Below are 70,068 nucleotides of genomic sequence, written 5' to 3'. Positions count from 1 at the left end.
AGTGAGTATTCAGTGCCTATATCCACAAGAGCCAATACTCATTAGGCCTCTGATCACCTGTGATATCCTGGACCATCGAGTGACTTCGGCCTCCCCCCAATCAAGTGGCACAAGGAGTACCTATCCTGAGATTCTCATGGTTTCGGTTACCTTAGGCTTAGGAGGAGCCAAGGGATGAGGCCGAATTTTTGTTCATGTTTAAGCTTTTTCTATAGGCTTACTAGCACTAACTTGCCTATTTTTCTCCTTGGTACTCTTGCTGCTATTAGGTTTGTCCATATTTGTTTTCTGGTGCCTTTTCGGGGCCTTTCTTTGATTTAGGCCTCACTTTATCTCCATTCCACCTAAAAGCTGCCCCAACGGCTCTGGTTCCCCTCTTTCTGATATGCTGTTTCCCCCAAATCAGCTAGGGCTTGTGCTGCCTGAGAAATGGGGCCACCTACCACTGTACTCAGTGTGGTACCAGAGAGCCAGACCACTGGCCAAGAGCTGCTTATAAGATGGTGTCTTTCATCCCAGCATGAAAAGGTTATTATCTGGGCCTCTGAATTTTGTTGCATAAATGGCAGGTTTCATACCTGTTTTAGCTTGCTGGTTGCTGGAATGTGATATACCAGAAATGGAACGGCTTTTAAAAGGGGGAATTTATTAAGTTGCAAATTCATATACAGTTCTAAGGCTGTGCAAGTCTATAAAACTGTCCAAATTAAGGCACCAACAAGAGGTTACCTTCACTCAAGAAAGGCTGATGAAGTTCAGGGTTTCTCTCTCAACTGGAAAGGCACATGGTGAACATGGTGACATCTGCCAGCTTTCTCTCCTGGCTTCTTGTTCATGAAGCTCCTCCAGGGACATTTTCCTTCTTCATCTCCAAAAGCCTCTGGCTGCATGGGCTCTCGTGGTTCTCGTCGCTCTGTTGTGGCTTTGCTATCTCAGAATCAAAAACTTTTTCCAAAATGCTTCTTTTTTAAAGGATTCCAGTAAACTAATCAAGAACCATCTGGAATGGGTGGAGTCACATCTCCCTCCAATCAAAGGTTAATACCCATAATTGGGTGAGTCGCATCTCTGGGGGTAATCTAATCAAGTTTGCAGGAATTAAAAGAAATGGTTGCTTCCTCAAGATTGGGTTAGGATGAAAACATGGCTTTTCTAGGGGACACAATCTTTTCAAACCAGCACAACGCCCAATTCGTAAATGATATCTTCCATAGTTGAACAGCAGACAAAGCCACAGGGGAGTCTCCCTGGTTGGGCCATACCTGCCTACAGGCTTGAAATAACCAGTTTATTAGGAACATCATCTCGTCACCATTCATAGCTACAAAGAGGCACTGACTTAGGGCAGGATGTGAGGTGACAATTGCTAGTTTGGACAATTCGTGACCTGATAGTATTTGGGACCCTCAGTACCTCGGTCCCAAAGACAAAGCAGTCATCTTGCTGCAGTTTCTCTTCCTTTCTGTTTTAATTTGGTTCCCAGCTCTACCAGTTTGGCCACTGTGTAATCTCTCATAGTCATATGCCAATTGGCAGGCATCTCTACATTGGGATCTGCATTTGGCCGATGTTCAGCTTTCATTTTGGTAATCTTTATAGATCTAGCTTTTATCGTATCTCAATCTCTTCTGTCCAGTCAGTGTCATGACTATTTAACTGCTCATCAGATGTGCTACTCTCACAGGGGTCCCCTTTCCATGGGTCCCACCGTGGTTTGGATATCAAAGCTGGTGGCCTTGAGCAACGCTACTTGGCAAGCTAAAGCTTCAATACTGGAGTCCCACTCTTTGACCTTTTTATGATTAGTTCCGCATTGTTAGTGCATGCTATCGTGCATCCTTTTCCAGCCCTAATTCCTGCTCTAATTGACGGACTTTTGCCTCTGTAACGTGCCTTTGATCTGTGGCTTATATGCAGGGTAGTTAGTGGTGCCTACCCTACTACTCCTTTTTTTAAAGACACTCTTTCTTTTCCCCTATTCCCAGGGCTTCTAACACCTCAGATAGGTCCTTTGGCATTTTCAGGGTGTCCCTGTACTCAGGCACTGGCCCTCAAGCATCAGTAACCCACACAACCATGCTCCCATGGAAGTCACAGGCCACCACAGGATTTCCCCTGTGGAATCTCCACTTCCTGATTCACACATGCCTTTTATCAGAGTCCTTGGACTCCTGGCTGGCTTGCCAGTTGTTGTGCTGCAGTTATAAGGCCATGTATCTGGTCCTAGGGTGCCGACTTCTCTACTGAGAAGCCCAAAGAATGCTTCCAGGAGACATGGGCAGTTCATACATTCGTTTATTGCTAACAGAGACATGGTCCAAGGTGACAGGTGGACCCAGACAGATCTTCACAAACACAGGAGGTTTAATAGCCTCAAATAAAGGCATAGAACAAAGAAGGCACAGAGCCAGAGGGAAAGTGAATAGTGAGACTTGGGAGGTATCCTGAGGATACATATTCATTCTTTCTGAAGTTCCTTCTCCACGATCTGGGCACATAGACTCTCAAGGAATGAGTTTTGACCAGCGCTCTGTGCTTCAAACACTGCCTATTCTTAGGAGACTGATGATAGGTGGGAATGAAGGAGAAACAGGTAATAAGCAAGGGAAGAAAGGTTTGTATCAGAAAAAACCTGTTTAACCTACACATGCAGTAGCATGTATTAGAGCATCATACCCTTTTGTGGCTGAATATTATTCCATTGTTTGTATAAACCGCACTTTTTTTATCCATTCAACTGCTGACAGACATTTGGATTACTTCCATCTTTTGGCTATTGTGACTAAAGCTTCTATAAACATTGGTGCACAAACCCATGTTCATTTTGATGTGCAACAGGTAGAGGGAAACTTTAATTGAGGACACTGACAAAAGAAAGCTCAGACGTTACTCTATCCAATCTAAGACATTATTCTATTTTGCTAGCTGCTGGAATGCGATATACCAGAAATGGAACAGCTTTTAAAAGAGGGAATTTTATAAGTTGCTAGTTTACAGTTCTAAAGCCAAGAAAATGTCCCAATTAAAGCAAATCTATAGAAATGTCCAATCTAAGGCATCCAGGGAAAGATACCTTGGTTCAAGAAGGCTGATGAAGTTCAGGGTTTCTCTCTAAAGTGAGAAGGCACATGGCAAACACAGTCAGGGTTCCTCTCTCATCTGGAAGGGCACATGGTGAACACGGTGTTATCTGCTAGCTTCTTCTCCTGGCTTCCAGTTTCATAAAGCTCTCCGGGAGGCATTTCCCTTCTTCATCTCCAAAGGTCGCTGGTTGGTGGACTCTCTGCTTCACATGGCTATGTTGTTCTGCTCTGCTCTCTCTTAGATCTCTCATTCTCCAAAATGTTTCCTCTTTTATAGGACTCCAGAAACTAATCAAGACCAACCCAAATGGATGGCGACATGCCTCAAGCTAATCCAGTTTAACAACCACTCTTGATTAAATCACATCTCTAGGGACATGATCTGATTCCAGTTTCAAACATACAGTATTGAATAGGGATTATTCTGCCTTTATGAAATGGGATTTAGACTAAAACATGGCTTTTCTAGAGGACATGCATCCTTTCAAACCAGCACACCCCTATAATTTATTTATTTTTAATCCATATGTTTTACTCGTCTGTCAGTAAGGTGGATAAAAGGAGCATCAGACACAAGGTTTTCACAATCACACAGTCACATTGAGAAAGCTGTATCATTATACAATCATCTTCAAGAAACAAGGCTACTGGAGCACAGCTTCAAGCACCTGCATTTTACCAAGCTCTGCTGCCTCCCCATTTCATTATTCCTGCCCGACTCAACAAGACCTCAGTGCCTTCTGTGAAGTTGCTGGCAAAGCTCAGGGTCTCCCGGTCTGCACAGGACTGCCCTGACAATGTCCTCGTGGACCTTGCCGGCAATCCCCGATGCCAGAACAAGTGGACTTGTCAGCGCTCATCCAGAAGGCCACATCGGAGAAGCTGCATTAACCATTGTCCTCCCCACCCACTTCCACATCAACAATAGTAAAACAGTACATTGCCATTTTGGCTAAGGTTTAAGTGTGGTACTTTGAAGCTGTATATAGCCCATAAAAGAGAGGGCTTTTTTTTTAAAAAAAAATATACATCATTTTATTACACAATTTTAAAAAACAAAAATGCAACATCCTAAAAAAAATCCAAATTTACTGCTGATACTAATTCCTAGGAGTTTTCTGTGCTACCATTCAAAGTCAAGAAATTAAACCATTAAATAGAAATATTTAACATCAGAAGCTTTAAGATCTGTGATGGGAGGTGGGGGTTGCAAGGGTAGTTCAGGGGTAGAATTCTTGTCTGCCATGTGGGAGACCCAGGTTTCATTCCCAGTTCATGCACTTCCCACAAAAACAAACAAGCAAGCAAGCAAACAAACAAAAATTCAACAAATGGTGTTGCCGTAACGGGAGACTCACATGGAAAAATAATGAAATGTGACCCCACCATAGAGCATACAAAAAACAAATATCTAACTATGTGGCAGTCCCTCAAAAAGCTACAGCCTGCATATTTAAAGAAAGTATTTTCTCGACAAAGAATGTTATCAGCTATGTAAAAATCTGTTCAGTTTTTATACTGAGGCAAATATTGAGCTGCACTTGAATTCACATTCTCAGCCAAAAAACTGCCTGAGCGCGCAAGCACACTCCACACACGTCATTACAGGGGAGCCGTTTATCCTTCATCTTCATCCTTTTCCTGCTCCTCTGCCTCTTCATCTTCTGGTTCTTTCTTCCTCTCTGAGCCTGGTGGACTGCAACCGCCCTGCCTGCCAGCTGCACTTTTGCATGGTCTGCAGCAATAGCCTTCTCACATTTCGCCTTTAGCTTGGCTGCTTTCTCTTCATACGGCTGTTTATCTCTGGCTGACTGCTTAGCTCACATTTCACCCAGTTTTGGGGGCAGCATCCCCCGTGGGCAGGCCCGGCTGTTCACTTTTGACCTTTGGATGATGTTCAGAGCGAAACAGGAGAAGGCCGACAGTGGCCTTTTAGGAGCATTGGGATCTTTTCCCCCCTAACTTTTCACCTTTGGGAGGAACAATTTTTCTCTCCCTGTCATAACGAGCTTTGTCACTTTGGGCCGTTATCTTCAAACTCGAACCCTTTCTTTGCAGACATTGGCTTCCATCTCTCAGAGCATTTGTTGGAGAAATTGGCGACATTGACTGAAGAGTCTGGGTGCTTCTTTTGGGGCTCTTCCCAGCACGTCTGCACAAAGCAGGCATTCGAGGACGTTTTGTCTCTTGGCTTGTTGGGGTCTCCTTTACCCATCGGGACTGGCCGGTGCCAGCCACGGAACTTGACCTCAGAGCCTGGCAGAGGGGACGGACTGACCGAGAAGCTTCTTCCTGAGGGCTCCGGAGTGAACTCGTTTAAGAGCATGCTTTTATCTTTTTTTTCTCCTTTTATTTATTTATTTATCTTTAATTCAACATAGCAATACACAAACACAATCATTTTTACCATATGATCATTCCATTCTTGATATGTAATCAATAACTCACAATATCATCACTTAGTTATGTATTCATCATCATGATCATTTCTTAGAACATTTGCATCAATTCAAAAAAATAAACAAAAAGAAAACAGAAAACAATTCATAGATACCATACCCTTTACCCCCCTTTCATTGATCACTAGCATTTCAATCTACTAAATTTGTTTTAACATTTGTTCCCCCTATTATTTATTTATTTTTAATCTATGTGTTTTACTCGTCTGTCGATAAGGTAGATAAAAGGAGCATCAGACACAAGGTTGTCACAATCACACAGTCACATTGTGAAAGCGATACAAGAGCATGCTTTTTAATCCATTCCTGTGGGTATAAACCTGCTGCAGGTGGGATCTTTTGATTAAGTTATTTCAGTTGAGGCCTGCCCCCAAGTGGGTCTTAATCTTCTTACCAGAGTTCTTTATAACAGGACAGAAGAGACAAAGAAGCACACAGTAAAAAGCCCTATAGCAGCTGAGAGAGGGCCCAGCGAAAACAGAGAGGAAGCCACTGATACCAAAAGCTGAAAGCAACAAAACCCAGGAGCAAAGGCCCAGCAGATGCAAGTCATGTGCCTTCCCATGTGACAGAGTGTCCCCAATGCCAGCAGCCTATGTCTTCAGAATCCAGATATTGTCCTGTTGATGCCTTGAGTTTCAAATTTTCATCCTGAGAACTATAAATTATAAGCTAATAAATCCCCCTTGTAAAAGTCAACCCATTTCTGGTATATTGCTTTTCATCAGCTCTAGCAAACTAAAACAGAAAGCATTTCAGATTTTCTTTATCTCAGCCACCAAGGTCCCTGCAGTACCTAAAATCATTCAGTGAATGTTGAAAGTTACACATGGGCTTTAGGACCCGGTGGTCTCTAGTGATTTTGTTGCACAGGGAAAGCAGCACAAACATACCCTGAAATCAACAGCAGCCCAAGTGTAGGGTGGGTGGGCAGGCAGCACCCACCCACAAGGACACACAGCGCCTTTGTTGTCTCCCCCTGGGACTTTTGCTACCGGGCGAGGCTGGGTTCTGTCTGTCTCACTGGCTGCCAGGGGGCCAGTGGATGGTGAGCTGAAGGAACCTTTTCTCTGACCATAACCCTGCCCCCAACTTTCAAATCACCTCCTCCGCCCAATTCCGTGCAGTTCCTGGGCAGCGTCCATTGCTTCATGCTTCCATGCCCTTGCTCCCTCGGTCCAGAATGGTGACTCCCGCTTCCGAGTGCATCTTTCAAGGTCCACCCCTCTGAGTCTCCCCTGTCCTTTCCCGCCCACGTCCCAGGCACATTTAGATTGTCCTCCCGACACTGTGACAGGGGACTGCCCTTCTTTGTTGCTATATCTCCTCACTCTCTAGTCAATGATGTCCACTAGCAATATGTTAGCCACCTGAGCACTTTTAAAAAACTGTTTTATTATATACTATAACATATATACTAAGCAAAGAAATAAAAAAGCAATGATTTTCAAAGCACTCTTCAACAAGTGGTTACAGGATAGATCCCAGAGTTTGTCATGGGCTACCATACGATCCTCTCATATTTTTCCTTCTAGCTGCTCCAGAATATAGGAGGCTAGAGGTCTTAAATACTTTTTATCATCACAGTCGACTTTTTTCCTTTTTTTTTTTTTTTTTGGGTGAAAAATAGCATATATACAAAAAAGCAACACATTTCAAAACACAGCACCACAATTAGTTGTAGAACAGATTTCAGAGTTTGACATGGGTTACAATTCCATAATTTTAGGTTTTGACTTCTAGATGCTCTAAGATACTGGGGAGTAAAAGCGATATTAATTTAATGATTCAGCATTCATATTCATTTGTTAAATCCTATCTTCATTGTGTAACTCCACCATCACCTTTGATCTTTCCATCCCTCTCTTAGGGGTGTTTGGGATATGGCCACTCTAACTTTTTCATATTGGATGGGTCTGTCACTAATATTCTGGAGAGGCTGGGCCCTCTAGGTTTCAGGACTTATCTGTACCAGGGACCCATCTGGAGGTTGTAGGTTTCTGGAAAGTTACTCCAATGCATGGAACCCTTGTGGAATCGTATATATTGCCCTAGGTGTTCTTTAGGATTGGCTGGAATGGTCCTGGTTGGGGTTTGGCAGGTTATGATAGGTAGCAAGGTCTGCCTGAAGGTTTCATAAGAGCAACCTCCAGAATAGCCTCTTGACTCTATTTGAAGTCTCTCTGCCACTGCTACTTGGTTAGTTATACTTTTTTTCCCCCTTTTGGTCAGGAGGGAATACCTGAGCACTTTTAAATGTCCTAGTAGCTACATTTAAAAAGTAAAAGCAAACAGGTGATATTAATTTTATTTAACCTGACTTATCCAAAATATTATGATTTCAACTTGTAAATCAATATAAAATTATTAATAACATATTTTACATTTTTTTCCTACTAAGACTTGAAATCTGATGCATATTTCACACTTGGCCTAGTTAGATTTCATAATATTTATAATTGAAGTAGAATTCTGTACCCAAGTTGTCCAAAACATGCTTAAGTTTTCCAATAACTGAATTAAGTGCCAGTTTTAAGAGTCAAATTAATTAAAATTAAATCAAACTAATAATTGAATTCTTTGGTTGCACTAGCCACATTTCAACCTCTTTGGCCACATGCAACTACTGGATACCATATTGCACAACACAATTCTAGACCATGGGCTTCTTTTTTCTCCCCAAAATTCCTTTAAAAAAATAGTTGATTTATTAAATTTACAATGGGAGCATCTTTTTCTTTTTTTTTTCTAAAATTTACATACACTTTGTACTAACCAAGCAGTAACTTCCCCTCAACTCCGCATAGCTCCTTGAGGGTAGAAATGTTTTCTTTGTATTCTTGGAGTAGAACACAGAGCCCTGCACATATATGTACTCAAATGTTTGTTGAATGAATGATTGACAGAGTTGGAAGTTTTCAACAAGGTAAAAGCAAAAGCTGATCAAAGGTTGCCCAGATCAGTGCCACTCAACAGGGCACTTGTCTGACACTTGTCTTTCTCATCTAAATTTCTTTGGGGCACTTCCCCCCAACACCCATGTTTCGGTTTGCTAATGTACCAGAAATGGACTAGCTTTTACAAAGGGGATTTATTAAGTTACAAGTTTACAGTTCTAAGGCCATAGAAAAGTCCTAATTAAGGCATCCAGAGAAAGATGCCTTGACTCTCAAGAAAGGCTGATGGCTGGGTTTCTCTGACATATGGGAAGGCACACGGTGATGTCTGCTGTCCTTCTCTCCTGGCTGCTGGTTTCAAATGGCTTTCTCAGCTCCTGTGGGTTTTTCTGGCTCCCCCTGGGGCATTTCCTTTCTACATCTCCAAATGTCTGTGCCTTGGTATCTGTTCTCTGTGTCAGCTCTCCAAGCATCTGTGTCAGCTCTCCAAGTACCTGTGTTGGCTCTTAGCTCTCTGTGTTGGCTCTTTTAAGGACTCCAGTACACTAAGACCCACCTTGAGTGTTCAGGGTCACATCTCCACAGAAATAATCTAATCAAAAGGTCCCACTCACAACTGGGCGGGTCATACCTCCATTGGAAACAACCTAATTAAAAGTTCCCACCCACAATAAGTCTGCACCCATGAGATTGGATTAAAAGATCCTGGCTTTTCTGGGAACATTACAGTTTCAAATCAGCACACCACCCCAAGTTTTAAGGGCCGCTATTACTTGAGTTTTCAGATCCCCAGGTCTCAGCAGTAGAAGCAGACTTCACTTCTTCCCCAGTGAAGAGCTGGAGGCTCTGCATTTGCTCGGCCTCAGAGCACCTGGCAGGCCAGGTGGGCAGGAAAGGGGGGAATTCACCCTCTCAGCCTCTCCTGCGGTGGTCCAGGAAGGTAGCCCCTTCTGGAGATATGATACTGATCAAACTGGGGTTCTCTTCCCAATGTGCATAACAGCCAATTTATGACACTGGGGTTTCAAAGGGAGAAAGAGTTCACTGCCATGTGAAGCAAAGAGAAGAGAATGGGCTATGGGCCTAAAATTTGTCACCCTCAGTTGCAGGAACTCTGATAGTTTTATAGTATCTAAAGATAGGCAGGTTTATGGTAATGAATGTAAAGGCTCCAGATGACGAAGTTAGAACTGATCTAATTATTTGAGCATCTGCAGATTGATTATGTACCTAGTCATAGAACAGAAGTAAGAAAATGGTGGCTTTATAATGATGCTGGGCATGATTTTTAGTATTATAATATAATTTTTAGTATTATAAACCTATAACCTTATAGGTTAAGTTTTAAGTTACTGTGCATGTCAGGTGGGCCCATTTGGTTAGATCTAGCTTTGTCTAGTAAAATAGCTTAGGAATTGGGGTGGGTTAGTTCTGGGCAGTTCCTTCATTAATAAATATTAAGTGGCTACTTTTGTGATCATAAGACTCTGAAGTTATAGAACAGCATAAGGGGGTAAAGCAGAGTCAGTCACAAGGTTTTTACAACCACAAAATGAACGTTATATAGTTATACAATCATTATCAAAGAGCAAAGCATCTGGGTTATAGCTCAGTGAGTTTCAATAATTTCAGGTATTTCCTTTGGGCCATTCTATAACATACCAGAAAGAAAAAGGCATCTCTAAAATTCAGTCGTTGTAATTATTTGTTACCTCTTAATTTCTTGATTATAGTATACGGAAGACATATTCCCAACGGTGAGCTGGGAAACATGAGATGGTACCCGAAACTACGCTAAGGAGCTTCACTCTCTAAGAAGAATAACTGGAACTTGCATACATTGCTGATGGGACAATCACTTTGGAATACTGACAATGTCAACTAAAACTAAATATAGCTCATCCTATGACCCAGGAAACCCACTCCTGGTTGTATATGCAATAAGGAATAACCACTTCTGTCTACCAAAAGACTTGTACCATGAGGTTCATAGAAGTTTATTTGAAATAGCCAATAACTGGGAACGATCTAAATGTCCATTAATAGAAGATACATATATACATTGTGGTATATAATTCCCTTATTCATATGATGGAATACAGAGTACAATGAAAATGAATGAGCTACTATAATAACATGGATAATTCTCACAGACATAATGTTGAACAAAATAATGCCGATGCAAAAGTGCATATTATAGCCTTCCAGTTTACATAAGAGTCAAGAACAGGCCAAATGAATCCAGGGTGATTAAAATCATATGAATGGTTACCTTAAAGGGGAGGTGCTTCTTGAATGGGAAGGACCCTGAGGGGACTTTCTGGGGTCTCAATCTAGGTGATGGTTACATTATTGTGTTGGTTTGAAGCTGTTATGTACCCCAGAAAATGCCATGCTCTTTTTAATCCATCCTGTAGGCGCAGACTTATTGTGGGTGGAACATCCACCCCTATCTCACATCCTATTCAAATATTAACTCAAAATGGATCAAAGAGGGCAGTATAAAGATGGCTCGGTGGCAGAGGTCTCGCCTGCCATGCCAGAGACCTGGGTTCGATTCCCGGAGCCTGCCCGTGCCTGAAAAAAAAAAGATCAAAGACCGAAATATGAGAACGAATACCATAAAACTCAGAAGAAAATGTAGGGAAACATCTTCAAGATCTAGTGACAGGCAGTAGTCTCTTAGACTTTATACCTAAAGCATAAGCAACAAAAGAAAAAAACAGATAAATAAGAGCACCTCAAAATTGATTGCTTCAGTGCTCCAAAGGACTTTGCCAAAAGGTAAAAAGGCAACAGACTCAATGGGAGAAAATATTTGGAAACCACATATCTGATAAGGGTTTGATATCCAGAATATACAAAGAAATCCTACAATTCAGCAATAAAAAGACAAACAACCCAATTAAAAATGGGCAAAGGACACAAATAGACATTTCTCTAAAGATGAAATACAGATGGCTAAGAGGTACATGAAAAGATGCTCAACTTCACTATTAGGGCAATGCAAATCAAAACCCCAGAGAGATATCATCTCACACTTACTAGAATGGCCACTATTAAACAAACAGGCAATTACAAATGTTAAAGAGAAATTGGAAGACTTAGTCACTGCTGGCAATGTAAATGGATGCAGCCACTGTGGACGATGGTTTGGCGGTTCCTCAGGAGGTGTGCTGGTTTGTAAGGATGTATGTTCCCTAGAAAAGCCATGTTTTAATCCTAATCCCATTTTGTAAAGGCAGCGGTTTCTTCTAATCCCTATTCAGCATTGTATGTTTGAAATGGTAATTAGATCATCTCCCTGGAGATGTGATTTAATCAAGAGTGGTTGTTAAAATGGATTAGGTGATGACATGTCTCCACCCATTTGGGTGGGTCTTGATTAGTTTCTGAAGTCCTATAAAAGAGGAAACATTTTGGAGAATGAGAGAACAGAAAATGACATAGCCATGAGAAGCAGAGTCTATCAGCCAGTGACCTTTGAAGATGAAGAAGGAAAACGCCTCCCAGGGAGCTTCATGAAACAGGAAGCCAAGAGAGAAAGCTAGCAGATGACGCTAGTTCAATGAGAGAACTTCATTGGCCTTCTTGATCCAAGGTATCTTTCCCTGGATGCCTTAGATTGGACATTTCTATAGGCTTGTTTTAATTGGGACATTTTCTCGGCCTTAGAAGTGTAAACTAGCAACTTGTTAAACTCCCCTTTTTAAAAGCCATTCCATTTCTGGTATATTGCATTCTGGCAGCTAGCAAACTAGAACAAGAAGCTAAGTATAGAGTTGGTTTATGACCCGGAAATTCCTCTACTCAGGATACACCCAGAAGATTAGAAAGCAGGGATGTGTGCAGACATTTGCAAACTGATGTCATAACAGCATTATTCACAATTGCCAAAAGATAGAAACAACCCAAGGGTCCATCAACAGATAAATGGATAAACGAAATGATATACAGTTACGATGGAACACTATTCAGCAGTGAGAAGGAATGAAGTCCTGAAGCAGGCGACAATGTGGTTAACCTTAAAGATGTTATAGTAAGTGAAGTAAGTCAGACATAAAAGGACAAATATTTTATGATCTCACTGATATGAACCAATTGTTATATGTAAATTCATAGACACAAAATACAGACTTAGGTTACCAGGATTTAGAATGAGGCTAAAGAATGGGGAGTGATTGCTTAATATCTACAGAATGTTTAACTAGAGTCAACTTAAACATTTGGAAATGAGCAGAGGTGATGGTAGCATGTTGTCGTGAGAATAATTAACAGTGCTGAACGGGTGTGAATGTGGTGGAGAGGGGAAGTTCAGAGTCATGTATGTCACCAGAAGGAAAGTTGGAGATTAAAACATGGTTGTGTGTAACACAGTAAATTCTGTGGCAGACAATGTCCGTGATTAACTGTACAAATATTAAAACCCGGATGCCAGCAGCCTTTCTTCTGAGAAGGTATCCCCTTATTGGTGCTTTAATATGGACATTTTCATGGCCATAGAATTGTAACTTAATAATTCCGTCTAGTAAAAGCCAATCCATTTATGGTATATTGAATCCTGGTATGAATTCCATTTAGCAAATGGAAACAAGGGAAATATGGGGAAAAAATGCACACATTGCAAAGTATGGACTATAGTTAACAGTAACATTTTAATACTCTTTCATCAACAATAACAAATGTACCACGCCAACACTGTGGGCCAATAATATGGGGGGATAAAGAGTATGGGAAGATTAGGGTTTTCTTTTTTATTTTATTTCTTTTCTGGAGTAATGAAAATGTTCTAAATTTGATTGTGGGGCTGCATACTCCATCATGTGATGACACTGTGGACCTGTGAGTGCATACTTCAAATGGTTTCTAAGTTGTGTGAATATATCTCAATAAAATTGCATTTAAAAAGTATATGTGTAATGTAACATATATGATATTATTTGGGTGTTTGTATTTTTGTGTGCCTCCCCCCTTCCCCACCATTGGATATAAACATCTTGAGGGCAGGGATTTTTGTCTTTTTGTTCACTGTTGTAGACAGGTGTTTTCACAAAGCCTAGAATAGCACCTGGAAAGTAGTAGATGCTCAATGAACAGCTACTGAACAAATTATATTCTCACATGGCATTGCACATGGTGGCCTCCCCCGGTCTCTCCCTTCCCTTTCAAGTTCCTCGATTTTCAGTTTCTTGGCTGCTCCCTTTGTGGCTTTTTTCTCTCACTGTGATATTCCCTATAAAGATTTCAGTAATAGGATTAAGACCCCTTCCAGACAACAACACCTCACATGACTTAATTGTATCAAAAGGCCCTACTTACAATGGCTTCACACCCACAGGAAAGGATTAAGTTTAAAGAAGTGTTTTTCTGGGGTACCCAGTCCTAAACCATCACACCTGGTCATTCTCACACTATTGGGCATATAGATTTTGCTAGTTTTCACCTTATTTACCACAGTAGGATCATCTTCAAAGTAATTGCTCCCCCAATTTTTTACTTTTGTCTCCAAAGTGGACTTTACAAGACAAAGGGTAAGTACAGTTTTATTCATTTATAATACACTATTTGATTGCTCTCCGGAGAGAATGATCTAATATACAGTGCCAGGAGCAAGGCATGTGCATTTATTTCTCTACTATCTCTGCTACTTGAGGTCCCACAATTTCATCTTATGCTGGGTTATAATAATACCTTAAAGCTTTCTACCTTTAGCTTTAGTTATTTGCTTCTGGGCTCTGCGTGTTTCCACCTGGTGAATCACTGCCTATGAATCTCCCTGTGTAAAACTATTTGTCCAATAGATTTTGGTGCCCTGCCTTATTCAACTCTTAGAGGATGCTTTAAAGATGAGCTAGTAGAACTCAAATCCTTTGCATCCTGTGGGCACAATGAAATTAACTGGGGTCCTATTCCAGGCTTCCCATCACATAGTAAATAAATACATACATTGATAAAATAATCAGTGACTATGTTTATAAAACCAAACATAATAAAGAAGCTAGAGCAGACACATTTATTTTGGGAGCTTTATAGGACGCCTTATAATAAAGTCCAAGAAGATTTGGAATGGAGCTATCATCTTTTTTTCTCCTGTAAAGTCTCTTGCTCATCTTCACTATTTTAAGGGCTTGTCCACCTTGTTTTACCCATTAGATGCCTAAATTTTTCTGGGAGCCTTTGAATGTTACAAGTGGTGAAACAGGTCACAAGGTTTTTATGTTGCCTTCAATCTCTGATGCTCATGCTTGTGGCAGTCATTAGGTAGTTATATCTCCCTAACTTTGGCCATGCTGCGATGGTGTTAAAAGCAGAAGTGACCCAAGCCTCTGTAATTTGCAAGTGACATGGAGGAACCTTCTAGACACACTTCTCAGTCATGGTGGATTCCCTTAAAGCTTATATTCAGTCCAGCCTGCCTAGCCCTGCCCCAGCAGCTCCTGAAGAATTGCCACCTGGCACTAGGCTCAGCGCCTCTGTCCCTCTGCAGCCAGGATCTTTTGTCCAGCTGCCCTAGGTGCATGCGGCTCTGGCTTAGGTGTCAGCGTCAGGTCCCACTGCTCCCTGAGCCCTGCCCTGGGAGACCAAGCTGCAGGCACTTCCACCCGGGTGGACCTGTGTCCTGCCCCAACTTGCCTTCTCAATTTTAGTCCCTGATCCGCAGGACTGATGCCTGCTGTGATTGTCCCCAGAGCAAGATTGTTTCCAATTCTCACTGTAGCCAGACACCTCTGCCAGCTGGTTGCTGGGCAGTGGGCTCTCTGGTTTCCTTCCTGCTAACCAGAATTTCGACATTAGTATTTATAAAATGAAACTTTTGACCCATTCAAGACTCACAGATTAGGGTTTCTTAACCTCGGTACTACTGACATTTTGGGTCTGATGATCCTGTGCTGCAGGGCATTTGTCTAGCAGTGCCCCCAACCTCTATACACTAGATGCCAGTTGTGACAATTAAACTGTCACAAGACATCACCAAAATTTCCCAAGGGGCAAAATCACCCCCAACTAAAAAATGATGGTATAGTGGGATGAAGACTTGCATTAAAAAAGAAAAAAAAAAAAGAATAGAACTTTTAAAACCAGAGTGCACCATACAGAGATAAGGTAAGCCTTTGTATGGTGAAACTTTTATTTCATTTGTTAAGGTATGTATTAGTTTGCTAAAGCTTCCAGAATGCAATATACCAGAAAGGGAATGGCTTTTAGAAAGGGAATTTAATAAGTTACAAGTTTACAGTTGTAAGGCTGTGAAACTGTGCAAATTAAGGGACCAACAAGAGGGTACCTTCACTCAAGAACGGCTGTTGCCATCTGCAACACCTTTGTCAGCTGGGAAGGCATGTGGCTGGCATGTGCTGGTCCTTTTTCCCAGTTCTGTTGCTTTCAGCTTCTGATACCAGCACTTTCCTCTCTAAGCATCTGTAGGCACTCACTTAGCTCCTCCAGGCTTGCTTGGCATTCAGGGGAAGACGCATCGCGACGTCAGTTCTCTCTGTCCACTCTCCAAGCATCTCCAAACATCTGGGCCTCTGTCAGCTCTGAAGCAACTGTTCTCCAAGCATCTGCATCTGCATCTGCGCTTTCTTCAAAATGTTTCCCCTTTTAAAGGACGCCAGTAAACTAATCAAGACCCACTTTGAATGGGCAGAGTCACATCTTCATCTAACAAAAGGTCATGCCCACAATTGGGCATGCCACATCTTCATGGAGATAATAAAATCAAGAGGGTTTCTACCCTAAAATATTGAATCAGGATTAAAGGACATGTCTTTTCTGGGGTACACAACACTTTCAAGCTAGCACACCATGTTTATGAGTGTCTTTTTTTTTTAACTTTTCATTTTAATATAATTTCAGATTGTATAAAAGTCCCAAGAATAGTGTACAAAGAACTCTCTTGTCCGCATTTGCTTTATTCTTCCTCCATCCCCTCTTTCTCTGTCAGCATGCTTTAGCCACAAAGCCATTTATAATAAAACCATGGTACGCTAGTCTCTAAAATGACAGTGATTTATAACCATCATCACCTGTGTTGTCTTGCCAGGCTAAATGATTCCTGCCACAATTTTCTATATTTTAGACAATTTATATAACACATCCTTTTTTTGAAAGTTTTGGAAAATAATCCGGCAAATTCCCAAGGACAAGCTGTTCCTTTGTCTTATTGCTTTTCTTTATTGCACAATTTTTTGCTATACTCAGACTCTTTCCTTCTTTCATCATGTGTTTTGATATATTAATGTTTGTTCCAGTTGGTTGTAACAATTAGTGGATAGTTGAGGGAAACATTTCCTCGGGTTTGTAAATCTTTTGTTCTGATTTTTAGTGTTCATTCCCAGTCCTGATTTTTATTGACTTCCTTTTTCATTTTTGTTTTTAGACTGAAGCTATATCAACTTAGTTAATGTCTTTAGAGAATCAACTTCAGTTTACCAAGCACATTGGTTTAAGCATCAATATTTTTTTTACTTACTATTGTTTCTTATTTTTCACTTTTTTAAATATCTTGAACTTTGCCTCCTTTCTCAATTTTTGAGGTCCTAGTTTGTTTTTCTTTATTCTTAATAATAAAGGAATTCAGAAAAGTTTTTTTTCCTCTAAATTCCACTTTGGCAGATCTTGTAAATTGCAATTCTTGTTTTCTTATTTTCAGATTTTTCAAAAATAGTCTTTTACTACAGCCTGGATTTTCTAACCTACCTGGACAGTATTTACAAGGCTTCTAAAGAAATGTCCATGAAGCAGGACACATTTTACTTCTACTGTTGCTACTTATTTTGAATGCTTTGGCTTGTATTCAGTAGCCATTGTGTGTAGAATTTCTGTAAATTTGGCTGCAGAATGTTAGGATGTTAGCAGAGGGGCTGGAAGGAATTATAGGAGTATAGCACTGAACTGTGACTATAAACCACTGGGTAAAACCTGACCCTAAAATTTGTCCCCTGTGTATTTTTTTCTACAATTAGAATTTGTCAATGATCTAAAATCAGGAGAAAGCACATGTTAAATTCAGAAAATCTGTCAACGCTATGCCTGAATTTCTAGGACTAATGACTGGACACAATCAATTTTGCATTAACCTCAGACCTCTTTCCAGTTTCCCTAACCCCTACCCCTCCCTGTTGCTTTCACAGACTCATTTCTCCCACCTGCATCTTCCACTTGGTCCCTGCAGACCCTGGTTTTGAGGGCCCCGATGGCCTGGTCCTTTCCCCCGTCTACAGAACTGTACTCCACCTTGCGAAAGGCCCACCTCTGCTTTGGGTTCATCTTCCGGTTGCTCCAGCCTGCTTGTCCCCACAAACACTGGCCCTTTCTCCTGCATTCAACCTCTCTCCCTCTCTACTGTCTCCCAGTGTTTAAACACACTAAAATGTGTCTCATATTTAAAACAATCTACCTTGGTGATCCTCCTTACCTCTAGTCTCTAATAGACAAACTACAATTTCCCTGAAAGATCTCCTTATTCACAGTGCCTAGTATTTCACAGAATCTCCATTTAGTTGAATAAACAAATGACCAAATAAATGAATACCAATATAACAATATCTGTCTACCAACTTTAGATGTTATTATACTATTTCATACTAGCTTCCCCCCTATCATTTACTCAACTGAATATAGTAATTATTTTCAAGCTCAAGATGAATAAACTCAGAATGGCAAACTTTTAACGTGTAATGAGAAATAAAACCATATGGAGGGCCAGGCACTTGCGCGTGTGTGGATCAGTGAATTGCCACCACGTAGGTATAACCAAGAAGTTAGGATTTAAGGGATGATTATAGTAACTCAATCATTATATAAAGATTTCTTTTTACTTTCTGGTTATTGGAGTAGACAGAGGAAAATACCTGCAATCTCGCAACCATAACCCAGCTGCCTTGGTCTCTGACACTGATTGTATAGCCTTTATCTTGTGCCCTTGTGATTGTAAAAATCATGTGACTCACCTTCACTCGTACCCATTTTACCCATTTTTTAAAATTTAGAGTCTTATGATTACTAAAGACAACACCTAATTTTTATTAATAAAGAGCCTTGAGTTAGACTAGAACTAACCCACCCCAATTCCGAAGTTATCTTGGTTACCAAAACTGGATCTAACCAAAATGGGCCCACCTGACATGTGCAGTAGTTTAGATTTAACCTATAACAGGCCTATTCCTCATTGTGGTAGTTAGATTCAGTTGTCAACTTGGCCAGGTGAAGGCACCTAGTTCTGTTGCTGTGGACATGAGCCAATGGTAGGTGAATCTCATCTGTTGCTAATTACATCTGCAGTCGGCTAGGAGGCGTGTCTGCTGCAATGAGTGACGTTTGACTTAATTGGCTTGTGCTTAAATGAGAGAATGCAATGTAGCACGTCTAAGCAGCTCAGCATTCCTCATCTCAGCACTAGCAGCTCAGCCCAGGCCTTTGGAGATGCAGAAAGAAGTCACCCCGGGGAAAGTTGTTGGAACCCAGGGGCCTGGAGAGAAGACCAGCAGAGACCATCTTGTGCCTTCCACGTAAGAAAGAACCTCAGTGGAAAGTTAGCTACCTTTCCTCTGAAGAACCAACAAAATAAATCCCCTTTTATTAAAAGCCAATCCGTCTCTGGTGTGTTGCATGCCGGCAGCTAGCAAACTAGAACACTCATTATAATACCAAAAATTACATCCATCATCATATTAAGACCGCCATTTTCTTACACAAGTTCTGTGACTAAGCATGTAATCAATCCGTACATGGTCAATAATTAGATCACCCTTCTATTACATCATCTGGAGCCACTGTGCTCTTTACATTAAAACATGCCCATCTTATGATACTATAAAACTATCAGAATTAATGTAGTTTGGGCTGATTAGAAATTAATCTGATTAGACAGATTTTGGGGGCTGATAGGTCCTCTGATCTCCTGCTTCTTTGCCTAGCAATAAACTCATTCTCTCATTGACACCTAGTGTCTCAGGAATTGGTCATTTGAGGATCTACCATCTTTGACTAATAACAAAGCAAACTAGAGGAAGGCGCCTCACCTCCAGGGGCTGCTTCCCTAGCCTGGTGGCTGGACCCGAGAGAACTGGCAAGGTCCAAGTGGATGGGAAGCATCTCAAGAAGAACTGTGCTCTGTGTCCCACTGATGACATGTGTCTGAGTTCCCCAATGTTGCATACACGTGCAGACCCTCTGCCTTCCATATTTTCATACGGGTGGGAGGAAATCTAGCAGTTCTCCTCAACCCCCACTCCATAATTTATCTTGGAAGATTGGAACTTATTGAAATATGGGGTTCGTACTATGCTATCCTAATAATGTGCTAGCTAATTTTTAAACTTATTTTTCTGTGGTGAGCCAGCCTTGCCCTTTGTGAACTTACAAACCCATAAAATTTTATAATACCCTATCAACAAAGACAATTTAATCAGAGGCCAAATTATTTCACGTTCTCTTTGTTTTGAAATAGTCCGCCTTCAAAGAGAAAAGTTGGCAGGTAGACTTTGTGGAGGTTGAACCACGGGTCAGAGATCAGAGTGCCCTCCAAGGCCACCTTCTCCCCGTTTCACCTGTGAAGAGGCTGTGGGGGTGAAAGACGCACTCAGAAGCCAGAGCCAGGGCTAGCAGCTGCAGGCCTGGACAGAAAAGGCTCTGTCTCTTCTCTGGCCCCACCTCTCTCTGGCCCACTCTGGCCCAGCCTCTGAGGACAATCTCTTCCCACCCTCAAGGTCGCTGTCCAGATTTGGGGCCCAGGTCACTGTGGGGGGGGGGAGGCCCCCCAGCCGACTGGCAGGATTTTTCAGGCTCTGCATCTCAGACATACGGCCTCATTGCTGGGTCTGGTTCTTGCATTTAGATGCACAAGTTGGACCAGAATGCTCACTGACAAATTTACAGCTGACCCTCACAATCCTTCCCCAGATGACTGCCAAAGGGTACCGCCCTTCACCGTCCTAAGGAGGAAGACGCGGGGCCCACGTTTTCCCTTTCGGCGAGGCCGGCCATCCCCATCTCATTGACACGCGTGCCTCTCGTGGATGCCGGGTGGGCCCGGAGCCCTCCTCTTCCCGTGATAGGTGCCGACTTCAACCCTCCGGCCGCTCGGCAGCCTCATTCGGGCCCGCCCCCCGCCCCCGCAGCCCCGCCCCCGTCCCCGCAGCCCCGTCCCGCCCCGCCCCGCCCCGCCCCGGGCTACTCGGATAAAGTCCCAGTGAAGCTCGGCTAAGGCCTGTCCGCAGAGCCCGCGCAAACGAGCACCATGCCCATGACCTTGGGTTACTGGGACATCCGTGGGGTGAGCGAGGGTCCGTGGGAGGTGGGCGCGGGGGCGGGGAAGTGCCGAGCAGCTCCGGGACCGGCCCGGGGAGAAGTTCCTGTTCCTGGGCTTCGCTAGAGCCGAGCCCACCCCGCCACCTGGCCGCTGTCTGCGCGGCCACGCACTTCTTAGGCGGGCCGGGGGCGTGGGGCGGGGATGGGGAGCGGGGCGTGGTGAGAGGGCCTGAGACGCCTCTGGCGTCTTCTAGCCTGTCCCTCGGTCCCCTCCATCCCTTCGCCCTGATCCGGTGTGTGTTTTCCAGCTGGCTCAGCCCATCCGCCTGTTCCTGGAGTACACAGAGTCAGACTATGAGGAAAAGACGTACACGATGGGGGATGGTAATGGCACCCTTGTTTTTCTGCCCGACTCATGCTGATTTGGGACCGGTGCCTGGCCCGGTCCTCCTCTCTGCAGGGCCTCCCCCGCTGGGTCTGGGGCCTGCCCCTTCCCGGATCCCTTTGGGGTGCAGCGCTGGTCTTCCATCCATCGCAGGGCGCTGGCAGGGGATCACTGATTTTGCATCAGTGATTGGAACTTGGTTCTCCTTAGTTCTTGCCCAGACCTTTTGTAAGCCTTTCTCATGCATGCCCATGGCCCTCTAAGGGTTTTATTCCCCACTCCCCTGAACTTGAGAATGTGAGAACAAGTGGCTCCCTCAAATCCAGATCCAGCTGTCCGAGGAGGCCTTCCCTTAGTCCTGTCCTCAGGGAAAGAGGGTTGGCGTGAGGGGAGGTTTGTTTTCACTTCATTCTCTTCACCACAGCTCCGGACTATGACAGAAGCCAGTGGCTGAATGACAAATTCAAGCTAGGCCTGGACTTTCCCAATGTAGGTGCCGGGTGGGCAGGGGTAGGTGGGAGGGTGTTGTGGGGCAAGTGAAAGCTTTCTCCCCAGCTGTGAGATCATAGGATCAGATACCTTCTGCTTCACCTCCCATGCCTGGTTCTCATCTCTGCCTTCCATGATATTCTGTGTCCAGCTCATGCATGCATTCATTTTATATATATTTATTTCATGCCTACCGTAGGCCAGGCACTGTGGGTGCTAGGTCTCCCACTGCCTTTGCTCAGGGGAAGGGGCTGCTGGGGAGCCTGGTGGCCCCACTGACTTACCCCACTTATCCTTCCAGCTGCCCTACTTAATCGATGGTGCACAAAAGATCACCCAGAGCAATGCCATCTTGCGCTACATCGCACGCAAGCACAACCTGTGTGAGTTGGGCTGGAGGGGAGGTGTGGGGGGCACAGGAGGCCGGCCAGCCATTCCTCCCGGGCTCGACTGGGGTGGGAGATTGAGGGTCAGTCTCTGTTGTGTGGGCTGCAGATGGGGAGACAGAAGCAGAGAGGATTCGCATTGACATTTTGGAGAACCAGGTCATGGACACCCGCATGCAGCTGGCCATGCTCTGCTACAACCCTGAGTTTGTGAGTTGCCCTCGCTGGGACAGGCCTAGCGCATTCCCATCAGCACGGCCCAGGCTGGCCCTGTTTGCCATTTCAACTCCTGACTGCTCTTGTTCCTCTAAGTGGTCCCCTGGATTGCCACCAAAGTGACCTTCCTAACCTAAATTCCATCCAGTGAAAACTCTGAAACAATTCCCACCAATTTTAGGACAAAGTCCAGACTCCTCAAGGTGGAAGATAAGTTCCCAAACGATGTATTTAGCTCATTTTTCCCAATGTCATTTCCATTCCAAGAGAGATCAGCATTTTTTCAAGTAGGCAGGGCACGGTCCAGCTGCCAGATCTTTGTACCTGCAGGAATGCCTCCCTTCCCCCTTCTTCACAGCCTCACAGATTCCTCATATTTCAGGAAACTACTCAAGTGTCCACTCCATTCTTCTGCCACCCTAGTAACAAACTTGACACTTCTTTCCCCGAGGCTGTTTGGTTCTTTTATTCTGTGTTTCCACTAACTTCCAAGTCGAGGGCTCCACTCTGTGCGCCCAGCAGCCTCTGCGGACCAATAGTTGGGTCATTTGTAGATCAGCGGGGACAGTGCCATGCTGCTCTCTGCTTTCCCATTGCTCTCACAGAAGCTGGTGGGAGTCTAATGAATGCTGGGTGCATTAAAGCGAGGCCTGGGGCTCACCACAGCACCTGGGGGAGGCCGCCTCTCCGCCCAGGGGGGTTGTGGCTGAGGGTGGTGACAGCTGTTTTCTGCCTCAGGAGAAGCTGAAGCCAGAGTACTTGGAGGGGCTCCCTGACAAGATGAGGCTGTACTCAGCGTTCCTGGGGAAGCGGCCATGGTTTGCGGGGGACAAGGTAAAGGGGGAAGGACCTGGGGACAGGAAAAGTCCTTCCCGGCAGCTTTCAGAACTCCCTGTCCGCTCCCCTTGGCCTTTCTGCAGATCACCTTCGTGGATTTCCTGGCTTATGACGTCCTTGAGCAGCACCGTGTATTTGAGCACAAGTGCCTGGACGCGTTCCCAAACCTGAAGGACTTCCTCGCCCGCTTTGAGGTGATGCCCTTGATCCTCTTTCCACCTTCATGTCCCTATTTTATTCCACTTTCCCAGGATGGTTTCCTAGTTCTAGAGCCCAAACGAATAAAAGTGGCATTTATTGAGCCCTTGCTTTCAGCCAGGACCTGTGCCAAGCATTTAGCATGTACTGGGTTACATTTGATCTGTGCAGCATTCCTACCAGGTAGATAGAGTGATCACCCCCATTTACAGATAAAAACAGTGAGCTGAAGAGTGCAGTGGGGGTCGTAGAGGCAGGGCTCCTCTCTGCTTCAGGCTTCAATGGACAGGTGTCAGCGGTTCTCCCTTCACAGTCCAGGACAGCGTGGATGAGGCAGACATTTGAGGATTGTGAAGGTAGCTGGTGGTTGAGAAAAGGTAGGAGTGATATCAAAGATACAGACAAATTTATGCCTGACCTCCTGTAAGCGTAACACCACTGCCACCCGTGTCTCCAGACATAATTGGATTCCTAGATCCACAGTTGGTCTTTTGAGGATATATGTGGGTGCCCTGTTGAAGGGTTTCATTTTGAAGTGTCCTGTGGTAGGGAAATGTCCCTCTGTCCCTACTTTCCTGCCTCTCTCCTTCTCATTTCGCTGGGTTTTACATCTCTGAGATGGGTCAGTTTGTTCATTTTCAGTTGTAGTCACTGTCTCCTCTGTTTGAGGCTTGTGTCAGGACAGTGTTGGATGCAAAGATGACCCAGGCCTGGAACCCCCACTCCTGCAGCTAGGTTGGTTAGACAACCGCGTGGGACTGGTGGGTCCTTATGTCGTGTGGCCTCACAGCTGTCACATTTAGTCAACTAGTTGGGGATGGGGAGCAACAAAAATCCACTTCTACAGATTTGAAAATTCAAGGCATGTACCCAGGCTTTTCCTTTCCCAGTTCCCATCAGGAGATCTGCTTACTCAGCTCGTTCTCATCGGCTTCTGGTTCAAGTCCAGGCTGAGCGCCTTGGCGATTACATAAGAGCTGGATGCCTGGAAGGGAGGGATGCTGTGGGCTGCGGGCTGCTGGGGCCCTGCCCCTTGGGAACAGACAGGCCTAGATCTCTTTGAATCCTTTAAGAATTATCTGGGCACTCCGTTTCCTGGTATGCTGACTCACAAAGCATGCCAGAGTGTCATATGGCCTGGTCCACTGTAGCGGTGGTTGGAGACAAAATAGGTGAGAGCCTAGTGAGATTGGGCTCAGGTACCAGGGGGAGAAGCTTGGACTCTCCTTTAAGTGGAGCTCCTGGCTCAGCCTGGCTTTGCAGGCTGCCCGTTCCCCACCCCACCCCATCATCCTTAAGCCAGTTTTGCCGAGTTATTCACAGAGATCCGCCCTTCTTTTAGCTAAACAGGCATGTTCTGAGCCCCTTTCTGCACAGCACTCCTCAGTGTACAGGGTCGGGGAGTGAGCCAGGAGTTTCCCTCCAAGCAAGAGTATTTGTTCACTTGGGGATAGACAAAGCAAGCCTCCTAGGGGGTAGGGGCGGGGAGTGCTGGAAGGGTGCAGAGTACACAGAAGGAAACAGAACTGGGGAGAGTCAGAACTGGGCTGAATTCCAGCCCTGACCGCTACCAGTTTGGGCGAGCACAAGAAAGTGCTCTTAACCTCTTTGTACCTCACTTTCCCTTCCCATAACTGTCGATCGTAAAACCTATCTGTAGGGTTGTTGGGAGCATTATCTAATTATCACTAGTGGATATAAAGCACCCAGCCCAGTATAAAGTCTGCATAAATGATAACTCTTCTTGAAATAAGAGAGTAAAGAAAATTGAAAGGGTTAACTTACCAGGACTGGGGATCCCAGGACCCGCTGTCTCATGCCCTAACACTTCACCCCACGTGGAAGGGCTCTTGCTAGGGTCCCTGAGCTTGCTGGCCTGGATTGGGGCTGTAGACCCTGAGCTCAGGCCTTCTTTTCCCCACCCTCAGGGCCTCAAGCAGATCTCTGCCTACATGAAGTCCAGCCGCTTCTGCAAAGGCCCCCTGTACTCAAAGATGGCTGTGTGGGGCAATAAGTAGGGCCTTGGAAGGCCAGGAGATTAGAGTCAGGAGCCAGCTCTGCGCCTGCTGCCCCGGGGGCCCTGGAGACGAGCCGGCCTTCCCTACTATACCCCAATACCAGCCCCCTCTCCTCTCCGGTTCATTTCCCCAGTCTCCTCCGCAAGGCCTGTTGGGGTTTTTATATCCCATCCTAACCACAATTCCCTCCAGACGCTTAACAGTTTCAGTCCCCCACTTTACTTCAGCAAAGACCCTCTTCTGATGTTACCCTGCCCTGCACAGATGCCAAGCAGACCTGCCTTCCCCTCCAGGGTTGTCTCTGCTCTGAGGAGCCCCACTGGAGCCCTCACTAGTAACTAGACTCAGCCCTTGGCTCCCCCAGCACTGTCCACAGCTGCCAGCATTGGCCTGGCCTGCCAGCGCCGCTGCCCAGCCATGGTCTTGCTCCAGCCCTGTCTGATCCCCAGTGACCTCTGAACTGCAACCGCTCACAAAACATACTTGTCTGGTTCCTTCCTGGGGACCCGGACTCAGGACCGACTATGTTGTGGAGAGGGTGTCTCCCCCTTGTCTTCTGGGCTCTCCAGCCTGAGTGGGGTGGATGGGGGTGGATGGTGAGGAGAGGAGGGTTATAAGGTTTCTTGCTTTCATTGCTGTCCCCTCTCTATGTCCTTTTGTCCTTCACCATGAGCTCTCTGTGGCAGGGAGGCCCCTTCTGTTTCTGAGCCCCTCATTCACTCAGCACCACTGGGTGCCTCCCTGTAAGCACTGTGGAACTGTGATGGTTCAGCGTGGTGGGGAAGGGGACTGGGCAGTCTTCAGACGTTGTGGGGGCCCTGGCAGTTACCTCCTGTGAGCCTCTCCTGGGAACTTTCCCTGATTTAGATGCCCCTTCCTCTTCTCACAATATATCTCAATAAAGCTTATTCCAGCAATATTAGAGTTGTTGCTTTTTTTTTCTCCATAAATATACTGTAAAATAATTGAGCAGAGAATCCGTACTGACTTTTCTGATATCTACCATAGCCTGGCATGCAGGAAATAGTCAACAAAAATTGGAAACTTGAAAATTATCTCCAGGTGTGACCCTGGCAAAATCTACAGTCCTTACTGAGATTTACAGTTTGTAGTTATTTCATCCTTTGGGGATATAAAATCCAGAAGATTTTAAATCCTTTACAGGTGGGGAGTGAACTATTAGCTCTCTCTAGCTTAAGCTGCATGCCGCCTAATTTGCTGGGCCGAAGTAACCTATCTGTGTGGTCAGGAGGTGGTATTGGCATTTTATGGCATGTCACCTGCAAAGGGGCAGGACTCAAAGGATAGCCATCTGACTGAGAAGATTTCTCAAACCATGGCTGTGTGGTGGAGTTGGGCCTTGTCACCTCACAGCCTTGAGAATTGGCCCGTGACAGAGACAATATTTGGAGAAGAGTCTTGGGGAGGGTTTGCCTTTACCGGTGCTGCCTGCAGCTGCACTTCCTGGAGGCATTAAATTAAAAGGGAGCAATAAGACTAATGTTAAAAGTAATGAAGAAATTAATGATTAATTTTAAAAAGATGAAACCAATCAGACTAGAGATCAACAAAGCTAAAGGTTTATGAATGTGCTAAGATAAGAGTTCAGCTAAAAGCTTTTTACTTTAAAATATAAGGACTTAGGGATGCACGGGTAGTTTAGTGGTTAGAATGCCCTCCTTCCATGCGGGAGACCCAGGTTCGATTCCCGGACCATACACCCCCTCCCCCTCAAAAAAATAAAATACAAGGACTTAGGGCAAAAGCATAAAATTCAAAACAAAATTAATAGGTGTTATGAGAGACAATATGCTAAGGATAAGCGGTTACAATAAAAATATCAAATCAGATTAAATTATCTATAGATCTGGAACAGGGTTCAGCAAACGTTTTCTGGAAAGGGCCGGGTAGTAAATACTTCAGGCGTTGAGGAACATAGGCTCTCTGTAGCAACTATTCAACGCCACAAGTGTTGTGTGAATGCTGGCATAGACCACACACAAGCAAATGGGCGGAACTGTGTTCCCGTAGAGAGTTATTTACAAAAGCAGGTGGCTGTGGGTTTGCCAAGTCTTTCAGCTTAAATTAAAAGGGGATTACTGTATGAAAGCTAAAATACTAGATTTGAAATTTAAAAGGTGAATAATTATCACAGTAAAAGAGAATGAAAGAACTGCTTTTAAAAAGTTGGTCTAATAATTGAAAGTTGCAAATGAAAACAATTTTGGAAACATTTTGATCAAAATTATAATTTAATAGATGAAAATAAATATTTTATGGTCTGGTGTAGAAACAGTACATCCTACATGCTGTGTGAGTAGGATGTATCAGAGGTCCAAAGGCATGGCATTCTTTGGGGCCTCGTGACAGTGCTCCCATACTACTCGGTGTATACTTTCCCCTCTAGAAAGGGGAAAGGAGAAGGACTCCTTTGAGAACACGGCTACCTGCCTTTGTGTCTTCTTCATTGATCTGTAATCTCCTGTTAATTAATATGTTCCATGCCTAATATTCCCCCATTGTTGTATTTTTAAAAAAGCTGCTGTAACAAAGAGACCCCATAGCAATTTTTTTTTTTTTTTTTTTTTTTTGCATGGGCAGGCACCAGTAACCGAACCCGGGTCTCTGGCACGGCAGGAAGAACCCATAGCAATTTGATTTATAGAACATAGTTCATTCTTTCTTTATGTAACATTTCCATGGGGATCAGTCTAGGTTGGTAGGGCAAAATCCAACCCACGTATTTATTCAGGGATTCAGGTTCTTTCCATCTTTTGGCTCTGCTGTCCCCTAGGGTGTTCCCTTATCTTCTTGGTTGAAGCTCTAGCATGAATTTGGGGGAAAAAAAAGAGAGAGAGAAAACCTGTATATAAGTGTGTTAACTAGGACAGAAAAATATAACAAACAGAAAAAAAAATTTACAGGCCATACCCCTTACTGATCCCTTTCATTGATCACTAGCATTTCAAACTAAATCTATTTTAACATTTGTTCCCCCTATTATTTATTTTTATTCCATATGTTCCTCTCATCTGTTGACAAGGTAGATAAAAGGAGCATCAGACACAAGGTTTTCACAATCACACAGTCACATTGTGAAAGCTATATCATTATACAATCATCATCAAGAAACATGGCTACTGGAACACAGCTCTACATTTTCAGGCAGTTCCCTCCAGCCTCTCCATTACATCTTGGATAACAAGGTGATATCTACTTAATGCATAAGAATAACCTCCAGATAACCTCTCGACTCTGTTTGGAGTCTCTAAGCCATTGATACTTTGTCTCATTTCACTCTTCCCCCTTTTGGTCAAGAAGGTTCTCTCAATCCCTGGATGTTGGGTCTCAGCTCATTCCAGAGTTTTTCTCAATCCCTTGATGCCGAATCTCAGCTCATTCTGGGATTTCTGTCCCACGCTGCCAGGAAGATCCACACCCCTGGTAGTCATGTCCCACATAGACAGGGGGAGGGTGGTGAGTCTGCTTGCTGTGTTGGCTGGAGAGAGAGGCCACATCTGAGCAACAAAAGAGGTTCTCTTGGGGATGACTCTTAGGCTTAATTTTAGTAGACTTGACCTATCCTTTGTGGGGTTAAGTTTCATATGAACAAACCCCAAGACTGGGGGCTCAGCCTATAGCTTTGGTTGTCCACACTGCTTGTGAGAATATCAAGAATTCAGCTTGGGGAAGTTGAGTTTTCCCCCATTCTCACCATTCCCCGAAGGGGCCTTGGCAAATACTTTTCCACTCACTGATCAAATCACTCTGGGATTCATCAGGGGATCACCTGGACAAACCAACAAAATCTCATGTCCTATACAAAGTTCCATGTACTTAAGGTGTTCAATCAACTATCTACATGAGTTATATTAGGAGATGCACTAGTCAAAGTATAGATTTGTACCAAATAAACATTTTTTTGCTTTAGTCTCACACATTAGTTGAAATTTTAAAATATTAAGTACCATCTATTTTCAGCACTCTGCAGTAATGACATTCTTTTGTTCTTCCTCATGCAAAAACATTTTTTAAATTTGTACATTTAGTCACTACCTTTATACACTCTAGGCATTCCTAGATTACACCCTCTCAATCTTTATCGTCTATCTTTCTTTGTGGTTTCATTTATGGCCCAGCCCTCCTCCCTCTATCATTCTCATATGCAGCTTCATTCAGTGTTTTAACATAATTGTATTACAATTAGGTAATATTGTGCTGTCCATCTCTGAGTTTTTATATTCAGTCCTGTTGCACAATCTGTATCCCTTCAGCTCCAATTACCCAATATCTTACCCTATTTCTATCTCCTGATGGTCTCTGTTACCAAGGAAATATTCCAAGTTTATTCACTCAGTTCATATCAGTGAGACCATACAGTATTTGTCCTTTTGTTTCTGGCTAATCACACTCAGCATAATGTCCTTAAAGTCCATTCAAGTTGTTACATACTTCATAACTTTATTCTGTCTTACAGCTGCATAATATTCCATCTTATGTAAATGTCACAGTTTGTTTAGCCAACTGTCTGTTGATGGATATTTTGGCTGTTTCCATCTCTTGGTAATTGTTAATAATGCTGCTATAAACATTGGTGTGTAAGTGTCCATTTGTGTCCTTGGCCTTGTGTCCTTTGAGTACAGACAGCATATAGATGGGTCCTGTTTTTTAATCCATTCTGCCAGACTATGTCTTTTGATTGGAGAGTTTAATCCATTAACATTCAGTGTTATTACTGCATGGGTAGTACTTTCTTTTACTATTTTGCCTTCTGGATTTTATATGTCATATCTAATTTTCCTTCTTTTTACCTTTACTCATAGTCTTCCTTTCTACACTCTTCTCCACATCTCTCTCTTCTGTCTTCGTATCTGTCTCTAGTGTTCCCTTTAGTATTTCTTGCAGAGCTGGTCTCTTGGTCACAAATTCTCTCAGTGATTTTTTGTTTGAAAATGTTTTCATTTCTCCCTCATTTTTGAAGGACAGTTTTGCTGGATATAGAATTCTTGGTTGGCAGTTTTTCTCTTTTAATATTCTAAATATATTATCCCACTGTCTTCTCGCCTCCACGGTTTCTGCTGAGAGATCTGCGCATAGTCTTATTGGGCTTCCCTTGTATGTGATGGATTGCTTTTCTCTTGCTGCTTTCAAGATCCTCTCTTTCTCTTTGACCTCTGACATTCTGATTATTAAATGTCTTGGAGTATGTCTATTTGGATCTATTCTCTTTGGGGTACGCTGCACTTCTTGGATCTGTAATTTTAAGTCTTTCATAAGAGTTGGGAAATTTTCAGTGATAATTTCCTCCATTAGTTTTTCTACTCCTTTTCCCTTCTCTTCTCCTTCTGGGACCCCCACAACACGTATATTCATGTGCTTCATATTGTCTTTCAATTCCCTGAGTCCCTGCTCATGTTTTTCCATTTTTTTCCTATAGTTTCTATTTCTTGTCGGATTTCAGATGTTCCGTCCTCCAGTTCAGAAATCCTACGTTCTGTCTCTCGAAATCTACCATTGTAGGTTTCCATTGTTTTTTTCATCTCTTCTACCATGTCTTTCATTCCCATAAGTTCTGTGATTTGTTTTTTCAGACTTTCAGTTTCTTCTTTTTGTTCTTTCCTTGCCTTCTTTATATCCTCCCTCAATTCATTGATTTGTTTTTTGATGAGGTTTTCCATGTCTGTTCGTACATTCTGAATTAATTGTTTCAGCTGCTGTATCTCATTTGAATTGTTGGTTTGTTCCTTTGACTGGGCCATATCTTCAATTTTCCTAGTGTGATTTGTTATTTTTTGCTGGCGTCTAAGCATTTAATTACCTTAATTAGTTTATTCTGGAGATTGCTTTCACTTCTTTTATCTAGAGTTTTCTTGCTGGATGAATTTGTTGTCTATATGTTCTTTGACATTCCGTTCAGCTTTATCTGGACCTTTAGCTTAAGTTTTGTTTAACAGCGGAGAATTTTTCAGTTCTTGTTTTCTTGTTTCTTGCCCCGCTTGTGTGGTGCCTTTCCCCCACACACACTTAGGAGGGTCTACTTAGATATTATAGACCCCAGCCAGATTTTCCCAGACCAAACTGGCCTCCTATCAGGAGGAAAGAGTCACCTGCGTCGGTTTTCCCTGAGGGTGAGACCCAGCAGTTTGAAAGACTTTCCTGTGAAGTCTCTGGACTCTGTTTTTCTTATCCTGCCCAGTATGTGGCGCTTGTCTGACTGCAGGTCCCACCAGCATAAGATGATGCAGTACCTTTAACTTTGGCAGACTCTCCCAGCTGGGGGCATGGTGGAGACAGAGGAGAGGTTGTAGGCTGGTTTTAATGGCTTCAAATTACCAAGCCCTGGTGTCTGAATTCCTTGATGGAGGGATTCCACCTGGGTGGGGCTTCACCCCTCCCCTGGGGAAGGCACAAGCTCCAGATAAGCCCCCAAAAGAGCTCACTTCTGCCTATGCCTGGGGCAATTGCAGCCTGAAAAGTCCTGCCACTGTATCCAGAGGTAGTCAAGCCTTTGTAGATACACAGCCACAAAAACCTCTGTTTCCTTCTCCCCCCCCCCCTTTCTGTCAGTCCTGCCCCCTTGGCACGAGGCCAAAATGAGCAACCTTCGCTTTGATCAGGTTCACCTAAGCTGGGGGCCTATTTTTAGTAGTCAGAATTTGTTAATTAGTTCCACAATTGGCATTTGATTGTGCCCAGTCCCTGCTGCTGGTAAAGTCCTTTCCTTTCCCCTCTGGGAAGCGGCCTGTGGGGGAGTGGCGCTGGCCGCCACAGCTTTGGGAACTCACGGTTTTGGGGGGTGCTCACAGCCGGTCCAGCTGGTCCAGACTGGGGTATGCTGTGTGTCTGGTCACTATTGTGGCTCCGGGAGCTGTTCTGTACTGTTTCTGGTTATTTAGTAGTTGTTCTGGAGGATGAACTAAAATGCACATGTTGTTAAGCCGCCATCTTGACTCACTATATTGTGATTTTGAAAATGAAAGAGTCAAGGATAATGCCAATGACCAGCAATTCACCCTACAGAAAATAGTAAGAAAATGGGGGGTAGAGATAGGTGAATCTATTACACAGCATAAAACAGCCTGCCCTCAGATTTGCAGATATGCTGTCTTGCATTTATTTATACTGCTTAGAACATGCCCTTGTTTGGTGAGAGGGTTCCAAAGAGATGTTGTATTAGCAAGCCTTTTTTAAAAGTGTGGTAAAATCAAACATAACATAAAAATCGCTATTTTAACTACTTCAGGGCAATTCAGTGGTATGATAACCTTTTTATTGATATTAGCAACCAGAAGTCACTCCCCAAATTGGGTCTTTTCTCCATCTTCTGGTGACCCCACTCTCAGGCTCATTGTCTTCCCACTTCATTAGCCTACATTTCCTATCTCATGTGGCATGTGTGGCAGGATGAGCAAAACCTTTACTAATAAGCAGCCAGCTGCCACATGGCAACTGAAAGCAGAGAGTAAGCAGGCCGATCCTGATAGATTCCAGAACAACTCTTCCTGAAATGCTGTCATTCTTTTAGTAATGAGATCTCGCTTTTCCCCAACATACTCCACTTTGTGGAGTGGTCCCCCAGAAACCCTGAAGAAAGCATAGTCTTCTCTAAAAGGCCCAATGGCCATCTGACATTTCCTACTTTCCTTTAGTTCTCCTTGTCAGTTGAGACATAATTTTTGAAGGAAGTAAATGGGGTTCGGTCACAGTTTGACAAGAATCCCTGTTAATACAATTCAAAACATTATACCACAGAAGATATAATACAGACTTAATACTTCTAATTTTCCTTCACACCTCTAACATAGCATGAGTTAATTATCTTGTTTTATTCCCATCTCTCTGCACCAAATTCAAGTTGACCCTTATCTCCATGTGTGGCCAGATACATGGCAGCACCTATTCATTTAATATTCAAATATATATGCATCCATTTATCCTTTTCTTCTGGATTTAAGTCCCATATGTGAGTCACCTGTAATTACATCCCTTGAAAATCCCATAAGAATACTAAAAGCCCATCCCTGTTACTTTCTCAGAAATATTTCATTTCAATTTGGTCTAAGCAAGAAGTGAGTCAGACAACTTCATCAACTCACTTACTGCTCAGACTCAGCGGCTTCACTGGGCCTCCAGGGCCTCCTGTAACGGGAACTTTTGTCCTGACTCCCTGCAGTGCTACTTGAACTATCTCTGGTGGCTATCCTATTTTTCTTTTTTTGTCCTCCAACCAGAATAGAGAGAAATTTTAATTAGATCCTTGAAGGCACATATGTACTTAGAAACTCTAGGATTCGGAGGCCCAGAAATTCACACCTCACTCCTTCAGATTATGGAAGTTCACATCAGTAGTTGCTAGACTGAAAAGAATAACTTCAGCTTTACACCTCTACTGGCCAAAGGTTCCCTGTAACCAAGGTATTGTCCTGACACACAACCGTAGTTCACAGGGGTAGCTAAAGGTGGCAGGTGAAGTGTCTGCTAAGCATCTTTTGTCTGTACAAACTCCTCCTGAGGCAGCCTTCCTGATTACCAGATCTCCTATGTCCCTCACTAGAGAGATCCTCCATTTCTAGTCCACAGGGAACAGCCGTCATGCCCTCGTGTCACTCTCACAGGCTGGAGACTGCTCAAAGACTTTGATCTGTGAATGGAGACTGGTGCCAATTCAATCTCCACAAGAGTCAGTTTCCCTTAAGTTTGTTTTATTTTTTAAAAATTGGTTTCTGTTACACAAATAATGCATGGATACATTCTCCTTGTTAGAAAAGAAAAACTTCAATCTTATCTGCAAAAGTTCCCTGTTACTTCCACCCTGGGGCCCAGGTCTTTCTCCCACTGGCCTGATGTAGTTCCTGTTACCAGTGTGGTGTTCCTTCAGACCATTTCCTAGGCATTCACATATACACATACACATTTAAAAAAATAGATTTACTTTGTGTTTGCCTTTAAATAGACGTAAAAGGTATCATACTGCACATACTAATCTGCAATCTAATCTAAAAAATTCCAGAGTGTGTCCTGGGGATCTTTCCAGGATCACACAATTCCATGTTACTCTTTAACTGTCGTGTGGTATTCCACAGTATTAACGGGCATTTACATTATTTCCACTTATTTTCTATTACAAACAATTCCACAATGAACATCTTAGTATATGCCTTTTTGGGTATATGGGTGAGTTTTTATAGAATGGAATTGTTAGGCCATAGGATATGATTTACCTTTTAAGATATTCCCCAAACTCAACATCAAGGGATCAAGTAAACCTTCTCAACCAAAAGGGGGAAAAAAGAAATGAGACAAAATAAACCATCAGTGGCTGAGAGATTTCAAACAGAGTCGAGAGGTTATTCTTACACATTATACAGATATCACCTTTTTAGTTTAAGGTGTATTAGAGAGGCTAAAGGGAAGTGCCTGAAACTGTAGAGCTGTGTTCCAGTAGCCATGTTTCCTGAAGATGATTGTATAATGATCTAGCTTTCACAATGTGACTGTGTGATTGTGAAAATCTTGCATCTGATGCTCCTTTTATCTATGGTATGGACAGATAAGTAAAAAATATGGATTAAAAATAAATAATAGGGGGAACAAATTTTAAAACAATATGAGTATACTAGTGATTAGTGAAAGGGAGTGACAAAGTATATAGAAAAAATAGGGGGAAAAAAGGTTAAAATAAAGGTAGATGGAAATACTAGCGATCAATGAGAGGGAGAGGTAAGGGGTATGGTATGTATGAGTTTTTTCTTTTTTTTTTCTTTTTCTGGAATGATGTAAATGTTCTAAAAAATGATCATGGTGATGAATATACTACTATGTGATGATATTGTGAGCCATTGATTGTACACCATGTATGGAATATTTGTATGTTAAGAATGTTCATGTTTGTATGTTGTTTGATTTGTCAATTAAAAAAAAAAAGAAAAAAAGAGAGAGAAAAAAATATTCCCCAATCAAGATGGCGGTGTAAGATACTTCAGGCTCTTTGCCCCCACAGAAGCTTGGAACCAGTGAGAACTGGCAGAAACACCTTTCTCAAAGCCCCAGAAGGCAGCTAAAGGACTGCATAACAAGGTGGGTGCCAAATCAAGAAAAAAGCTACTTAAAAGTGGTACCATCTCGTGGCTTCCTGACTGGCCCCTCCCTACTCCTCACAGGCTCAGGTGTAGAGCTGGCCCATGTTTTCGGTGTGGATCGATGGCTCCAGGTCCACAAGGAGCAAAGCAACACATGCACATACTGGGAGCATGGATCTCTGGTCCAATGTGGTGGTGGCCTGAGGGCCTTGCTATCCCAAAACTTGCCCTGTGTATAGGGCAGCTCACAGAACTCGCCTACAGATGTTGTGGGAGAGCTGTCAAGTGGCTATCTGAGGCAAGAGATTGTTGGGTACGGGATACACACACACACACACGACACACACACACACGACACAGACCTAAATAGGGTCAGGAAGGCCCTTATACTTTGGCCCGGAGCTTCTCTCTAAACTCATTGCATGGATAACCTCTGAAAGAGAGCACTTGCATAGATCAATTTGCGAAGACTAGGAAAGTGATGGCTCAGACAAAGGAGAAGTTAATCTTAAGAAACTATCCATGAGGAGGACAAGTTCTGGAACATACCAAAGACTTAAAAAACTGGTCCTAAATATTCTCAAAGAGCTAAAGGAAACTATGGATAAAAGAACTAAAGGAAATTAGGAAAATGACAGATAAACACAAAGAGAATAAAAATATAGAAATAGAAATTATGGAAATGAACTAGACAGAGTTGAAAATCACATAACTGAAATTTTAAGTTCTCTAGAAGGGTTCTACAGCAGACGAGGGCTGGCAGAAGAATCAGAGAACTTGAAGATAAGACAACTGAAATCATTCAATCTGAGGAGCAGAAAGAAGAATGAATGAAGAAAAGTGAACAGAGCCTGAGGAACCTGTGAGACCAATAATATGTACTGTGGGAGTCCCAGAAGAGAGAAAGGAAGAGGCAGAAAGAGAGTTCAAAGAAATAAATGCTTTTACTTGGAAAATTTACCAAACTTAATCAAAGACATGAATATACACATCCAAGACACTAAATGGGCTTCAAACAGAGTAAGCCCAAATAGACCCATGCAGTGGCATATTATAATCAAACTGTCAAATGCCAAAGATAGAGAATTTGAAAAGTCTCAAGAGACAAGGGAGCCTCAGTAAGACTGTCAATTTCTCACTGGATATATGACATATTTAAGGCACTGAAAGCAAAAAACTGTGAACCAAGAATTCTATATCCAGCAAAACTGTCTTTCAAGAATGAGAGATGAAGACATTCCCAGATAAACAAAAGTTGAGGGAGTTCGTCACTACTAGTTTAGCCCTACAAGACATACTAAGGAGAGTTCTGCTGGTTGAAAGGATAGGACAATAGATAGTAGATTGAAGCTACGTGAAGAAATAAAGATCTCCAGTAAGGGTAATGACATGGGTAAATATGTCAGTACTGTTGTATTTTTGGCCTATAACTTCACTTTTTACTTCCTACAGGATCTAAAGGGCAAATGCATAAATGTAATGAAAAAAATCAGTGGTTCTGGACTCAGTGTATAAACACATAATTTGTGACAATAATTACATAAAAGTGGGGGGACAGAGGGATATAGGAACATAGTTTGCTTATACTATTTAAGTTGGTATCAAAACAAATGAGATTGTTATAGATTTAGAATGTTAAACTTAAGCCTCACAGCAATTACAAAAATATAGAAAAAGCAAGCTCATAGATACAGATACTAGGGGTGGGGGGCTGAAGGAATAGGGAGTTAATGCATTATGGGTCTAGGGTTTCTGTTTGGAAGGGTTGAGACGGGAAAGTTTGTTATATGTTCCTACAATTTAAAAAAGGTCAACTAAAGCAACAATGACAATTAAATGCAATGTGATCCTGAATGGGATCCAATAAGGGATGAGAAAAAGGCTCAAAAGGACATTATTGGGACATATGAAAAAATTGGAATATAGACTGTAAGCTTTTATCAGTGTTAAATTGCTTGAACTTGATAACTGCACGTAAGGTGATTACATAAGTGAACATCCTCGTTCTGAGGAAACAAACGTACACGACAGTATTGTAAAAGGAGCTTGATGTTTATGACTTATACTCAGGTGTAAGTTCAGAAAATGTACTGATAGAGAGATGGAGAGAATGATATGCCAAATGTGCAAAATGGTTAAAATTGGTTTATCAGGATATTTGGGTGGGGTATTTAGGCGTATGTTGTATGGAATTTTATTTTTGTCACCATCCTGTAAGTTTGAAAGGATTTCAAAAATAAAAAGTTAAAAAAAAATGAAAAATACTGCAAATTGCTCTCAAAAGTTGCTACACCAACTTAGAAGCTAGCAGGAAATGAGTATCGCTTTCCCAAGCCTTATCTACACTTTATATTTATATACTTCTTAATTTGTGTTCACTAGATAGATGGAAAATGGCTTCTCACTGTTGCAATTTGCAGTTTCCTGGATTATAAATATATATTTTTTTACATTTTTTGGCCATCAGTATTTCTATTTCTAAAAATTGTTCATACATTTTGTCCATTTTTCCAGAGCTGTCAATGCTTTATAGGAGTTTTTATATAATCTTATACTGATCCTTTGGCTCTGTGCCACCAATCTTTTAAGTTTTGCTTACTTGTGCCTTATCACAGATAAGTCGTAAATTTTGATACTTTTCAGTTCGTAAACCTTTCCCCTTAGTGGATTTTTGTTTTTGTATCTTATTTACAGAAATTTTCCTTATCCTACAATTACACTCTTATAGTTTCATTAATACTTTGCAGCTTTGTGTTTAATGTTGTACCTTAAAATCTAGATGAAATAATTTTAGTGAATGGTGCGAGGACGGGCTCTAATATATATATATATTTTTTGCCCCAATTCTATTTACTGGCTAGCACACCAGTGTGAAATACCACCTTTATCATATTAAATTCCCATATAAACCCAAGTCTGTTTTTGAACTCCAGTTAAGTCCCTAAGCATTACACAGTTTTACATCTTCCCCAGGTCTTCTATGGGAGCTCCAATTCCATTTGACATACCTCCTCTCTTCAACTCTTCAATCTCACCTTTATCTCTAGTCCCCACTCTCAAGTGAACTAGAGAGAGTTCACTGGGCAATGAACCTCTGTAGCCCTTGAACTCTGCTAGGGAAGAGGTGGGTATCAATGGTGGAATAATCAAACTTATATTTGATAACTCTTCACATATCCTTACTCTTCTTTAGCCTCTAGTCCAAAGAGAAATTCAGCTGGACACCAATAGCCTAAATGCTATTTATTGAAATGAGCAGAGAAGTTAGAGGACAAGACCCTTAGGTTCACGATGGAACAAAACCAGCAGTAACTTTGCCTCATGCTCAGCATATCCTCTTGCTTCCCCACTGGGCCATCTTGTTGTTGATGGGCATCTTGAAGAAGCGGTCAGACTGCATGTATGCAGCTATTTTCTCCAAAGCCTGAAGGGAAAACACACTGAACTTTATAAAGACCCTACAGATCCATACCAAAATAGTGACATTCATATGCTGGCACATCTACCCCTTATTTCCCGTAGACAGAGTCTTCAAGATTATTTAAACCAGGTCCTCTCCAAGAGTTAATGGCTTAGAGGTGTCCAATTACTGATCCCTTAAGGCAAAAGCTTGTGTTGGGCAAGAATCTACCCCAACGGGACCCTCCAGGACCAGGTAAACCTGTGAATAGTTTCAAAGAGAAAGGTACAGGGAGTATCACCTCAAAGCGGCACATGAAAGCCTTCAGATTTGGAAATTCATCCAGGCACTTGGGCTCAAACATGCGGTTCTGATCTAAGACATCATAGGTGAGAAAATCCACAAAGGTGAGCTAGAGGAAGGATAATAAGATGATCAGGTCTGGGTGGTTCATTAATACCTACAGACACAGTCAGATTTCCTCTCCCTTTTCCTACTTCATACCTTTTCCCCTGCGAACCATGAGAATTTCCCCAGGAACAAGGAGAATTGTTTCAGTTGTCCAGGTAGCTGTTCCAAGTACTGAGGTTTCAGCTTTTCCTGGGAGAGAGGGAAAGAGAAAGAACAAAAACAGCTGCCATCATCTTCATAGTGAATCAAGGTAGGGGGCAGTGACGGACCCTTAACACTTAGCAGCCTGTTCTCCACAGGTGCCTTCCTTTGACTGCCTTGAAGAGGGTGTGTAAAGAGGGAAGGAGGAGTTTGGGAAGGAGGAGAGGCCAACACCAGAGTTACAGAACAAAACAAAAAACAAAAGTCCGGTTACCTATTCTCATTGACAGACTGACTAGGTTGACAGGAAGGTAATAAGCAACAGAATGAACCAGAAATAGCCCTTGTATCCTCAAATGCTCCTTTTCCTGAGACCCCATCCACTGATGCCTGCTAAGGATAAACTTACATGATCAGGGTTGTAGCAGAGCCGTGCTAGCTGCATGCGGAAATCCATTACTTGGTTCTCCATGATGTCCACTCGAATTTTTTCTTCTTCTGTGTCGCCACCTGTAGGCCAAATGACAAGACCTTATCCTGGGCATCACCCATCATCACCAGGTGAAACCAACCTGCTAGCCTTCACTAGCCCTACCCCACTCACACATATTGTGCTTGCGAGCGATATAACGCAAGATGGCATTGCTCTGAGTGATCTTGTTCTTTCCATCCATAAGGTAGGGCAGCTGGAAGGAAAAGAAGGATAGGTCAAATGATCAACCTGGCTCTCTCTTGCATCCCCTCCCTTTGGGGAAGAGACTTGCAGGAAACTGGAGAGAGAACATGCTGTGGTAGGAGAAAGGAGAAACTGAGTAGAAGATGGCAACTGGGCCTCCACCTGATTCTAGACAGGGGCTCTTAATGTATGTGTATGTGTATGTGTGTACGCGCGTGTGTGTGTGTATGCATGCCATGGACTCTTTTTCAGAATAATGGTTTCAAATGCAGAAAAGCTAATTACATGTATTAACATAATGATCAAAATTTTAAATATTTTAAGAACAGAGTAATAAGTGCTTATTAATGCACTGAATAACAAGCAGGTCTAATAATTATCATGTCAAAATAGTAGTGAGTATAAATAACTTTTCTTTTTGATATGTGCAAATGTAATAAATATAAAAATAACTGATTTCTACTGATGTTAAAGTCACAGACATGGCAAATAACCAATGTGCTTTGTGTCTCGATTCACAATAGACAAGCGCTAGATTTCAGTTAAAATCTAAAATTCATTAAAATTTTTTCCCATCCAATTTCATGGACTCCTGAATTCTGTCTATTCTAGCTCGGAGGGAAAAGCAGCAAGAATATGCTTCATGCCTTCCCTTCTGCCTGTCCTCCTCTAGAGCCACTCACATTAGGAAAGTCCAGGTTCAGCTTGAATTTCACGTCCAGCCACTGGCTTTTATCAAAGTCAGGAGCTGTGGGAGAGAGAATGAAGTGAAGCTCAACCTCCTTAATATCCCACCAAGGAATTGTTTTGCCTCTGGGGTCTATAACATTAAGAGTTAAGAAGGGATTTGGGCTACTGCAGGGCAAGAATCCACTCCAAGTAAAAGATGTGACCCTCCCACACAGAACCGCTCTGTTTCAGGTGACTGAGACAGAAGTCCCCCCGCCCCCACCCTCGGCATGATGCCACCCTCTGGGCACTGGATGAAAGGGACAGTCGGAGGGCCGCGCGGGGCACCACCCGATCAAACCAGAGCCGGGGGCACTGCCAGGGAAGCATTACCTTCCCCGCACGTGTACCGCTGCTCCTCATAGGCTGTATCAGTGAACTCCAGAAGCATGCGGATGGCGTGCGCCAGCTGGGGAGACGGCCCGGGGTCAGTGCCCGCACGGCTCGCGCACCGCCCCCCCCACTCCCGTTCCGCTCCGCCCACCAACGTTCACCCCCCCACCCCCCACCCTGGGCAACCGAGACCCTGCGCTCTGCCGGGGCGGTCGTTAAGCGGCCACGGAGACTGGGCCTCCGATCCCGGAGGCGGGGCAGGAGTCTGCCTCCCACGCCGGGAACGTGGTCTGGCTCCGGCGAGGGGCGTCAAGAAGCCACCTCTCTCGGAGATCCCGGACCCAGAGTCCCCGGGCGCCTCCGCGTCCGTTCCCCTGACTGGGCGGTCGGCCGTTGAGAGGGCGCTCACCCCGCGAATATCCCAGTACCCCAGGACCACATTCGACTTGGAAGAAGTGCTCATCTTCCCTTGATGCCTTCTAAGACCCGAGAAGTGCGCAACGGGCGAGCTTTTATATCCAACGTAAGTAGGCAGGACCAACGTGGCTGCCGTGGCTCCGCCCTGTCGCGGCTCTGACTCCGCCCCCGTTCGCTGCTCCTCCTTCCGCGCGCCGGCCTAGGACCGCGCGCAGGCGCAGCTTATGCTGTCCCGTCGGTTCGAAGCCGCGCAACCCCGACGCAGGGGAACCCGACGTTGGGGTTTTGCGCTTCCGGGACGGTGGGAACCGTGCGTTGTTAATGGTGTCAGTCGCGTAGGCAGGAAGGGCTCCAGTAACCTGAGCAGTGAGATTCATGCCACAAGTATCTACGAGCCTGGAGGTAAGCGCCTGGAGTCAGACGGCGCTCGGACCGCCAGGAATCACTGTGTTCGCACGCGCGGGTTTGGGGGAGGAGGAGCTAAGACACCCACACATTACCTCCACCTGGGCAGCTGCCAGGTAAGAAGCGATCCAGGGCTAAGACACTCCTCCTAGAGAGGGAGAGATTTCTGATGGGGGAAGAGGAGGGTTTTGAGAAGGCTTCTAGGAGGAGGAGGGCATTGAATAAAGGAAGCTTAAGGCCGTGTGCAGTGGGAATCCAGGAAACGGGGCCACAGAGCTAGTGCTGTAAAGCGGGAAAATAGACGTGTGTAGAAGGAACAGCAGGCGTTGCTAGTTTGGGCGGGTTTATGAGTTTACAATGGGGCGTAGGGAAAGATAAGTTTGAAAAGTATATTGGGGTCAAGTTGTAGAGGGATTTGCGTGCCGGAGAGAGAAGTTAGGGTGTTTTTCTTTGGTCAGTGGGCGCCACTGGGTGACTGTTGTGCAGTAGCAAAGTCATACAAGCCAAATATATTATTTAACATTTTCTATTTCTAGTGAAAAGAAACAGGTGAATTGATTTTTTTGGTGGGTTGGGGGGAGGTTAGATTATAATCATGTGAAGCACCGGATAACCAAGAAACAAAATTCCGTTCTGGTACAACCACCCAGTTTCTAGAAAAGAGAAAGGAAAGGAAGTTAGAGATAGGACACGAGCGTTTTTTTGATCAGAAGACTCATTGAAATGAAAGGGATGGTAATCAGTAACATGAATCCACGTGATTTTTCAAGTCTTTGCTCAGTGGTCGGGATGACCAAGTTAAGCTGCCAGCAGGCCAGCATGATGTAGCTGTTGCTCTGATTCTTCACAGATGAATGTGTATACAAGATACGATCTTAAGTACATTTAGTTCATAAACATACATAGTGCTGTCCCTTTCAAGTTAAGGGGGAAAAAAACACCACACACCACACTGCAAAGTAGCAAAATACAGAGAAAAAAAACTACTCTTGTCTTTAACAACACTAAAAAAGAAGATATATAAAAAGCAATGTGGCTTTGGTCCCTATTTGTGAAAAAAGGTACTTGGATATGACACTAAGTCAGAATTAGTTTGTTTTCTAAAATTCAGAATATCTGGTGTTTTAAAAGTAGCACTTTTGTTTTTTAAAAATTCAACAAGTCACATAACGCAACATCAAAAAAGCTTTTTGATACAAAGCTCAGCTTTTAATTCATGTTTTGCTTCTGCAAATTTGGGAGATGAATTGTGTTCTTGCTGGAATGTGGCCTTGCTGGTTGACAGATCTGAAATGAAGTGTCTCCTTTTCACCCCCGGAGGACCACACCAGCAACTCCCTACCAAGCACAAGCTCTTGCTTCCATTTTTTGGTGGAGGGGTGGGACCTTCAGGCTATTATCTTCACCATTTGCTATTCTAACTTGATTGCAGATTATGTCTTTTATGAATATGATATCTTAAAGTTTCATCCAACTTGGCTTCATTTTGCACACTGGTTTATCTGCGGTTTTCTTGCAAACATTGATCAGGTTGCATTTCTTGTTTGCAGTGGGCCTCCTAACCAGAATCTTCTTTTTGATCACTGTGAAATCCCTGTTTTTGCCTGGAATGTATCTGTGCTTCAGGGAGATGAAGATTGGATCTGCATTCTTACTGTCAAACCCCTCTTCTGTTTCCAGCACTGCTTCAGGCCCGCTGTGTCAGGGTACCAGTCATCTTGGGAGACGTCTGACATCCTGGGAACGGTCACACTTTCTCTCAAGAAATTTGAAGAATCTGGCAATCTTACATTTGTTCACATCATGTCCCCTCTTGGACTTGTAACCCATTCTCCTTGGAAGCTGTTTGCTGCTGAGTGTGTTTGGGTAGTGAACATACAGGGATTCAACTATGATCTCAAAATACAGATACTGCTGTTGCCCTTTCCACATGAGAAAATGATACTGGTGTCAGGATCATAGAAAGGCAGCAACACCCCATTGCCAGTGTCCATTTCATGAAGAACAATTGGTTCCTGCATATTTTTTGGATTCCAGAGAGCCAGCTACCACTAACTCATGTGGCTGAAGCCAGTGGTAAAGACATTTCCATCAGCCAGAAAGATGGCTCTTATGGGTCTTACCCTTCATGTACTTTCTCCTTCTCAGCAACAATCTCTTATTTCCTGGTATTAATTACTCTCACTTTTTTGTGTTTGGAAGCTGTGCAGATCAGACTGTCATACCAGTTCCAGCTAACATTGTAAATCATGTTTGAGTGCATAACATCCAAGTGTATAAGGGCTTCCCCTGTCCCCACATTCCAGATGTTAACTGCATTATTGCAGCCTGCACTAAGAAGCACATTGCGGGCCATTGGGTGCCAGGCCACGATGCCCACTCTCTTTGAATGGCCTTCTAAAATCACCACAGGTTCAGTCAGGGAAAGGGTGAGTCCATTTTCTGGGATCTTTAATCCCATAATTAATTGTACAGTCCTCAGACCCATTGGCAATCACTTGATTGTTAGGCAGGCGCTAGTCTGTGTCGAACACAGGTCCTGTGTGGCCACATATGTAGGGTAGGATTTGTCAATTCAGCCAGTTTTGTGCAAAGAAAGCACAAGGGATGCCCCTCTCCCACAGGCTTCTATGATTATGGCAAGAAATCTAGGATTGACAATGCAAAAAGAACTATCCCAGATCATATGAGAAACCTGGATGCCACCTTTTTTTTTTAATTAATGTATTTATTAATTAAAAAAATTAAGAACAAACATTAACATATCATTCCGTTCTACATATATAATCAGTAATTCTCAATATCATCACATAGTTGCATAGTCATCATTTCTTAGAATATTTGCTTCAATTCAGAAAAAGAAATAAAAAGACAACAGAAAAAAATAAAACGATAACAGAGAAAAAAAAAGATTATACATACCATACCCCTTACCCCTCACTTTCATTTATCACTAGCATTTCGAACTAAATTTATTTTAACATTTGTTTCCCCTGTTATCTGTTTTTATTCCATATATTCTACTCATCTGTTGACATGGTAGATAAAAGCATCAGACACAAGGTTTTCACAATCACACAGTCACATTGTGAAAGCTCTATCATTTAGTCATCATCAAGAAACATGGCTACTGGAACACAGCTCTACATTTTCAGGCAGTTCCCTCCAGCTTCTCCACTACATCTTGAATAACAAGGTGATATCTACTTAATGCGTAAGAATAACCTCCATGATAACCTCTCGACTCTGTTTGGAATCTCTCAGTCATTGAGACTTTGTCTCATTTCACTCTTCCCCCTTTTAGTCGAGAAGGTTTTCTCAATCCCTTGATGCTGAGTCTCAGCTCATTCTAGGGTTTTTCTCAATCCCTTGATGCTGAGTCTCAGCTCATTCCAGGATTTCTGTCCCACGTTGCCAGGAAGGTCCACACCCCTGGGAGTCTTGTCCCACATAGATGGGGAGGGTGAGAAGTCTGCTTGTTGTGTTGGCTGGAGAGAGAGGCCACATCTGAGCAACAAAAGAGGCTCTCTTGGGGGTGACTCTTAGGCCTAGATTTTAAGTAGGCTTGACCTATCCTTTGTGGGGTTAGTTTCATATGAACAAACCCCAAGACTGGGGGCTCAGCCTATAGCTTTGGTTGTCCAGACTGCTTGTGAGAATATCAAGAATTCAGCTTGGGGAAGTTGAATTTCTCCCTGTTCTCACCATTCCCCAAAGGGGGCTTTGCAAATACTTTTCTACTCACTGCTCGAATCACTCTGGGATTCATTGGGGCATCACTCTGGACAAACCAACAAAATCTCATGTCCCACCTGAGATTCCAAGTACTTATGACATTCAATCAAACTATCTACATAAGTTATATTAGGAAATGATGCCATCATTTTTCATTGCTTGCCCACATATGTGCTGAAATTTGCTCTGTCGTACCACTTGTCTCATTGTATTATTCACTGAAAGACCCTCCATGTCTTTCAACAGGCTCCTCCATGTCCTTGCCACCAACTTTATCTGTCAGTCAGCAAAGGGGACCATAGATCTATGACAAGGTTGACAAATTGGTGCTGATTATTTGTAGGGGACTCAGTTCCTCTTTAGATGGGCCTTCCCATAGGCTGTTCAAATGTCTTCATGACATAGTGGTTGGCTTTCCATTTTCAAGTAGGGGTGAGTCCTACCTTCTTCTATTCAGACTTGAAAACTGGCCTAACTGGCCAGTCTTCCCTCAAGGAATCAGGCTAAGATGCCTCCCAGTGTCCCCTGGGAGGTGTGCACCTAGAGGTCCTGTGCACAGGACGGGCCACTGTGGTTCCAAGCCCACATGAAGCAGATGGAGGGCTTCTTAGGGGATACCCTGGAGGTGACTTGGTGGGAAACTGTAGGAGACCCTACTGTGGGGTGCGGGAGCCAGGTGAATTCATGCATTTTACTTAGTGCAATATATCTAAAATACTGTAAATTTAACATATAATCAATATAAAATTATTAATGGTATATTTTACAGTTTTGTACTAAAACTTCAAAGTTTAGTGCGTATTTTTCACCTATGGCATATCTCAATTTAGATTAACCACGTTTCCTGTGCTCCCTCGCTGCATGTGGCTAGTGGCTTCTATATTAGTGCAGATTTGGATGCTTTGCTGAGGTGAGTAAGTGTCAGACTCTTTTACAGGGAAATTAATCTAGCTTCTTTGTATAGAGTGAACTGGAGGAGGAAAGATATTTCTAATCTTCTTTCATTCATTCATCCATCCCTTTATCCAACAAATGTTTATTAACATGCTTATTATGGACAGGCTTTAGGTGCTGGGGATACAGAACTGAGTGCCACAGACAAAACCCCTGCCCTCAGGAAGCTTACATTTTAATGGTGAGAGGCAGAAATAAGTGAACAAATAAGTAAATAGATAGTAAGTTAGATGATGATACACATGCTAAAGCAAAACCCAGACAGGGAGTGTGGGTGCAGAGGTGGGTTGGGGGCACACCAGACAGTACTGGGAGTCAATTGCTGTGTAGACAGCATTTAAAACCATGAGACTAGAGAAGGTCACCAAGGGAGTGAGATTTAGGTGGAGAAGAAACAAGATCTGAAGGTTTGGGGTCCTGTGGCAGATTGACAACTAGAAGATGGGGAACTGAGAAAGAACCAGCAAGGAGTGTGAAAAGGAGTGGTCATTGAGGGAGGAGGAAACCCAGGAGAGTGTGGTGTCCAAGAAACCAAGTAAAGATGTTTGAAGGAGGATGTGAGCAGCTATGTCATGTGAAGCTGACAGGTCAAGGAAGATGAAGACTGAGAATGATCAGTGAACTATAGTCCTGTGGGTGTCATTGGTGACTTTGAAAAGAGCAATAGCTCTGTTTGGAGACCCCTGCAGTCCTTGAAAGAACTAAACTTCTGAGTTTAAGCAGAGCCCTTGAAAATGGAGAAGGGGCCCACATGTGTAACAGTTTCAGCATGGGAAAGACAGAATTTGACAGTAGTGGCATAAGGGGGTCATCCAGAAGCTACTCTGAGAGTTTCTAGCAGGGCTTCTTAGAATGGCCACTCGAATCACTCTGAGCCCCCATCTCTTCTGGCCCATGTGTGGGAAATCACGTTTGTAAAAGCAAGGTTGGGACTTTTTAAAAGAATATTTCACTATAAAGAAGAAAGAGGAAAAGTGCAAACTCATAAGGACAGATGAATTTAACCCACAGGAACTTTAGCTTAGAAAAGCAACTCACCGAACCTCTCTGGGCCCTAGTTTCTTCCTATAAAATAAGCATAATACCTATTTCATGGAGTTGTAGTGGAACTTAAGTTGGAATAAATTAGCTAATATATATAAAAACACCTGGACTATTGTCTGGCACATCATAGGTACTCAATAAATGTTAGTCATATACTTAAAAAGTTAATTAACACTTTTTTTTCTTTCTGGTTCTGGCAGTTTCCGTGTTTCTAGGGTTTCTTCAGACCTGTGAAGTCCCAGAGGACAGTGGGTAAATGTCTCCTCCCCCTCATCCCAATACATTAACTATTATGGTTAACTTTTGCCCTGGACAAGTCAGACGCTAAAGGCCTCATCTTTTTTTCTCTTTTGTGAAAGAAAACTTTTGCTTTCCTGTTCTGGATTACCACCTCAAAGAGAATTTTACAAGGCCTGGAGCTTGAGGGAATGGCACGGGAACTCTAAAAATAGGATAATCAAAGCCCAGATGGTGTTTGGATCATGGACAAATTCAGTTGAGAGACTTAAGGAAGCAGTGGAAGGTTCTGAAATCCATAAGTGCATCAAGCCTCATCTGTAGACCAAATAGAGTACAAGTGCTTTTATAATTGTGTCTGTAGGTGTCAATGATGGTTTTGAGATATAAAGAAGACTGTTTTTGCTAAAATATATCAGAAGCCACAGATAGCACAAACTCTTAACCAGAGATCCAAAGAGTTCACACTGCCAGTTGGAATTTTTACTTCCAGCCCAGTGTTCCTTGTGCTCTGCCACTACAGAGTCATCCAGGGAAGTGAATTCAAGGTTGACTTACCCACTGGGAGGGTTGTATTAGAAAGTTGTACTAAAAGAGGCAGTTACCAAGTAGAATCTTGTATACCTGACATGCTTGTTAATGCTCCTTTGGATCATTAAACCAGTATAATTTGTCAAAATCTACATCCTCTAGTCCCAGTGCTCTTTGCTTCTGTGAAGTGTTGTGTTTCCAGCTATGCTGGATACCTTGGAATGTTCTGGGACAAATATACACAGAAGGATAAAGATGGCAAGCGTAGGCTTATTTTGAACTTTGTTTAGAAAGAAAGGAGAGCTTGGACCATAATTCTCAAATTCTGACTCTCAGCTTCAGGTTGCAGTGGGGAGTCCCACTCACGTTCAGATGATCTGGCCCAGTGATGGATGGAGGGGTGCTGCTGTTGCATGCCCAGTGTCCCAGCTGTTCCTGCCTCCCCAGGCCTGAGAAGAAGCTTCAAAAGAGGCACATGGCGAGCTTGAAATTGCTTTTATTGGGAAGAAGGGAGACTGAGAAGGGTACTGACAAGCCTAAGTAGAAGCATTCCAGATTTAGTTAAGAGATACAATAAATAGAAAGCCACCAGGGAGGGCTCCCAACACAGCAAGAAGGGGCGACATTTTCCTCAGCCTCTGGACCTCTGTATCCTTTTTGCTGTGTTAGCTGAGGTATGGGCACTTGGAAGAGGAGATTAGGTGGAGGGCTCTAAAAGGTATCAGATCTGCCATCTGGTATGTGAGAGGGGCTTGAACTTGGAGGGGTCTGAGCTGGTATCTAATGGCTTATCTAGAGAAAGAAAAGGATTCATTGAGGCTGGTGCCAGATGAAGAAACCCCAGAGCTCCTGTCTGCAATAAGCTTGGAGCCCCAAGGCACGCCTGAATGTATAAGGTCAAGCTTCTGGGGGAGCATTCCCACACTCAGTTCCACCCAGCGTTGAGGCCTGCCCTCTCACTCTCACCGGGAGATCAGATACCCGCAATGGGAATCAGGGTCCTAGGATGTCCTCACCCCTAGCATCCTTCTTATAGCCTCCAGCCGTGTCAGGATCCGTGGGGCCTCCTCTGGACACAGCATCTGTAGCTCTGCAGGTCTCATATGAAGCAGCTGGCTTCCATTTAGGAACCCAAGTGTCTTTACCGTGCTGTGAATAAGACCAGCAGAAGTTATTAGCGGTGAAGTGGTAGGACCCTGGTCTTGAATATTTGAGTAGAGAAGGGGCTATTGGAGCTTGGAGCTTGGAGGTTGGAGTCACAGGAGAATTTATGGAATAGGGTGTCCGGAAGTAAAGGAATGAGATGAGCATTTTGGCTTAATCCAATTTTAAAACTCCCAGGTTTGAAGGGAGACATGCTCTGAAAGAGACTCTTATAGCTGAGCTGGCAGGCTAGAGTCTTCTGAGCTCACTGCCCTCATCCTTGCTGCCTTCACCATGACAGGGGCTCTCCATCTAATGCTCTAACCTAGATGTGGACAAGCCTCCTCCTCCATTCTGTTTACTCACTAGAGACAGTACAGGGATGGGCAGCTTGTGGGCCTGTCATATGCAGTATAGATCAGGTTGCCTTTTCTGGGTCTCTGGGTTTCCTTGGTTATTATTTGAGCCCTTTACAAAAGGCTATCCCCCCACACACCACGAGAATAGGCACTTACAAAGTGGAAAAGTTCTCTGCCTGCAGCCAGGCTGTGACCTCCTCAGGCTTGGAGCTAAGTCGAAGATTTGGAGCCTAGAATCAGTGGAAACGGGTCAGAAGCCATCTTATCTCACAGCCACTCACATCCCCTGTCATTATTAGAGTCCTTTCTCTGGACTCTCATCAAATCATTTAGCTCACTGCACAGTTTGCTTGCCTGGCAGGGACTCTGAGTTGTTCTCTGCTCTTGGCCCTAGAGCCCAGCATGATAAAGCTTCGCACATAGGAAGCATGCGATTGTACTGATTAAATTGAATCAGGACTACTATCTCCTCCACTTGTCATTTATTGTCCCCTCCATCTCCGCACCCCACCTGGGACTCAAGACTTATAGGTTCCCTGGAGAGTCTAAGCTGGGTAGTACCCGAAGGGATGACCGGCTGTGGTTCCCAGGGGCTCCCAGCTGGAGGGGCTCCAGGATGTTGCTGGGGATGTAGCCGCTCTGTCCCATCTCATTCTTCACCAGCCACCACCGCTTGCTCTGGTCCAGAACCTGCCAAGAGTCACTTCCCTAGTCACCCTGGACCTCTGTTTAGCCGGATACCCCACCCAGCAAGCCTTTCTCCCTTCTGGTCATTTCCTCCTTTTTTCTTCTTCTCTAGGCTATCCAACATGGCAGCCCCAGACCTGGACCAGCCACCCCAGGCTTCCAGTAGCCCCCACAACCACCACCTCTTTCTGCAGCCTCAAGTCCAGTCCTCACCTCCAGCACCTCTCCCTCGACCACTGTTAGTTCCTGTGCATTCCTGGCTTCAAACTCATACAGGACTTGCATCTTCAGGGCTGGCTTGACAGGTCTGGGGCTGGAGGGCAGGGGATTGGGGCTCCCAGGCTGAGGGCCGTGGTTGTATGTCTCCTCCTGTGCAAAGTGCGAGGTGTTCCCTAACCTAGGACATCCCCCCCCAGAGACAGAGTCACAATGGCTAAAGAATGGAAAATTGAGCCCCTGTCCCAGTCTGGAGAGCCCCAGATCTCTCCTTCCTGGACTCTGGCGGTGACTTTTGGGTTTCCACAGAGTTAAATGGCAGGTCAGTGTTGGGTGGGGGTTTTGGCAGGCAATATTGGTCTGAAATGTCACTGATTTCTGAAGACTTCCAGCAGTAAGATTTTCTACATCTGAGCTCTCCTCTGATCACTTTATATCTGAGCCCTGAGAAATCAGGTGTGTATGGATAGTGTCAGAAGGAGATGGAATTGGAGCGTATAAGGGTAAACAAAATGCTCATTGTACCCAAGGTAGGGAAGGGATGTACTTGTACATGTATGTCTGGCTGAAAGAGAGCCCAGAAGATCTCTGAGATGTAGAGATCCAGACACAAAAGATCAGTCCCATCCCTCTCTCCCTAGGACCATGTGGTTTCTACTGAGCCAAGAGCATACCCAAGTGAATTAGAGTCCTGGTATCCTAAGGGTGCCTGTAAGGAACAAAACAGACAGTGAGCAAGAGCAGTAAGTCAGCCAGCATGGTGGCAGGAAGCTGATATATCAGACATGACCTACTCATATATAGTTGCTTTGTATCCCCTTCCCTGTCTCCCCACCATGCAGAATCAGGCACCCATATGCACCACCCACCTACTCAGTTGCTGGCCCGGGAGGGCTAAAACTAGCTAGAGACTAGGGCTTTTGGTAGGGCTCGGTGCTAAGCAGCACTTACCTGATTGGAGAAGGGCTCTGGAAGCTGCCAGCCGTCATAAAATGTGGGAAGATAGGGTGGGGGCTCCTTGCCTGTCCAGTTGGCCCTGGAGGTGGGGAACAAAGCTGAATCCCTGTCTGCTCTGTGCCCTCTGTGGGATGCGGAGAGGGAGGAAGGAGATGACAGGGCCTAAGCTTGGGGATCTCCTATCTGATGGGGGACATGGCCCATGTGCACAGGTGAAAAGCCTCAATGCTCACAAAAGAGACACAGAATTAAGGATGAGCAAATCCCACAGTGTAGTTATCTCTGGGCCAGCCTCACTTCTGTCTATGAAGTGCAGATACATCAACCCCATAACGACATGCTGGGTAATTGATCACACTGATTGAGGGTTTAGATTAAAATAGTAGAACCTTAGAGTGTTAGGGCTGGAATACTCCCTTGGGATCATCTTATCCAGTGTTTTGTTTTTTCTAACCTCTTTTTCAATTCCCCAGCAGCAGAACCCTTTTTTCTAACTAAAGAGTTTGAGGAACTCCCAACTAGTGAAGCAGGCTGTAGTGGGGCCACTCTGGCCAACTCTAGGGTGGGTGGGTGCTGCTGCTTTGCTGCTGCTTTGCCTCCCTCTCGCCTCTTGCACAGGACTGGGAAGGGGTGTGCTGTTGGCAGGCTCCAGGTTTACTCTGCTTGCAATAGTTGCCATCTTGCCCATCCTAGGAATGTCTACTCTTTTCTTTGAGGAAGCATCCCTCCCTGACTCACTGGGGCAGAAAGGACTATTGCCTCTTTTACACTGCTGCTGACCTTGGCAGTATAGGCAATAGGTCATTGCCCTTCTCACATTGTAGTGTTCACAAGTCTCCCATGTCTGTGTTTCATACTGTATTGAGGTCTTTGAGGGTTCGTCCCTGAACAACTTGCTGGCACATAGAGGCAGCCAATAAATGTTTGTTCCATGGGAACAAATGAATTAGTCCTTCTTCTGTATCTTTTTCTTTTATTGATTGCTTCTCTTTGGTCCTGTTATTATACCCTTCAAGCTGTCATCCTATTATCTTTGTCAAATTTCTTGAGAATGTGCCTATATTCCCTGCCTACATTTTCTCACTTCAGGTTATTTCTTTAGTCCTTACAGCTGATTTCTTCCTATACCATTCCTCTATTGCAGCTAGTTCCCCTGAAGTCCTGATAACCTCCTTAGTGCCAATCCAATGGTCTTGCGTGGTTTCCATCCTTCTAGTTTAACAGCGCATTTAGTATTATTTATAGTTGTGGGTCATTTTGCCTAAAATCAAATCACCTAAATATAATTTGCCTAAAATGCAACTCTTTTGAGGGTATTTATACCTCTCTGGTTATTTTGTTTTCTATGTTCTGTCATTTCATTCATGTCTGGTTGTTTCTAGAAATTTGAAAACATCTTCCCAAGGGCACATCTGGCAGTTTTATATTTAATATTACTACTTATCAAAGGTATCTCATTTTATGAAAGACAAAGTTGTTTTGCATCTTTGTGGGTGTCTTTTAAAAATTCTGTCTGTTGATCTGTTTTCCTAAGATCTCAAATTGTTAAAGTGAGGCTGGATTTTGAAACACAAAAGGTATAGCCAGCATTGTTACTGAATATTAAAGCAACTGAATGAAAGTATTTGAGGGTCTGTCCTAGATCCTCTGTTTGGGTCCTTTGCAGAATGTCTGCTTTCCTTTCTTGCTAACGTTAGACAAATGTAAGGGCTATGCCCAAACAGCATGAGGCCAGCCCAACTACGATGGCCATTGTGCTCCAAGGCTGACCTGTGTGGTTACTGTTAGTCTCCAGTGTTATGAGATGGGAAATCCAGAATCCATAATTGATTTCACTGTGATGATTGAACCAAAAGAGTGTATAAAAACGGATTGTTTTGAATTCATGTCTTTAGACAAATTGGACAAAAATACTCTTTAAGTGGGGCTGAATTGAAAAGAGCTGATCGTTAGGCAAAAAGACTCAGCAGATAAATTGTTTTAATTTCCCTGTTGTCTTCTTTGTCTTTCTAAAGCCCTCTTCTCTCTTGGCTTTCATGCTTCTGCTTTTCTGGTTCTCTTAACTCCCCAAATTTCTCTATGCGTCCTTAAATTTTTCTCCTTTTGCCAACTGTGTGTAGATGTTTCCCAAGGCCCTACCCTCTTCTGCTATGGACCAGAATAGACCGTGCTTGCTGAAGTGAGATAGGAGGCCCTTCCTGGAGCTCTCACCTCTCATGGTGGCTTCAACCATCCCTTCCATACTGAAGGTTCTCACATTAACACTCAGCCAGGTGGCACCTGTCACCTGAGGGTTGGACTGCCAGCTTTCTCTTTTAACTCCCCCCCCCCCCCCAATGGGTCACTAAGTCTTACTGATGCTGCATTTGTAGAATCTACATGAGCCATTCTTAAGTTATGGCCTGGATTGAAACAAAATTTTCGCTTTATCCCTGACAAAATGAGAAAAATGTTTTAGTAGAAGAAGGTTGCCAGCTATCCTTTCTTGAGAAGAATTGTTCTTTTTTTTTTTTCTGACATAATGCCTTTCCTTCATCAGCCATGGTAGGGTTTTTTGTTTTGTTTTAACTCTTCACACTTAGCCAAGTAAAATGTTGAAAACTCTGTAGCATCCCTACATTTGTTTTGAAATCTTACAGGCTCGGGACAATGTAGAGACTGGCCACCTCTGATGTACTGCCCTGTGACCCCAAGGCCTGTACCCCTGATTCAGTTCAGGCCTTATTTTCACTCACTGGCTGGTGGTCCAGGCCTCGCCCAGCTTCCTCCAGAAGTTACTCTCAGCTGGGCTTAGACAGGACTGCAACAGATCGATGGCTTTGGGGGTGAGGAGGGGTGAGATCACTTGGGCTGCTAGGCCAGACTCAGGGCAATGTGCCAGGATCTGAGGAAGGGAGGGAAGGTGTTAGGAATCCTTGGCTCCCATAGGTCTGAGTGGGGGTGGGCAAGAGCCCTGTCAGGCCTGCTGCCCCTTCTGGTCTCCTTCAGTGTCCTGGTGGCCTTGGCTGTCACTCCAGCCATCTAGCCTGCAGGGACATGCTGGACATACAGGGATAGTATCTTGGGGGTAAGGAGAAGGATGGGTTGTTGTGAACAAGGGGTGGGCCCCACAGGCTCCCTCTGGCTGCCTTTCCCCTGGCCCCTGCTCCTTTGCCCTTCTCGCCAAGCCTCCTTTCCTTCTTCTGCTCCTTCTTGACATCAGCCTGTCCCTCTTTACCACCCTGTACCCCCCCAACTCACAGATTCCAGAGTTTGGAAGAGGGTGTGCACATACTCAGGGGCACTTGTCCCCTGCAGCCTGGTGGCCAGCTTCGCCTGTGGACAGAGGGCAAAGCCTGTCACCACCCTCCTCCACCCTGCCTTTGCCAGGGCTCCAGATCCCCAGTGATTGTTTTGGGCTTTGGTTTGGAGCCTGGCACTCTCCAAAAGTTCCAAAAGTGGGAAGGGAGTGGTTCAGAGGGAGAAACCAGAGAAGGGATAGCCTATGAGACTAGAAGAACAGAGGATAGTTGAAAGGAAAGGGGGGGAAGGGAGAAGGGCAAGGATCTTGCTGAAGAGCCACATACAAGGAGATTGAGGCTGTACTTGATCTTCTGGAGGCAATCAATGTACTGTGCCCGTGTCAACCCTGTGGAAGTGGATGGTGAGTCACTGGCCATCCCAACACAACTCCTGACTTCCCGCTCCTCTCTCCTGGCCCTCAGCACTCACCCTCCTGATATTTGTCCTTTTTTTTCCCCAGTCTTTTCTTCTTCTTCTTGCCAGTCTTTGCCTGGGTCTCCTTCAGCTTTCCCATGAACAATTCGATGTCCCTTAGGACATGGTTCAGCATTTCCTGGACCACAAACAGTTCATGGCCTTGAAGAGACAACTAAGCCCATCCCAGGAATTCCCAAGCCTGCCCCCACCCCCACTTGCCTGCCTTACCACAAGCCCCCAGCCTCAGGCCCAGCCCAGGCTCTGGCCAAGCCTCCTTGGCACTCCTTAACTCAGAGCCTGCCCTGGCCATCCTGGGACCCTGGGCCCCCAGGGGGAGGGGGAGTATTGGTATCTTCCCTTTCCCCAGGCCCAGAAACCCTTATCCACCCCCAGATAATCTGCAGTTACCTCATCTCTCTCCAGATCCTCGGACAATAGGGACCATGTTAGAGAAGGTGGAGAGGAAACGCTTGGTTCTTGGGCATCTGAGTGGCGAGACTGGGACCTTGGGGATGGTCGTATACCTGCAACGTAAGGAGACTGTGGACCCAGAGCCTTTTTGATCTTTGATCAAAACCTTCTCCTCCCATCTGCCCCTACTACCCAAACTTACTGTGTTCTGGGGTTATCTGGTGGGGCTGCTCTGGAAGGGGCCGCCGCTCCAGAGGAGATGCCCGCTCCAGAGGTGGTACCCGCTCCAGAGGTGGTGCCCACTCCAGAGGGGACCCCTGCCGTCTGTCCTGGTTTAGGTGGTGAGCTCCAAATCTGGGTCTGTTGAGGACATGGCGAGGAACATGTCTTCGACAAGGCTTTTGGGACAGAGGCCCTTCCCATACTGAACCCCGGGGCACCACCACCACTTTCCAGAAGCCCTTCCCATCACTTGTCAGTCTTCATCTGGACCCTTCCCTGACTCCACCCTTGTTCATCTGCCTAAACTCCAGGCCCTCTCAAGCCCCATGTCAGTCTTCAAGGACAGTTTCTAGTGCCTCCTGGGCCTAGCCTCAGCCCCTTCACCATCCCTATTTGTGCCCTGGCCCCAGCCTGTCCCCTTCCCAGTTCCAGGACCAGGTTTGTTGGTCTGTAGAATTCTGGAAGATGTGGGGCTGGGGGCTGGCCCTCCCAGGCCTGAGCTCTGAGGTCCTAAAAGCACAGGGGCTGCCTACCTGTGCTGTAGCTCCTCTTCCAGAACCTTCTGCAGACTGGTCCTCAGACGTTCTGCCTGGGGGACATAGCAGGCAGGCAGGCAGGCTGTGTGTGTAGGTATTGGTCTGTGGACCCCATTCCCCACTCTCTCCCCTACCCCGGCCCTGGCCATTCACCCCCACTTCCTGGCACTGGAAAAGCAGAGTGCTGCTGCCTGACCGGCCTGACTCCTGCACAGTAATGGATAGGACAGAGTTGTAGGAGCAGATGTTGAGTGCCACGTCCATTTCCTGGATGCTGTGCAGACGGTAAGAGTCTAGCTCCTCCTGGGTTAAACAGAGAGGTCAGTGGTGAGATCGGTGGTGAGGTTGCTGAGAATCTGGCCTGTTCTTGGGAGCTCCTGATCCGGGGCACCCCAGCCCTCTCATGGCCTGGGGCTGGGGTATCACCTCCCCTTATCCCTGTGTTCCTGGTCTCCGCCCAGACCTGGGTGGGTATGTCATAGGAGGGTGGGGTGGCTGCTGTTGCCTGGGACTTGGAGGAGGGTGGCCGTGTGGAGTTGCAGAACCTGGTGCTTGCTTTTCCAGGTTGGGTATGACCCATAGCTGTGCATGCTGAGAGGACTGACCTTGGTCTCAATGTCCAGCAGCTGGAGCTGGCCATCCCTGACCTGTAGGAGCAAGTCCTGGCCCCACACACGGCCCTGTGTGTCCATCTCCTGCAGCTTCTTCAGGGCATCCTTGGGCTCTTGGACCTTCTGAGTCCCCAGCTTACACGTCATCAGGTGCTGAGGGAAGAAGTGGTGGCCCAGGACCAGGAGAAGGTTTGGAGATGGGGGCAAGGAGTAACAGTGGGTGGGGACAGGCGGGAGAAGAAAGGTGCCAGAGGAGGGAGATATGTCTTTGGCCTCTTTATGAAGGAAGGTTGCAGTAATTCAAATAAATAACCTTCAGGGGATAATATGAGGGCCAGGGCAGAAGCAGGCAGCTCTGGGGGGTGCTGCATGAGGGGTTTCAGGACATCAGAGGAAGGACATTCTGGATTCAGGGCTTTTAACAGTCCAGGCCAGGTGAGGGCTGGGTGGTGGTGAATGTGTCCTCTAACCACCCAACAAAGTCTCAGCTCCTCCAGGTCCTTAAAATTCTGCCTTCTTTGCTCCCTTTAGGAATCTTCTGTCCCAGACTGGTCTCTTCCTTCACTGACCTGAGTATAATATTCTTGTATCTGTGTCTTTGCTCCTGCTGTTCCCCAAATCCAGAATGCTTTTCCTCCTTCTGCTAGTCCACTGCCTTCCAGTCTCTCTGGAAGGAGATCAAGCACCTTTTCTCCCTGATTTCTTGCCCACATAGATCCACGGTGAGCTCAGACTTCACTCAAGTCTTTGACTCTCACTAATTTGACTGTTCCTATAGGTCTTCTTCCCTTTTCACCCTCATCTAGGAGACTCTTCCCTTCTCTTAGCTAAACACTGGCTTCACAAAAGCTGTCCTGCTCTCCCCTGCCCTGCGTATTTTTTGGGGGGAGATAAGTCTGCCTCCTGCCCACTCTTTCTCCTACATACCTCCTAGCTCCTCTCCCTGCTTTTTATACCCCCAGCAAATTTAGGAGACCCCTGACATCATGAGCAAACTCCCGGTCATGCTGAACATGTCTCCTCTCTGCTCCTGGCTGCTGGGCCTAAATGGAGCCAGTAAGCAACTCCCCCCTTGCAGTGAAGCCTAGTACCCCTGGCCTATCTCCACTCAACTGTGCTGCCCCGTGGAACCTCCAGACCATCACCTTGGTGTTCCTCTCTGCTTCTTCTCCACTAGAACTCTAACATCTGATGCTGCCTAGGGACTGATTCTAGCCTAGAAGCCTCTGCCTGCCCAGGTGTATGCCCTACCACAGTCACACCCTTGAAGTCTGCCCTGTCACTGTGATGTTGACAGTCCTCCAGTTTGCCAGTTATTGCAGAGCTAGTGCCATCCTCCTGGGTAGGGCCAGAGACTCCATTGCACCCTCCAGGTAGCTCACACCCATCTGGAGAACTCAAACACAGGGACTTCCTTTCTCCAACAGAGGCCTTCTCAGGGACTGCTGACCTCACACATTCCTTTCTCCAGCCATGCCAGATCCTGAGCAAATAGCAGTCCCCTGGCCTGGGCACTAGTGTTAACTAGTGTTGTGGGGAGATGGGCAGCAGTGCAGGAGTATGGCTGCGAAGGAAGATGCCATGGCAGGCGCCTCTGGGCCCAGGCTCTGGCTAATTCTTCCTGCCTCGGGACCAGACACCAACCCCTTAACCATCAACCTGGCCTGTGCTGCTGGTCCCCAACAGCCCCCATCCCCCTTGCACTTAACAGATGTTTGCTTAGACTTGTTGGATCTGAATCTGGCCGGGTCAGGCTTTTGGCTTCTGTGGCAAGGACTTGTCTTATTTGTCTCTCTTTAGGCAGGGTGGTGGGCACATGGGAAATATCTGGGTTGTGTGCTGGGAAACCATCTGGGGTCCAGGGGTACTCACCTCCACCCTGTGCTTCAGGAGGGTTGGCTCTGAGCTGAGGCTCTGTGCATACTCCTTCCGGTTTACTGCAGGGGAATGGGGTTGTCGGGCAAAGCAAGGGGATGGGTGGGGGACAGGAGGGTGAGAGGTGGGCAGCTGCAGGGAGGAGTTCTGTATGGGGAAGGGGAGACTGGCAGAGGAGGAGGCTGAGGCAGCTCGGTGGCAGGAAGGGGAAAGAGACTTGGGGGCGGGGGTGGAGAGCTTACAGTAAATGGCTCTGCTGCTGGGCCTGGACATGCTGGAACTGCCAGGGATGGTTCACTAGTGTCTAAACTGAACAAAGGAGACAGATGAACCTGAGGTGGCTGTGCCCCATCAGAGCTGGGGAGAAGATTCCCTAGGGCAGGGGAGTAGGACACAGTGGAGTAGGAGAGCTCAGCCCTGATGTGGACCTGCAGCTTGGACCTGAGGCTCCAGGGAACCCTTCTAGAGCAGTCTCTAGCCAGTGTCCTCTACCCAGGAGCCCACCATCTTGGCTAGGCCTGGAGGTGGCTGGGGCATGGCTGGGTCTCAGGGCAAGCTCCAGGCCTCCCATTATCTGGTCAATAAAGATCATTCTGATGGGCCTAGGAAAGTGGAATGAACAGATCTGCGACCTGATACTGGAAACCCCAGATCCCATCCTGGGCTGGGTAAGTGGACTGACCCCAGCTGCTGTGGGGAAGGCAGGGGATTCAGCAACCTGCTCTGAAAGAGTACATCCTCTTGTCCAAACTGAAAGGAGGCTGCTGTTGGCTCTTAAGTTGGGACGCTCTCGGTGAGTGTGTGTGTGTGTGTGTGTACAGGCATTTAGGATGGGATTTTAAGGATTTTTCAGTGATGGGCTGTTCATCTGCCCTTCCCTGAATTTCTTACCACGTCTCCTGTCCCTTTGCTTCTCCATACTCTGCACCCTCCCCACTGAGCCCCTCACCACCCCATCCTTTCAATTCCATCTCAAGCATCACCTCCTCAGTGAAGCCTTCCTTGGCTGCCCACTGTGCCCTGCTGGCTGATTGCCCTCTGTGATGCCATGCCATACCCTGTCCATTTCTCTCCAATAATAACAGCCACAACAACCTCCATGGTTAGTGCTATGAGCCTTGTGCCGAGTCCCTTATAAATAGTGTAACATTTCTTTTTCACTGCAATCTGCTTGTACTTAGTTGGTACTACATGCCAAGCACTGTTCTAGGGCCTTCACCTTTATGAACTCATTTCATCTTCAAAGCAACCTTACAAGGTGGGGACTGTTTTAATCTCTGTTCCCATATGAGGGCTCTGAGGCTCCAGGAACATGACAGGCCTGAGGTCATAGTCAGTATTTAATAGAGAATGAACCAGACCTGCCTAACTGCAAATTCCATGCTTTAATGTTGGTTGACCTAAGTACCTCCCCACTGGGCTCTGAGCTCCTGAACACCTGACTTGGTCACTGCTGTATCCCCAGCACCTTCCTGGCACAGAATGGGTCTAGAATACCTATATGCTGAGATGGAACTGGATTAAATGTGGTGTGTGTGTGTGTGTACTTGCAGGATGAGGTTGGGAATCTGTGGATGCCAATCAGGGGGACATGTCACCTGAATGAGGTGTGGCCCATGATGGAGACAGTGTCTCTTTCGTGGGCGTCCACTTGTCTGCATGATGCACCCTGAAACATCCTGGGCAAAGTGTAAAAGAGCAGGCCACACCCCTGTTGTTTATGACTGTTATGAAAGTAACAGAGGATCTGATAAGAGGGCTCCGTGATGTGGAAATGAACTCTATTAATCAGTGGGGGAAATGTGCAGGCAGCATGTGGATCTGTTTTCCTTCTGTGGGAGACGCGGCCCCCTTTCTTCTCCGAGGGGAAGGAGTGCTACAAGCCTGCCTCCCCTCTCTCTTCCCAGCCTCACCCCAGGCCTGCTTCTAGATACTGAGGAGAGAGTGAGCTCTGCCCTGTCAGCTCCTCTCCCCCAGGATGGTGCCTGGGGGCCCCTGAGAGCAGATATCTGCTAAAGATCCCAGATGACAGGGGAGCAGAGAGTGGGGTTGGACTTGCTGGGAGTGAGGGTGAGGTGCTATGGCGGCCTGGTTGCCTCCATTTATCCCCCACGTGGAGGGGCTGGAAGCAGACACTGGGGGATCAGCCCAGAGAGGCTTCTCAGACCTCCTTGGGACTGATCTTTCTGGCTGGGTCTGGGTCTAGGCTGGAGACCCTGGCCTGGGAAGCCACTGAGTTTCTCTCCTACCCTGGGATCCCCCGCGGCTGGGCGGGCCCTGATCTTCCCTAGGGGCTGGATCCTTACCTGGTACCGGCGAGGCCTGATGTCTGGTGCCCCTGGGGAGGCTGGTGTTGAAGCTGGTGGTGGGAGGGCAGCGGCTTCTCGATAGTGGCCGCAGGCAGAGTGTGGCGAGCAGGCAGGCCCGGGGTGGACAGGCCGGCTCTGTGGGGATGAGGCCAAAGAGGCAGCCACACCTGTGCTCTTTGGACCCTAGTGGGTGGAGAGGCCTTCCAGGCCCCGCCTGCTGCCACCCAAGTCTGACCCTGGCAGGCAGGTACTAACAGGTGTTCCGCTGCTGCCCCGAGCTTAGCCAGAAACCCCTGCCTTCCGGCCTCCCTCCTCTGCTTGCTTCTGGCCTTAAGTGTGGCCCCCTTTTCCCTCTGCCTTTTGGACATCTATCCTGGGGCCCCGGGTCAGCATCAGTCACTAGGGCTGGGACCAGAAGGACAGGGTGCTCAGGGGAATCTGGGTTCTGTAGTCAGGGGTGAGATTGTCTGGGGGTGGACCCCAGGCTTTGGGGAAGCTGTGGGCTGGCATATGTGCCAGTGTGTAGGTGTATGCTGCACATGTGCTGTGTGGTCATGTGTGCCCAGGTAGCATCTGTTAGCAGAATATGGATTTTCCTATAGTGGGTGGGCACTGGGGCATGGGACCCTAGTGGGCATTACGTGGTGTGCTGAGATTCCTTTCTGCTGGGGTCTACTTCGCTCTGTCCCTCCTTTAGCCCCCTCCCACCTAACAAGTTGCTTTCTCACTTACCTCTCCTTGGTCTTCTATTTTCTTTCCTCTCCCACCCCTATACCTAGACTCCTGGTTGATGCCTGGCTGGCTTTAGCAAAGATGGGAAACTGAGGCCTGCCTCGTCCCCATTTACAAACCTGCCCAGAACTTCAGTTTGTTTAAAAACATTCTTTGGTATGTTTCTGTTTGGTGATGAAAAAGTTTAGGTAATGGGTGGTGGTGATGGTAGCACAACATTGTAGATATAATTAATACTGCTGAATTGTATACTTGAAAGTGGTTAAAATGGGAAAATTTATATTACTACAATAAAAATTTAAAAACAAAACAAAACAACAACCTTCCATGGCACTCAGGGTGAGCCAGGCCTCCTACCCTCTGGGAACTCACAGGCTAACAAAGATAGCTAGGAGCAAACAGAAACCAAAGGTACCAGGCAGGAGGGAAAAGAAGAGGAGAAAGGCCCAGCGTGGAGTTGGCTTCTCATGGAGCAGAATGTCGGGACCCTGCTGGGGCTGTGGTTTTTAATAGTCCTGTGGAGTCTGGGGGCTGGCATCTGCATCTGACGCCACCAACCTTGGCTCCCCAAGACCATCCCAGGAGATTTTAGCCCAGTCTCCCACCCCCACCCCAGCCAACACTGCCCTGGGAGTCCAGCGATTGGATCCCTCGACAGGGACCTTCCCTGCAAAGGCTGGTGTGGGCCCCAGGGAGGGTCCAGAGGGCCGTGGGCCTGTGGGGCCCAAGGATCAGCTATTGTCATTGGAGCCGACCCTCCTGACCTCCCTGGCTCTGTTCCTTGGATTGTAGACTCTGTCCTCCAACTTCCCCCTGACCTTGCCCCTACTTCAGCTTCTTGAGGATGGCCTGTTTCCTCATTTCTCCCCAGACCAGGCCCACTGTCATCAGGGCTAGAGGCTCATTCCCACTTCACTCCCAGCCCTGGCTTTGGTGCCCAGCCCAGACATTGTTCCTGCTCAGCTCAGTTCAGGGCCCCCCTTCCCACAGGCCTCTCCCCAGGTCAGTCCACACAAACCTGCTACTGTCACAAAGGACCCAGGGGGCAGGGGTGGGGAAGGGGGTGAAACCATGGCAAAGATCTATGGGTTGAGAAACAACGAGTGCCACCTCTCACCCTCAGCTCCTCTGCTCAGCTGTACCCCTTAGGGATGTCCCTGGGAGCCGTTTGGGCCTCTGTAGAGAGGAATTCTTTACATTCTGGGTGGAGCTGGGCCTGGGGTTTCTTTGAGGCCAGGCACTGTGGACATCTGCCAGATGGAAGTGCCCCCGGGAAGAGGAGCATTAGGTATTGGAGGAATGGAGAGACCAGGACACCCAACCCTGGGGATATTGGGGCCGTAATTGGTGCTTCTGCACAAAGAAAGGTCCAGGTACCAAAGCAATTCTCTGGCAAAGTAATCCTGACTGGGGTACCAGAAGCCAGGACTCAGGAGGGTAGAGAAGGAAGCAGGGGCTCAGAGAGAGATTTGCTGTGAAAGTGTGAGACTACTGACTTCATTCATTCTACAGCTGTCTGCTGGGGGCCTCCTGCATGCCTGGCAGGACACATCTAGAGGGCTTACAGACACCTCAGAACTCAGCCTGAGTTCAGCCTCCCTCCAAACACCTCCTCCCATGTCCCATCTCAGCAAAGGCACTATCACTCTTCTACCCCATCTCCCTGCCTCTGGCCTTGCTCTTATCAATGCTTCTTCCTCATCACAGACAGAGGATCTTTCTTAACTGGGTCTTTTACCATCCAATCTTCTACCTGAAATCCACCACTGACTCCCTGATGCTCTCAGGAGAGAATCCAAACTCCTTATCATGGCATCCCAGGCCCTTTGTGACCTTGAGGCACCTGCTCTCGAGCCTGGCCTTATCTTCCACCACTCCCTGCACATTGTACTTTATATTCAGCCTTAGAGAAGGACTAATAGTTCCTAGAATAGTCATGCTTTGATACCTGGATACCTGCTCTTCTATTTGCTTGGAATGCCCATCCCTGGAAAACACCAACTGTGTCTTCGTTTCTCCACATAAGCTCTGCCTCCTCTAGTGCATCTTTCCACTGCCAGGGCTAGCGGGGACTCATGGCCCCTGGCTTCCAGGCACTTTGAACATCTTTTTCCCCAGTAGAGTAGGATCCCCAAGGACCCAGAACAATCTTTCACCCCAGTCTAGAGGAGAAAGGCCCTGTAAACAAATAAATATGCATGGCTTCCCCAGCACAGAGGACCATACTCTGCCTTGGGGCATCAGGAAAGACTTCTGGGGTGGGCGTGGGGGTGGGGGTGGGTGCAGACGGTAGAGCCAGCTCTTTCTTTTTTTAAATATTTTTATTGAGAAATATCCACACATATGCAGTCTGACCATATTATACAATCAGTGGCTCACAATATCATCACATGGTTGTGTATTCTTCACCATAATCATTTTTAGAACATTTGCTTCACTCCGGATAAAGAAATAAAAAGAAAAAAAAAGAGCTCATTCATCTCATACCCCTTACTCACCTCCACCCCCACTGATCCACAGTATTGCAATCTACTCAATTTTTTCCCTTTATTTCCCATTATTTTTTTTCCTTATGGTTTTTTTTTGACTCATCTGTCCACACCCTGGATAAAAGAAGCATCAGGCACAAGGTTTTCACAATCACATGATCACATTGTAAAAGCTATATAGTTATACAGTCTTCAAGAATTAGGACTACTGGAACACAGTTTCAGGTACTTCCTTTTAGCTACTCCAATGCACGGTAAACAAAAAAGGGATATCTATGGAATATGTAAGAATAACCTTCGGGATAACCTCCTAATTCTGTTTGAAATCTCTCAGCCTCTGAGTTTTATTTTGTCCCATTTCTCTCTTTCCCCTTTTGATCAAGAAGACTTTCTCATTCCCATGATGCTGGGTTCCAGCTCATCCTTGGGAGTCATGTTCCACGTTGCCAGGGAGATTTACACCCCTGGGAGTTGTGTTCCATGTCGGGGAGAGGGCAGTGAGTTCACCTGCAGTTCACCTGCTGAGTTGGCATAGAGAGAGAAGAGGCAGCTTTTAAAGGACTTTAGTCATCCAGCCAGGGATGAAGGCAGGGGAATAGCAAATGCGAAGGCTGGGTGGGTGTAATAGTATGAGGAGAAGTCCGGTGTGGCTAGAGTGTGAAGTGCATGTGTGTGTGTAGGGGAAAGGGGAACGGGGGTGGCAGGTGACAGGGTGTGTGTGTGCCTTCATCACCTGGCAGTGATGAGAGTCATTTCAGGGTTTTGCACAGAGGTGCGACAAGGATGTTACAGGGTCTATTGCCTCCCAGGGAAATCCTGCCACTTGCTGGTTCTTAGGGTATCGAGAGGGACTGTGAAGCATGGGGTATACAGCCAACCTCAGGGGCCTGTGTTTTATGCTTTAGGGGCCAAAGAGCCCCTCCAGGTCACCCCGGTCTGGCCCAGAAACCAGGCCTGGGGACAGGGTGCCAGCTAGCAGTACCTTGGGCTCACAGAAAATCACGTAGGCAAGGTACTGCCTCAATGTTAGATTGGGGGCCACCTGAGTGGTGGTGGTCCTGTCAGGGACCTGACACCTGGTCCTGGGCTGGGCAAGTCAGAAACAGACCCCTGTCTCTTCCACCACTGCCCCCCAGTCCTGCTTCTGTGAGCCAGGCACAGGAGTGAATAGGAGAGATGAGGTCCCTGCCTGTTTGGAGCTTACATTCTAGAGGTCGTTTGATCAAACAGACAAAGATAACCAGAGCCCTGAGAAGAGACAAGAAGAAAATTGAGATGGTGGTATGAACGGGAGCACGGGGGTAGGAAGGTTCTTTGTTGTGGGTAGTAGGGTAAGACCTCTCTGAGGAGGGTTGGTTTGGGTGGAGGCTGCGAGAGGGGAGGGAGAGAGCAATGAGCCCAAAGGAGGTCAACAAGGCAGAGATCCTACAGCCGTAAAGTGGCCCTGTGGCTGGAGTGGAATGAGTGAGGGGAGGGAGGGCAGGGTCCATAGCACAGGGGCTATGGAGTCTGGCTTTTCTTCCAAGGGCAACTGGAAGGCACATCTCTCTGGCTGTGGTGGGGAGAATAGGTTGTAGCAGGAGTGAGGTGAGGAGGAGATGGAGCTTGGACACCTGGAGGGTAGCGAGGATGGAGATTATGCTGCTGGTGGAGTCGACAGGACATGCTGAGGACTAGGTGTGGGTGGTGAGGTAGAAAGAGGATTTGAGCGGACTCATGTTTTGGGGGCTGGAACAACGAGGTGGATGATGGTGACATTTGATGAGATGGTGCCTTAGTTTTCCTGGGCTGCCGTGACAAATACCACACAATGGTTGGCTTAATGAGCAGGAATTTATTGTCTCATGTTTTGGAGGCTAGAGGTCCAACATCAAGGTATTGGCCGGCCTTACTTTCTTCCAGAGTCCCTAACGTTCCTGCAATCCTTGGTCACACAGCAGGCTCTCTCTCCTTGTGTTTGCTCCTCTGATTTCTGCTGGTTTCTGGCTTCTACTGCCTGCTGTGCCCAATTTCCTTTGCTTATAAAGTCTCCAGACATATGGCTTAAGGCCTTCCATGATTCAATTTGGCCTCATCTAAATAGGATCTTTGAAGATCCTATTCACAAATGAGCCCACACCTTAACTAGTAATGGCATCTTTAGAAGTCCTATTTACAAATGGGTTCCCATCTGCAGGAGCACATGTCTTCTGTGGGGGGAATGATTCAAACCCCAACAGATGGGAGAAGACTGGAAGAGAATATTTGGGGATGGGGAGGAAGGGTTTCAGTTCTGTTTTGAATATCTTCATTTTGAGAGGGTTATATGGCTTCTGAGCACAAGTATCTTGAAGACAGGGAAGACTGGAGTCAGGAGCTCAGGGGAGGGGGTGGGGGATATAAATTTGACAGTTGTGGGTACACAGATAATACCAGAGGTTTGAGATTGGATGGGATAGCCTGGGAAAAGTTTGTAGATAAGGAGAAGTGAACCTGGGACCAAGCCCTGGGGCTTCCAACATGGTAAAACTAGGGGACAAAGAGGAACCAGTTCTGGAGACTGAGGAGGGGTGGCTGGTGAGCTGGGAGGAAGGCAGATGGTGTTCCTGGGCCTAGGAGAGGACAGGGTTTCTAGAAGGAAGGGCTGGATAACTGCATCAAGTGCTACTAGAAGCTTGGTAAAAGGTTATGGAGAGAAAAATGGCTGCATATTTGGTAGCATGAAGGTCATTGGCGGTCCTGATGAAAAGTTTCCATGGAGCAGTGGGGGCTGAAGGCAGACTGGAGAGAGTTGAGGATTGAAAGGGAGGTGAAGAGGTATAGACTGTGAGATGTGGGTATAGACCATGGGTGCAAGAGGTTTTGCTGGGAGTGGTGTGGGGGGTAAGATGTGGAAAATTTTAAATTTGTTTAGGGTGGGAAGATGTGGCAGCATATTTGCTGATACAAATAATCTACTGGAGAGACTTATGAGAAAGCAGACGTCTGGAAGAGAAGGCTTTGAGAAGAGTGGAAGTGGAGTGCATTAGTTAAGGTTCTCTAGAGAAACAGAATCAACAGGAAATATTTGTAAATATAAAGTTTATAAAAATGTCTCACGTGACCGTGGGAATGTAGAGTCCAAAATCGTAGGGCAGGCTGTGAAGCTGATGACTCCAATGGAGGGTCTGGACAAACTCCACAGGAGAGACTTGCTGGCTGAAGCAGGAAGAGCCTGCCTCTTCTAAATCTCCTTAAAAGGCTTCCAGTGATTAGATTAAGCATCACTCATTAAAGAAGATGCTCCCCTTGGCTGATTACAAATGGAATCAGTTGTGGATGTAGCCAACATGATCATGATTTAATTCTATGAAATATCCTCATAGCAACAGACAGGCCAGCACTTGCCCAACCAGACAAACAGGCACCACCACCTGGCCAAGTTGACATATGAACCTGACCATGACAGTCCACCTCTTGTCAACTTGGCAGCTATACTCATCACCTTAAACCATACCTAATTTCTAAATAGAAAACAATAAAAGACACATTTTTTTCACCTAACAATACTCAACTGTCCTGCATATAACTGGAAACACATTAAATCTCTAACAAAACAGCATTACAGTCCTCGTTTCTGTAACTGATCACATGGTCGTAGTTCATATTTATCACTACCTTCTTCCACTTCCATGTTCCCTTTACCCTCAGCAAGCACTTCAGCTGGCTGTGGTTCTTTACCTGTGGGGTGACCCAAACCTTCATTCCTGAAGTTTCAGACCCATTGGTAGTCCTGCCTGGATGGAGTTGTTGCAGTTTTCCATTGATTTTAATCACAGGGCATGGTAGTACTAAAAGACGCCCTAGGGGATCTCCTATATTCCAGGAAAACTCTTCTTTACGTCCATTGTGTAGTTGCAGTCCTATTTCCTCCTGATAGTCAGGGTCAATCACCCCAGCCAGTAATGTAATCCCCTTCTTGGCTTGTTGATCCAGGAGCATGAGTAGCCCAACATGAGCAGGTGGCAGTCTTAGATTCCAGTTCAATGGAATCATTGTTGTTTCTCTGGTGGAAGCACTCCCCCTTTTGGAACTAAAACCTGTAGACCAGCAGAGCTCAGGGTCACAGGGACAGGAAGCAAAAATTCTCCTAGTGGATCACTAGGGGTAATAGTGAGTGGTACCACTCCCATTTCCACCCCTTGGTTCCTGGCCCATGGATCCTGGCTATGGGAGAAACAGCACCATATAGCAGATGCTGATTCAGAGCATACACAGCTTCCTGGAGAACGTTACCCCAGCCCTTCAAGGTAGTGCCATTTAGTTGGCACTGTAATTGATTTTCCAAAAGGCCATTCCACCATTTTATCAATCCAGCGGCTTCTGGATGATGGGGAATGTGGTAAGACCAGAGAATTCCATGAGCATGTGCCCATTCCTGCACTTCATTTGCTGTGAAGTGTGTTCCTTGATCAGAAGCAATGCTGTGTGGAATACCATGATGATGGATAAGGCATTCTGTAAGTCCACAGATGGTAGTTTTGGCAGAAGCATTGCATGCAGGGAAAGCAAACCCATATCCAGAGTATGTGTCTATTGCAGATAGAACAAATCGCTGTCTGTTCCATGAAGGGAGTGGTCCGATGTAATCAATCTGCCACCATGTAGCCAGCTGGTCACCTCGGGGAATGGTGCCATATCTGGGACTGAGTGTGGGTCTTTACTACTGGCAGATTGGGCACTCAGCAGTGGCTATAGCCAGGTCAGCCTTGGTGAGTGGAAGTCCATGTTGCTGAGCCCATGCATAACCTCCATCCCTATCATCATGACCACTTTGTTCATGAGCCTATTGGGCAATGACAGGAGTTGCTGGGGAAAGAGGCTGACTGATATCCACCGAACGGGTCATCTTATCCACTTGATTATTAAAACCTTCCTCTGCTGAAGTCACCCTCTGGTGCATATTCACATGGGACACAAATATCTTCTTGTTTTAGCCTACTCAGAAAAGTCTGTTCACATACCTCTTCCCCAGACATCTTTGTCACCAGTTTTCCAATTATGGTCTTTCCAATTCACTGACCATCCAGCCAAACCATTAGCAACAGCCCATGAGTCGGTATACAAATGCACCTCTGGCAAGTTCTCCTTCCAAGCAAAATGAACAACCAGGTGCACTGCTCGAAGTTCTGCCCACTGGGAGGATTTCCCTTCACCTTTGTCCCTCAAGGACACCCTAGAAAGGGGGTTGTAGTACTGCAGCTATCCACTTTTGGGTGGTACCTGCATATGGTGCTAAACCATCTGTAAACCAGGCCCGAGTTTTCTCTTCCTCAGTTAATTCACTGTAAGGAACTCCCCAAGAGGCCATAGCTCTGGTTTGGGAAAGAGAAGGTAATGTGGCAGGAGTGGAAACCATAGGCATTTGGGCCACTTCCTCATGTAACTTACTTGTGCTTTCAGGCCCTATCTTGTATATACAATTTCCATTTTATGATGAAGTGCTGCTGTGCATGCCCAACTTTATGGCTTGATGGGTCAGACAATACCCA

General features: G+C 45.5%; 3 protein-coding genes, 1 long non-coding RNA gene and 1 pseudogene across 6 annotated transcripts; 2 read left to right on the top strand and 3 right to left on the bottom strand.

Annotated features, from left to right (window-relative positions):
- The first annotated feature begins 20,600 nt into the window (after window positions 1-20,600).
- Window positions 20,601-26,139, top strand: LOC143649897 (glutathione S-transferase Mu 1-like). Its single transcript, XM_077119989.1, has 8 exons — window positions 20,601-20,716; window positions 21,000-21,075; window positions 21,501-21,565; window positions 21,867-21,948; window positions 22,061-22,161; window positions 22,906-23,001; window positions 23,088-23,198; window positions 25,131-26,139. The coding sequence occupies exons 1-8, from the start codon at window positions 20,681-20,683 to the stop codon at window positions 25,218-25,220; spliced, it is 657 nt and encodes a 218-aa protein (XP_076976104.1). The 5' UTR covers window positions 20,601-20,680; the 3' UTR covers window positions 25,221-26,139.
- Window positions 26,140-38,527: 12,388 nt separating this feature from the next.
- On the bottom strand, window positions 38,528-41,601 carry LOC143649895 (glutathione S-transferase Mu 3). Its single transcript, XM_077119987.1, has 8 exons — window positions 41,399-41,601; window positions 40,990-41,065; window positions 40,611-40,675; window positions 39,856-39,937; window positions 39,661-39,761; window positions 39,204-39,299; window positions 39,001-39,111; window positions 38,528-38,723 (listed from the first exon to the last, which is right to left on the bottom strand). Exons 1-8 carry the CDS (start codon window positions 41,450-41,452, stop codon window positions 38,625-38,627), a joined length of 684 nt encoding a protein of 227 aa, XP_076976102.1. The 5' UTR covers window positions 41,453-41,601; the 3' UTR covers window positions 38,528-38,624.
- Window positions 41,160-48,464, top strand: LOC143649896 (uncharacterized). Its single transcript, XR_013159222.1, has 4 exons — window positions 41,160-41,927; window positions 46,377-46,456; window positions 47,745-47,796; window positions 47,904-48,464. It is a non-coding gene; the product is annotated as an uncharacterized LOC143649896 (long non-coding RNA).
- Window positions 43,150-46,236, bottom strand: LOC143650909 (coronin-1C pseudogene; annotated as a pseudogene).
- A 31-nt stretch (window positions 48,465-48,495) lies between the features above and the next one.
- EPS8L3 (EPS8 signaling adaptor L3) lies at window positions 48,496-61,591 on the bottom strand. Of its 3 annotated transcripts, XM_077119986.1 has the most exons (19): window positions 61,335-61,587; window positions 59,271-59,337; window positions 59,026-59,090; window positions 57,148-57,306; window positions 56,696-56,845; window positions 56,540-56,595; window positions 55,987-56,144; window positions 55,782-55,897; window positions 55,386-55,509; window positions 55,241-55,302; window positions 54,915-54,989; window positions 54,410-54,558; window positions 51,669-51,753; window positions 51,392-51,426; window positions 50,715-50,898; window positions 50,376-50,504; window positions 49,971-50,044; window positions 49,329-49,461; window positions 48,619-49,104 (listed from the first exon to the last, which is right to left on the bottom strand). In XM_077119986.1, exons 2-19 carry the CDS (start codon window positions 59,299-59,301, stop codon window positions 49,093-49,095), a joined length of 1,797 nt encoding a protein of 598 aa, XP_076976101.1. In that variant the 5' UTR covers window positions 59,302-59,337; window positions 61,335-61,587; the 3' UTR covers window positions 48,619-49,092. The 3 variants fall into 3 exon arrangements, with proteins under 3 accessions (XP_076976100.1, XP_076976099.1, XP_076976101.1); XM_077119985.1 differs by lacking the exon at window positions 61,335-61,587 and adding an exon at window positions 59,920-61,325 and having other exon boundaries at window positions 48,496-49,461; XM_077119984.1 differs by having other exon boundaries at window positions 48,497-49,461; window positions 61,335-61,591.
- Window positions 61,592-70,068: the final 8,477 nt, after the last annotated feature.

Source organism: Tamandua tetradactyla, chromosome 11 (assembly GCF_023851605.1).
Source record: "Tamandua tetradactyla isolate mTamTet1 chromosome 11, mTamTet1.pri, whole genome shotgun sequence".
NCBI classification, from domain to species: Eukaryota; Metazoa; Chordata; class Mammalia; order Pilosa; family Myrmecophagidae; genus Tamandua; species Tamandua tetradactyla.
Note: the sequence above shows the minus strand (reverse complement) of the source record. Positions and strands in the feature narration are given on the sequence as shown.

Bases quoted from the DNA above. Each gene is read 5' to 3' on its own strand.
- LOC143649897 (XM_077119989.1), top strand. From the start codon at position 20,681: ATGCCCATGACCTTGGGTTACTGGGACATCCGTGGG. The intron at 20,717-20,999 runs GTGAGCGAGGGT...TGTGTTTTCCAG, and splicing joins GTTACTGGGACATCCGTGGG to CTGGCTCAGCCCATCCGCCT. The intron at 21,949-22,060 runs GTGAGTTGGGCT...TGTGGGCTGCAG, and splicing joins CGCACGCAAGCACAACCTGT to ATGGGGAGACAGAAGCAGAG.
- LOC143649895 (XM_077119987.1), bottom strand. From the start codon at position 41,452: ATGAGCACTTCTTCCAAGTCGAATGTGGTCCTGGGGTACTGGGATATT. The intron at 41,066-41,398 runs GTGAGCGCCCTC...CCGTCTCCCCAG, and splicing joins GGTACTGGGATATTCGCGGG to CTGGCGCACGCCATCCGCAT. The intron at 39,938-40,610 runs GTGAGTGGCTCT...TTTTCCTTCCAG, and splicing joins TGAACCTGGACTTTCCTAAT to CTGCCCTACCTTATGGATGG.
- EPS8L3 (XM_077119984.1), bottom strand. From the start codon at position 59,301: ATGTCCAGGCCCAGCAGCAGAGCCATTTACT. The intron at 56,846-57,147 runs GTCAGTCCTCTC...TGTTTAACCCAG, and splicing joins TGCTGGACATTGAGACCAAG to GAGGAGCTAGACTCTTACCG. The intron at 55,510-55,781 runs GTAACTGCAGAT...TTTGTGGTCCAG, and splicing joins AGGATCTGGAGAGAGATGAG to GAAATGCTGAACCATGTCCT.